The sequence below is a fragment of the Thamnophis elegans genome, chromosome 8, assembly GCF_009769535.1.
Source record: "Thamnophis elegans isolate rThaEle1 chromosome 8, rThaEle1.pri, whole genome shotgun sequence".
Lineage (NCBI taxonomy): Eukaryota > Metazoa > Chordata > Lepidosauria > Squamata > Colubridae > Thamnophis > Thamnophis elegans.
This window is the reverse complement of record NC_045548.1, coordinates 80422516-80483706: the sequence shown is the minus strand read 5'-3', so window position 1 is coordinate 80483706 and position 61191 is coordinate 80422516. Positions and strand designations below refer to the sequence as shown.

The following is a 61191-nucleotide window of genomic DNA, read 5'->3' as shown; positions in this document are numbered from 1 at the left end:
AGTTGTGGTCAATCCATTTCTTTAGCTTCTAAATTTTATTTGCACCTTTTAGAATTATTTATCATTTCAAATTTTGTATCACTTGGTAACCATTCCTTCTACATCATCATCTATATTATGAAGGGAAATATCAAAGAATTATAGAATCCAAGTGATTTTTGCAAAGCCTGAATTGAAGAAACATGTGTCCAGTTATTTGTGATGCCCTCCAAGCCATACCTAAAAGGATTAAGAATTAAAATATTTTTTAAAACATATTTTATTTGCAGTTTTCTTTTCACACCATACATGTTTTGTGAACAGTATATTGCCTGGGTCAAATCTTTTTTAAAGAACACTAATACAAATGTTTGTGTAATCCTAATCTTCCAACTTCAACAATATTATTTTCTCTTTATAATTCTTTATCATTTTCCCATTAATTCATTTAAACATAGATAACATTTCTTTACGCCATCCCTTACTAAACTACTAATATTTAATATTTTAAGAATTACTAATGAAAATCTTATGAATTACACTCCTTTGTCAAACATGGTACAAAACCTGAGATGTATATATTATCCAGTTGAAAGATAAGATCAATAAGACTTTTTATCTCGGCTGTTTTCAATCTGTTTAAAGATTCATTGCTTAAAAGATTTTTCAAACATTCATCTCGGGTTTATAGTTTAACAGATTAACAGAGTTGGAAGGGACCTCCTAGGTCTTCTAACCCAACCCCTGCTCGAGCAGGAAACCCTATGTAACATTTCAGACAGAGGGCAGTCTCTTTTTGAAAGCTTCCCGAAATGAAGCTCCCGCAACTTCAAAGGCAACTTCTGTTCCATTGGTTGATTGCTCTCACTGTCAAAAAGTTTCTCATTTCCAGGTTGAAACTTTCCTTGATCAGGTTCCATCCATTCTTCCTTGTTTTCCTTCAGGCACTTTGGAAAATAGCTTGATGAACCACGGGAACTTTACAGCTTGACTCCCTTCCTCTCTGTAGCAGCCCCTCAAATATTGGGAGACTGCTATCCCGTCTCCCCTGGTCCTTCTCTTCCCTAGACTGGCCAGGCCCAGTTCCTGCAACCGTTCTTCCTATGTTTCAGCCTCCAGTCCCCCCATTATCCTGCTTGCTCTTCTCTGCACTCTTTCCAGAGTCTCGACCTCTTTTATCTTGGACCTCGTCGTCTCCCATTCCTGAAGATCAGGATATTCCTGAGTCCCAGCTACTTCACTAAAGCTTCAGAATTTCTGAAAGAGAACCGACAAGATGTAGCCTGGACCCTTTAGCCTCCTGCAGCAAGCTGTTACTCATACAATCCTGGGGACTTAAACTAATCCACATTAAAGCGGAAGCTCTAACAAACTGAAGCTTCAATCCTGACCCTCCATCCTGCTTTTCAAATGGTCCTGGTGAAAAGCAGAGTCTTCGGATTTGCTTGAAATAATTAAACTAAAATAGAGGCTGAATGGCTCGACTTCCACCGCTGAGCAACTGCTGCACCGGGGCTCTGGCCTTCACTGGGACCCCCTGGCCTGTCTCCCTGGGCCCGGGACGGTCTCCCTCTGCACGTCCCCTTCCCTGGCCGGCCCTCCGGATTCAGGGGGGTGGCAGAGAAGGAAAGAGGCGAGGGGGGGGTCTGTCAGTGGGAGGACGCAACAGACCCTCCCCCCCCCGGCTTGGCAGAAGCCCGAAAAAGGGAGGCCGAGATTGGGGATGGGCCGGATGCAGCTGGGGGGGGGGGGGCGGAGAAGAATCCCCCCGTGGGAGGGGCAAGGCTCGGAGTGTTGCCGGACCCTCCTTCCCTCCTTGTCAAGGGACGCTGGGCATGCACGTGGCAGGAGGGAGCAGCGGCCTCGCCCAAGAGCTCCTGCCGACCGAAGGGCCGGGAAGCACCGCAGGAGCCACGTCCTCGGGGGGGGGGGGGGGGGGCTTCCAAGCCGCCTGCGCTGTCCGTTCACCCACCGCGCTCCCGCCCGGAGTGAGCTCTGCGCATGCTCTCTGTCTTTGAGCCAGGCGGAGGGGTGCACGTGCTGCTCCTGCCCCCTGCTGGCGGCTCGCCTTCCAGCAGAGGGAGGGCGCCGATGACTCCAAAGCCAGAGCGGGGCTGGCGACGCACAAACACACACACACACGCACGCACACACTCTTTCCAAGGAAAGCAGCCGCCGCAGCCCGGAGCCGCCCATGGGGGGCAGTGCCCCTTTGATCTGGCTCTTTGGACGGGGGGGGGCACATTACTCCCCCGCCTTTTGTAGGACATTTGGGGGGGGGCTTCCTTTCAGGTCGCTGTTGTGAGGGGGGGCTTTGAGCAGCACAGACACCCTGGCCAGAGTTTCTTCCCCAGCCCCATTTGGGAACGCCCTGGCATCAGTTTCGGGGAGGGCAAAAAGTACCTTGGCTGCTCTCCCTCCGCATCCCTCCACAAGGGAGCCAGCCTCAAAGGCCGGCCAGATGCCCGGACGGGGGGAAGGGAGGGGGGGGCTCTGCCCGGGCTCACAGCAGCGCCCCGCCCCGTTTCCCACAGTTGTTTTTCTGTTGCTTGGAATTCCTCCCCTCCCCCCCCCCCCACGGCCAAATGTTCCGCCAGCAATGAGCAATCCGGGAAGAATGGCCCCCGGGGAGTCGACCGGGCATTTCCTCGGCCGGCACACGAAGCGGCGGAGCTGCCAGCCTCGCCCCCGCCCAGCGCTTGGCTCTGTCCCAGGGAAAGAGCGGAGACGCTCCCGGAGCGCCCCCTCCTGGCCGAGGAGGAGGAGGAGAGCGGGCAGAGGTCGCCCAAGGCCCCGTTGCCTCCCTCTGTGGGTCGCCCAGGAGCAGCGGCGCTGGAGAGAGAGCGGGGAGAGCCGAATGTGGGCGGTTCCTGCCCTGAGCAAGGAGTGGGGCCTCAAGGCTATCCGTGCTGGGGTTTCCTCCTCCGCTCTGGGATCCTCCTTTTCGCTGCGCTGGGTTTGTTAAAACTCTGCTCTCCTGAACTCCAAGGCTGGGTCTCCTTACTCCGTTTCCATGGAAAGCCAGGAGCCCCTACGAGAGAGAGTCGCCTTTTCCTCCGATATCCCTGCTGCTTCCCTTTCGCTGGATCTAATTCGTCAGATTAAGCGATTCAACGTTAATGGATCCTTGGACTTTCTCCATAGAATCTTGGAAGTTGTGGAGTTTAAGTGGCCTGCGAGCTGCCCCCTCCTTCTCCCCTGCCATGAACTATGGGGACGGGGAAAGCGAAAGTGGACGGCCGCCTGGGAAAAACCAGAGCAGCTGTTAACACACGCAGGCGCGCGCCGGCACACACACACACACACACACACACACACACACACCCCAGCTGGGGCTTCAAGGGGGATGCCCCCCAGCTGGGAGAAGGCGGAAGCTGCCTACCAACCTAAGCTTGAAGCCACCATTCTCAACATCTTGCTCTCTGCTTCCAAATCAACATAGGAATCAATGGTCTCTGAGGGTGGAGCCAGTTGTGTTATTCTTGCAGCCTCCAAACATTATAACAGTCTCTCAATAAGAAAGTCTAGAACAGTGTTTCTCAACCTTGGCAACTTGAAGATGTCCGGACTTCAACTCCCAGAATTCCCCAGCCAGCGAATGCTGGCTGGGGAATTCTGGGAGTTGAAGTCCGGACATCTTCAAGTTGCCAAGGTTGAGAAACACTGGTCTAGAACCTGTGTTGAAATCAACGTAAATTATATCCAAGCAACTTCCTTTCATAATAGTTATCCTCTTAAAGCCTCTATTTTTTATAAAGCTGTACTTGGCAAACCCTGTTTGCATCCGAAGTGCTTGCAAATGGCCTCCTTTATTATCTGCTCCAAAATATTCTCAGGTTTTTGAGTAACTGCTCCACAATTGGAGGGTCCCCTTTCCTGTTGGAAGAGCGGAGTCCCACTTGCTGGTCTTAGGTCTTCTGGCATCTTCCTGGTTCTGCAGGATTCTCTAAAGACCCCAGACGAAGGCCCGAAGAGCTCTTTGCCCTTCCGCCTGCTAGGGCATAGCTCATCAGGGACTGGTGACATCTGGCTTAGCCAGAAGGTCCTTTCCGCATCCTTTCTGGCCTGCACCCTCCCCTGTTGAGTTCCTTCTTAGCCTGCGCTACACAAATTGGCTTCACAAAGAGCCGTGATGGTGCAGGGGCCAGAATGCAGCGTTGAAGGCTAATTCTGCCGACTGCCAGAATCTGAGGTTGACTCAGCCATCCATCCTTCAGGGGTTGTAAAACGAGGACCCAGATTGCTGGGAGTCCCATGCTGACTCTGTAAACATCTTAGAGGGGGCTGTAGAGCCCTGTGGCGCAAGTAAGTCTAAGCGCCTTTGCTGCCCCTCTGGGTGCAGAGTTCTGCTTTTCCTGGTGAGCTCAGCATCTCCTTTGGCCCCCCTCCCCTTGCGGCATCTCGGCTGGAGTTTCCCCCTCTTGCTGTTTAGTTCACCTCCATCTTTCCTGACCTCATTCTGACACTTCCCAGATATTCCTGAGCTCCTCCTTCAGTTTCGGCTCCTTCACCCTTATCGCCTCAAGAGGCTCCTGCTTGTCTGCTTCCTCTTGGGACTGAACATAGGGCAGGGTTGAAAGGGGCCTGGAAGGTCTTCTATTCCACCCCCACCCACCCCCGTCCATGACAGGAGATCCTATACCATTCCAGATTTCCTTGGTGCTTGATGGGAAGGATACACGTCATCGCAGAAAGAACAACAGAATAGAGAAAGAGAGCTGGAAGGGACCTCCATTCCAACCCTCCACCCAGTAGGAGATCCTACACCAGGGGGGGTCAAACGCAAGGCCCGGGGGCCGGATCCGGCCCGCAGGGTGATTACACTTGGCCCATGGGGCTGCCCTGAAAACAGCAAAGGGCCAGCCCATGGTGATGCTGCCAGTGAAGACAGAACTTGGGACGACCGCTGTTTTCACTGGCGGGAGGGTGCAGGAAGCCATCTGTCAAAAACAGAGCTCGAGGGGGCCACGTGGGCTCCCCTCAAGCTCCGTCTTTGCTGGCAGAGGGTGGCAGGAGGCCGTCACAGCTGGAGCTCGGGAGCCCATTTTCGCTGGCAGAGTGCTCGGGCCACCACAGGCGCATCCAACACAAGTGATGTTGAGCTGGCCACGGCTATCCCCCCCCCCAAGGTCAAACACAACCCTGATGCAGCCCTCAATGAAATTGAGTTTGACACCCCCTGCCCTGCACCACTCTGGACAAACGGCGTCTTCAAGACCTCCCGTGACGGAGCACGGAGAACTCCTGGAGACAAGCCCTTCCACTGGCAAATTGTTCTGTGTCGCAAGTTTCTCCTTAGTTCTAAGTCCCAGCCTGCCCTCTCCGGCCAATCCCTTGGTGGCACAACAGCCAGGGGGCTGCCAGCCTGCCCAGTTGCAGAGGGCCCGGCGGGCACCCTGGCAAGGACTGGCTCAGTTGCCAGAGGAATTCTGGGTCTTTCCAGCAGCTGAGGCAGACCCCTGCGGGCCCTATGGGGGTAGAAGGCACAGGGCTTCCCTGGGAAATAGGCCTTCTGTAAAGATGGAAGGGAAGAACCTGGAACAACATGGTTGGGAAACGGCAGAGGAGCAAACCATGTTTCTAAGGGTACAGAAGAGACATTATCGGCTATTAAGATTAATATTATGGCTAATAGACGAGGGCAGGATCTTTTCCACCCACTGGCTCCTTTTACCCATTTTAACATGAATGTTAATGTTTTCGCTTTGCCTGGAAGCTTTGGAATACATGGCAGGAAGCAAACCAACAGCTCAGTAATATTAATAACTTAAGAGTGCTAGAAAACAATTGAATAAGCCCATCTATCTAAGAGCCAGTTTGGTCCAGTAGTGAAGGCTAGAAACCAGGAGAGGTTTTGATTCTGGGCGGCCAAGGCTCAATTTCTTGTTTAAAAACCGAATAGAGTCATCGATTGTAAAATCTTTTTTCTCCTGCCCTTTTTGGGTTTAGTAGTTTAGAGCCAATCTTGTTTAATTGGATACACAAGTTCTTTATTTATTTTTATTCACATCTGTAGCTTTAAAGAAAAGGTTTTTTTTAAAAAAGGGGGGGGGGAGCACTTGAAGAGCAGGAGGCCCCGGTGCGTGTCTTGGGTGACACAATCACCCCTGGGGCTGCCTGGACCTCAGCAAGGGAGCCCCCCAGGTGCAGCCACAGGGCCTGAGGCCCACCTTCAAGGAAGAGGGGGGAGGCAGGTCTGTTGTGGGCACTGTCATGCTTTGCCCGCTGTGAACTGCTCCCACCGCACTGCCCCATTGCCCTCCCTAGCTCTGCCCCCGCCCGCCAAGCAGCCCTCCTGTGGGAAACCGGCTCTCCTTCACCAGGGCGGCAAGGGGGAGGCAGGCGGAGGCCTCGCCTTCTGCTCCACCCACCGGCAGGTGATGAGGTATTCGGGGTAGGCCTGGGTGTCGTTGAAGATGACGAAGATGGAGGGCTTCCTCGGGTCGTCCACCGTGCTGTCGTACCGCCGGAGGGCGGCATCTCCTTCCCGCAGGGGTGGCGCTCGCATGCTGGCATTGCCCGCTGTGTAGTCCCCGACCAGCGTCCGGGCCACAAAGATGTATTTGTTGCCATCGGGACTGCGAGGCGAGTACTGATCACGCGCCGAGAGACACGCCTTGACCGCAAAGTAGACGCCGTGGCCGTAGTGAGTGGCTGGAAGTGGGGGAGGGGAGAGGGGTTATTCAGTCACGCACAGAGCAAGGTCAGACGTGGGAAATAGGCAAAAGCATCCAGACAGACGAGAATATGGTGAATAATGCACAGCACATTTACGGACGTTTACAGACAGACAAATCGCTTAACGCCTATTAAGCCTGTGCCCGGCCAGCAGCCGATGTGGCCTCCAAGAGACACCCCCCCCCCCGGAAGCCAAATGTAAAAAAAGGGAGCCTGAGCGCCATCTTGCCCATCCTCTCCCCATCCCGATGATGGGCTGGATACTGACTGGTGTTGGGCACCTCAGTGAGCCTCCTGCCTTAGGCTGGCATTGGCACCCTCGGGTCACAAGGCTGGCAGAGCCACCTATAAGCCTCCTTCTGGCAGCACAGTGCCCGGCAGCCCCTCCCACCACCCACCAATTCAGCTTCTCCAGCTACTGCTAGTCCCCCTCCTGCCCCCCCCCCCAAGGGGACGAATGTGGCTGCTGAAGCCCCCCCCACATCTGGCATGGCTTCTCTGTGGAGGGTGTGTGTATGTGTGTGTGTGCTTCTTGGAAATGGGCACACATCCCCAGGACAGGCCAGACAGCCCGCCTGAGGGGGGGGGGGGGCTTGTTCCCATGGGAATGCCCCCTTAAGGATCACCAAGGAGGGTCCCTTCGCACCAGTCACTCACTGACCGTTCTTGCCACAAAAGCTGCGGTTGAAGCCGTGCTGGCAGATCTCGTGGCTGGACTCCTCCGTTGTGCCGTGGTACAGGATCCGCTCCACCGCCTGGTGCCCGCAGGCCTTCTCCATGGCAGCCTTCTTCAGCTGGTACTGCTGGTAGAGCAGCGGGTGCATCACCTTCTCCAGCTGCCAAGCAGGGAGGCAGACGAGTCAGTCCCACATCCAGCCCGATTCCCTCCCTGCCCCACTGGCCCCACTGGGCTCAGGGCACCAGGGCCGCTTGACCTCAAACCTGGGCTGCTTCCAAGCACCCCCCCCTCTTTCTGATTCAGCACCCCCACCCAGGGGACCCCAGGCACCAACTCTGCTCTGAGCCAGCCCCAAAGGGGGGGGGGAGAGGGCAGTGGAGGAAATCCCTCCCTCTTCCAATTTGGTCCTTGGAGCAAGTGGTGCCAGTGGCAGAACCAGGCTGGCCCAGCTTTTGGGGAGGACTGTCCCAGAGTCCTCTGGGCCAATCCCAGACCCCTGCCCATTGCAAAGGAAGGGGGAGAGCCCTTTGTGAGACCAGGTGGGGGCCTCTCCGCAAGGCCCAGGGGGCTCCAACAGATGAGGGCCGGGGGGGGGGGGGGGGACTGGCTCACATCCCTCCTGCCAGGGGAACCCAGCAGGGCCGACCGCCGGCAGAGAAAGAGGCATCTCCGAAAGGCCAGCGGTCTCGGCTTCTGCTCAGCAGCCCTTCTCAGCTCGGTTCTTCCAGAGAGGGTTTGTGGGGCAAAGCAGGGCACCCGCTGAACACCTGGCAGGGGCAGCTGCGGAGGAGGGATCCTTGGCTGCAGAACTGAGCCCCTCTCCAGGTTTGGCACACGGGAACAACCCAACAGGACAGCAAGGATCCCAACATAGCAGGTAGAGCTCCAATTGACCTCGTCAAGGGCCTTATGCTCCTCAGAGCCCCACAGGTCCCCCCCCCCATGGCACCTTACTGAGACCCCACCACCCAGCCTCTGCTCCACCTCCAAGGCTCCAGGATGGGCCCTGCTGCCTGCAAGGGCTGCCCCTCCGCTGAAGGGGGCGGAGACGACCAGCCACCTTGACAATCCACAGCTTGCCATGAAGCCCGGCCAGCGTGTCGTAGAAGCCCTGGACGATCCTCTGGAAGTCCTCCGAGTGCTCAGCCAGCGGAAGCAGCTTCACTTCGCCCTCAGCTGGGGGGTCTAGCAGGGCTGCAGGAAAGTACAGGCTGTGAAGAAACGGCTGCTGCCCTCCCCACCCCCAGGCCCGGTGGGGGCCCTCTGCATGGCCAGGGAGGCTGCCACAAGAGGAGCACCAGAAGCCCACTGGGCGGGTGGGGCATCTACCTGCAGAAGCCAGTGGCAGCTGGACCTGGGTGCGGCCAATGGGCAGCGTGCGGCCGTTGCCAACGTCGTACTCCTCCATCCGTTCAAAGTCCACGGCAAAAGGCCGCCCGTCGAAGAACACCTCCACGCGCTTGTGGCCGCGGGACCACGCTTGCTCCAGCAGGGCACTGGCCTGGGCCGAATAGGGGGTGGGTAAGCCCTGCTCAGAGGGCTCCCAGCGGACCCAGCAGGCATCCCCACAGCCCACGGCCACTTCCATGTGCAGCAGCCGGGCCAGCAGCAGGGCAAGGTCTCGGGTGGCGGCCACAGGGTAGTCCAAGAAGCCCGACACGGTGGCTACAGGGCCGGCGAGCGTGATGCTCACTGCGTGCTTCCTCTCCAGGTAGGTCAGGTAGTCAAGGCAGAGAGCGGGCAGAGACAAGAGGGCCTCGTTCTGCACCATTTCCTCCCGCATCTGCATGCCCAGGGCACGCTCCAGCTCCTGCACCACGGCCTCTGCATCCTCCTCCACGGAGGTGTAGACCTGAACACGAGTTGCAGCCGCTGCCTCCTGAGAGGCCCTCATGACAGACAGGATGTCGGCACCTGGACTGGACGGCTGCTCCTGCTCGAAGGAGCGCAGAGAGAGCTCAGTGGCACGCGCCAGCTCCTCCTCTTCCTGCCGAGCACTGTCCATGGACTGCTGGATGGCCAGGAGCAGCTGTGCCTCCTCCTCCTCCTCCTCTTCCAATGCCAGGCTTGGGATGGGGCCTGGGACGGGCAAGGGCCCTTCTTCTATTGTGTCGAGGTCAGCCAAGCTGGTCTGCTGCTCGAAGCTAGGGGGGACCTCTGGCAATGGCTCCGCGGCCGTGCCTGCCTCCTCCTCCTCCTCTGCTGCGGGAAGGGCCACCCTGGGAGGCTGGAGGGCAGCCAGCAGGCCCTTGATCTCTTCTGCAACGGGAGGGGGGCTCAGTGAGCAGGGAAGCAGCAACATAAGGTGGGCCTGCACAGAAAGGGGGAACCCTGAAGCTACCCCAAGCTCACCCTAAGCTCCAACCTCAGGCCAGAAGGGGATGGCAGGTGCCCCTTGCTGTCCTTCACCTCCAGGGACAGGCAGCTAGACAGACATTACCCAGCTTAGCTTCGCTTTGCCAGTCGGCCTCCCCGACTGGGCTCTGCAGATGCTCTTTGAGGCCACGCAGGGAATCCCGCCGGTCCACGAGGGCAATTGGCTCCTGTGAGGTCTCCAACTCGTGCTGGGGGAGGGGAGAAGAGGCCCTTCAGAGGCAGCCCCCCCTTTTCAAACTCTTCTCTCGCCTCCAGCTCAGCACTCCAGCCTCCAGCCCCACCGCACATCCCATGCCCCATCCCCTCCTCCAGGGTACTCACCTGGGTCTCTGGGGAGCGCCACTGGAGGTGCTCCAGCCCGAAGGCACAGCAGAAGCCCCTCTCCAGGCCCTGCAGGATGGCCTGGCCACGCTCCTCCAGCAAGAAACGGCTCACGCCAGGCTGATGTAGCACCACAGTTCGAACAGAGATGGCACAGAGCAGACTCTGGAGGAGCTCAGCCGCGGCTCGGCACGCCCAAGAATCACCGCTCAGCTGCACAAAAAGACACCGTGCCAGATTTCTCAGGCTTGACAAAAGGTTGGCAGAAGCAGGGTTTGACCCCCCACCCACCCTTTTGGCCACAGTGCCCAAGGACACGTGGCAGCTGGCACGAGAGGGGACACTAAAGCAGGGCAGAGCTGGCAAGTGCCTGGCACCCTGTGTGTCGAGGGCGGGACATGGAAGGACGCTGCAGCTGCACCCCTTTTACCCGCAAGCCGGTGACCTCGGCTCCCTCCAGGGGCAGCAGTGTGACGTCAGCCAAGCCAGCCAGCAGTTCCTGGCGATGGAGCCGAAGGTAGTGAAGACGTCCAGGCTCCGTGGTCACCAGCACCTCATCCGGCAGGCAGTCCTGCAGGCCACGCTTCAGCTCAGCCACATTCTCCTCCTCCAGGCCAGGCAAGGTGAGGCCCTCCAGGTGCTCCCCGTCATCAGCCAGGCGCACACAGCAGCAGCGCAGCCCCGCCTGCACCCGGGCCCAGTGTGGGGAGGCCAAGGCCAGCAACTGCCGCTCGGACAAGGGCAGGGAGATGGAGCTGAGAAAGGAGTCCAGGAGAGAGGCGGCCAGCTGAGCCACGGGGGGCTTCAGGGCCACCACTACCACCTCCCCTGCAGCGGGAAGGTAGCAGGCGCTCACTCTGCGCTCAGCAAGCCGTTCCGCCAGGTGCTCCTGCACATCTGCCCGTTGCAGGAACTCAAGCATCCAGGTTGAGGAGGGCAGTCGGTTCTGCGTCACCGCATGCAAGGCTGCCTGGATGCGCTCCCGCAGCTGCTGCCGAAGAGCCGGGTCCCCACCCGAGATGCACAGCCCAGCCTCTTCGCAGCGAAGCACGCATTCGGGAGCAAAAGCCCCCAGCTCCTGCAGGACGCCCTGGGACTGCAGCAGCCGCCTGGTAGCTGCCTCTGCCACCGGAAGGGTGGTGGATGGGGCCAGCTCTGCTGCGGCCTCTGGGGCTTCCAGGAAGTCATAGTGAGGGGAGACCTTCAGACGGCCGTCTGGGAGCTGGTGGGGCTGCTTCAGCACCCGATCCACCACTGCGGGAAACAAAGGCATCAGCATCAGAGGAGCCTTTTCAGCAGGAGCCAGGAGAGGCGTCTCGAACAGCCCTCACCTGTGCGGTCCTGAAAGGAGACCACGGCCAACGTGCCTCCCTGGAGAAGCCGCACTGCCTGCACGCGGCCCCCGCCACTCCGCCTGCTCTCAAAGTAGAGGGTCAGCACCTCTGGCTGCAGCTGGATGACTCCGTGGTGACTCCGAACCAGGATGCTGTCTGTCTGCTCCACCCAGTCCAGCACCAGGCTGGCCCCGTCCAGCACGCGGCTTTGCACCCGATCCGCCAGCGCCAAGAACTCTGCCAGGGAAGCCAAGGAACTCAGTCAAGGCAGCCAATGAAGACTTTGCCCCAAGAACTGCCTTCTGTTATGCCCCCCACCCCACCCCAGTCAGAAAAGCAGCCAGGGGGAAGCCAGCTAACCTCCCTCCCTCCTTTGAAAACGGATGACACAACTGGAGGCCAGAGACTGGTTTCCAGGCCCAGTGAAGCCAGGAATCCCTGGCAGACGACGGCTAACTCTGCCCATAGAGCAGGATCCTTCCGGGTGGGCACACGGTCCCAGCCAAAGTCAGCAGCCCTGGTGATGTTCCTCAATGCAGGACTGGCACATTGGGAAGGCGGTGCTTTCTCTGCCCTTTGGGTATCTGTCCCTCCTGGTGTTGGGAGAGGGCAGAATAAGGGGCAGGTGCCGAGAAGAGGTTCGAGGCCCCCCGGTGGCAACCAAGCTTGGAGGGCAGGAAGGCCCCTCAGGGGCCCCTCTGGGAGGGAGCCCAAGGAAGCTCAGCCGGCTGTGCTTGGAAGGGGAGACCTCCGGCAAGTACCTGGGTGGTTGAGCGCTGCCTGCAGCTGCACCAGCGCCTGGTCCCCGGCAGGGCTGCGGTGGAGGGAGTAAGCGTCCCTCTCGCAATCCAGCATGTGCTCCACGTACAGCTCCACCAGCTCCAGGCTGCTTTGGGGGTTCAGGCCCCGGAGGACCACCTTCCCATAATCCCGAGGAGCAGCGGGCTGGACCACCAGCTGCACCCCTTGCAGGGCGTGGTCAGTTCTGGAGAGGACCCTCTGGGCATCTGCGAGGGAGGAGATCGGCGGGTGACCTCCAGAAGGAAGGTCCTCACCCCAGACCCCCACCCTCCCCACCAGGGCTTCAAACTCCTCAGAAGCCAAGTCCCAGAAAGGCCCAGCCAGCCGTTTGGGGGGACCTGCCAGGGACAAAGCTGCAGCACTAAAGACCGCAGCCCCATAGCCACCCGAGTCCCCATGGACTATGCTTCCCATCATCCCAGCCCCCTCAGTCATGGAACCCATGGAATTTGTAGCCCAACCTACTTGCTGCTTTTGTAACTCCCGCTGAGCAAAACTGGCCTCAACGTCCAGCCTCTGTGCCTTAGTACGCAGCACAAGCCCACGTACTACCTGGCTCCAAAAACCTGGACGGCCCAGGAAGGGTGGCCGTGTGGTGGGAAGGCGGTTGCGTTTTGTGAAAGCCACGGTGGAACGGGGGCAAGCCTCGGGGCTGCCGGCCTCCGCCTCCGGCAGAGCCCCAGGGCCGGAAGGCCTTTCTCCCCGCCGGCCTGTCCCCAGCCTCCCTCCAGCCCTGGCCCTCACCTTCGGGGCGCTCAAAAGTTAGAGTGGCGCGGTCGCCCCTCCGCCGCCAGCTCCGCACCGGCCCCCCGCCCGAGCGCCGACGGTTCTCAAAGTAAAACACCAGCAGCTCATCGGCCACATCCGGGGGGACCCCGAGCACCGCCACCGCCGCCGCCGCCGCCATCGGAAAGCCCCGCAAGTCCGCCCAAGAGGAGGAAGGAAGCCCGGGAGGGCGGAGGTACCGAGGCCCGCAGCTGCAGCGCCGCGGGAAACGAAAGCGAAAGGGCCCGCCAGCAAGAAGGGGCGGCGCCGCAGCCGCCTCCCTCCCTCCCGCCCCGCCCCCTGCCCGTCTGCGCCCCTGCAGGCAGCCGTCGGTTCTCCCCCAGGTGTTTCGCTGGACTCCGACCCCGCCCGCCCCGGCCTTTGCGGCAAGCGAGCTTTCCCAAGGTGGGCTGGGTGGGCTGTCCACCAGGTTACGGAGCGAAGTACAAATCCCAGCACCGCTGCGGCTGGGAGTCCCAGAAGAGGCAGATACCCCCCCCCGCCCCTCGGCCACGAAACCCCGCCCCGATGTGGAGAAGCCGACTCGACTGTCGGGGCGCCGTTGTGCCCGTTGTCTGTAGGCGGAGGGGGTCCCTCAGGCGGAGGCTGGGCTGTGGGTCTGGGCTGGCGAGCGAGGCACCTGCGCCCCCAAATAGGACACGCGTGGCCTGGGTGGGCAGTGGAAGAGAAGGTGGCGCTGAGGGAGCGGCAGAAGGACGCCCGTTTCTCCCCGGGACATCTAGTCTTCCACGGGAGCCTCAGGGTGGGGTAGTGGGGAAGGGAGGGGGAGACACGGGGGCTTTAGGAGGACCCTGGAACGCCCGGCCCCCGGCCCTTCCTCAGGGAGCCGCTGCCGCTTTCCCAGCCCGTTCTTGGGCTCCGGGAAGTGGGGGGGGGGTAGAAGGCTGCAGGCGGAAGATCTGCTTCTGCTGCAGGCCGGGAGCTTCGGAATCGCCTGGCCTAGGGCGGGGTGGGAAATCTGCAGGCCCGCCTTAGCACATCTCCCCCTCGGCCCTTTCAGGTGGGGGCTCCACCTTCCTGTATTCCAGGTGTAGGTAAAGGCTCCTGGCAGGGCTGGAATCGTCCAGTTGGATTCCTCTCCTGCAATATTTATAAAGAGGTTTCGCACCCGAGTTCAGTAATTCCCAGGGAGAAGAGCTGGATTTTAGTATAAAAGTTCTTTTATCACATGCCGGTTGTAATAAGGAGTCCTCACTACACAACCGCAGTTACAAGGCAGTTGCGTTAAAATGACATTTGGCTTTGTGGATCTAATATCCTCACTTATTAGTAAGGAGAGAGAACAGCCCTCTTCAAGAGAGCCCTGCCTGGCAGGAAAGGAGGCGGGCTTCTCTCCCGGGGCTCAAAGGGCAGGAGAGAAGGGGGTCAGGGGATCTGAGCAAAGGCCGCCGTGCTCAGCAAGAGCCCTTCGCGCAGGGGGATGGGGCAGCGCAAGGGACCTGCTCCACGGGTGCGCAGTGCAAGCTCACTATTGGATTCCGCCTTATAACACGGGAACCTGTCCAGGGTGATCGCCTTCCAATGGGAACAGACAGACGGGGGGGGGGAGGAGGGGGCAGCCTGTTGCGGCTGCGCAAGGACTCCGCCGGGGGGGGGGGCGGGGGGAGGCGGGCTCAGCCAGGCCGGGAGTCGAACCGTCACTGGCGGCGTTGCTTCCCCGCCGGCTCAACGCTTCTCCCTGCCGACCATCCGGGGAGGCGCGCGCCCGCCCGCCCGCCCGCCCGCGCTCGTTCCAGCGCCGCGGCAGTTGGGGAGCCCGCCCACGTTCCCGGCGATCGGGCGAGAGGCGCGGCCGCTCCCGGTAGCCGCCCCGACGACGCGGAGCCCACCAGCGGCCAGGCAGGTGAGCTCAGCAGGGGAGGCGGCTGGCCTCGCTGCCTTTGCCGCAGAACAGAGCCGCCCTCCGTCGGGAGGCTTCGCGGGCGAGGCCGGTGGGCGCAGGAGGAGAGGCCGCCGCCCGCCTGGCCTCCGCGCTGCACCGCCAACCACGGCCTGGCCGCGGCGGAGCCCCGTGCCAGCAGCCCCGGCCGCCCGACTCCGGGGCCTGCGGCAGCGTCCAGGCCGAGGGCAGAGCTGGACTCCTTCGATGCAGCGCCCCGCTCGGCAAACGGCCCCTCCGCAGCCCCCGCCCGCTGGCTCTGGGCGCCGGCTGGGCAAAGCCCCGGGCAGCTGGCAGAGGGAGGGGGCGACTGCGCTTGCGCGGACCCAGCCAAGATTTCCTCGCCCTCTGGATTCCCTGTTGCGGGGAGGGCGCTTCTCATCCGCCCCCGCCGCCCTGGGACTCGGGGGTCCCGGGGAAACGCTTTGGGCAACAGGCCTGCAACCCGGCCCGTTTTGGATGGGACGGCATCAGGCGGAGGGGGGGGTGGGGGGGGGGTGGGGGGGAGGGGGGCTCCTGGAGGTTCCTTTATGGGGTCCAATGCGAGGCTCGCGCTCGGAGGGGGGAGAGGCGGATGGCTGGGAAGGGGAGCCCCTCCTTCGGCCTGGACCGCCGACTGTGACCCGTTCAGGCCTCTGAGGTTGTTATAATGGGTTAATGGTTGAATTGAGCTCTTCCACGTGGTGTATCTTGAGAGATGAATTTTGGGAACTTATCTGTCTGTTCCCAAGGGAAGGCCGTCACCCTGGCGAGGTTCCTGTATTATGGGCAGAACACAATGAAGTACTTCGCATGAGCTGTATACCTGTGGATGGGGTCGCTTGCGCCTGGCACATCTTCCTATGTGAAGACCTCTTGTTGAGGGTTCAGCCCACTCACCAGGGCAGGATGACTGCCCATGCTCTGATCCTCTGGCCCGGCCCTCTTCTCCCTCGCCCTCCCAGCCCAAGGAGAGGAGTCCGTCCCCATGGCTGCCAGCAGCTCCCTGGGTGCTAGGAGACAGGTGTTCCCTCTCCCGCCTCCCCCCCTTAATTGCTTTGTTTATAGACCAAATGTACCTGGGTATTTTCACCACTCCTCTAACAGGCTCCTGTCTCCATCCCCCCTTCCTCTGAACCTCTCCAGTCTAGCCTCTTTCAATGGGAGGGCCCCCACTGCACACAGGGCTCCAAAGGGCCATGGAAGAGAGAGATCTGAAGACTGGCCATTCCCAGTTCCTTCAACCATTTCTCCTCAAACCCTGGGCCTCCTTGCAACTCTCCTCTAAACAAGGGGCCCTTGGTGCTGTCCGAGCTCAGGTGCTTTCTTGCAGGTGTCTCATTACCCAGTGCAGGTAACATCATCGGTGCTAGCAGGAAGGGGGCTTGGAGGAGGAGGATGTGGGGGGCATTGAGGGGTCCTTGGTCTTCTCTGAGCTTGGTTGTTTTCTTGCTGACGTCTCATTACACAAACTAGGCAACATCATCAGTGCTGCTAAGGAGGGGGGTTTGCTCCCATTTTATATTCTGGGGACTTGCCTGGATGTCGGTGGGGGTGCTCTGGCAGGCTCTTTGGTTAGGCTGTTTACTGTGAGCTTCTTTGGGGTATCGTTTACTTCTCGATTCTTGGTCTGAGGTTAATCTTAGTGTCAATCTATGCTCATCTGGCTATTGATAGTGGTGGGGAGGCGTTTGGCCATTGTGTTCCCTTTCTGGTTTGTGGAGTGTCCCTTTTGCATACAGCAGGTGGATGTTGTTTATGTCTATATACCTATTGATGGCTACTTTGGCAGCCCCAGCCAGGAATTCTCTCTTTTTTCCCCCCAATATATTTTTATTATTTTTACATTTAAAACAATGCAGTGCCGCGAAGTCGAAGTGGCCATACCTTCACATTTGGTAATATGTTCATTTTTATGACTGTGATCCTACCCATCAGGAACAGTAGTAGGTTTTTCCACCTTTCTAAGTCTTTCTTAGTTTTATTGATCAAATTAGTATAGTTATCTTCTTTGACGGTCACACACCTCGCAGATAAACGTATATACCAAGATATTTGACTTTTTTGGATAATTTCTTCGTTAACTCCTCTTTCGCTTTTGATATCATATATTTAACCAGCATTTTAGTCTTAGTCATATTTATCTTTAAACCTGCTATTTTCCCATACTCTTGTCAGTTCCTCAATGAGTTTCATACCAGACTTTATAGGATCCTCTAACACAAACACTAGATCGTCCGCAAAGGCCTGTAACTTAAATTGTTCCTTTTCTATTTCTAGTCCCTTTATCTGTTCCTCTTTACGTAATTCCTGGCTAAAACTTCTAAGGTTAATATAAACAGCAGCGGGGATAAGGGACAACCTTGTCTTGTTCCTTTCTGGATTGCTATACTTTGCGTTAGGAATTCTCTTTTTGGACTTGGCCTGGTAAGGATGGTCTCACATGTTCCAGTTTCCAAGTTGAAATTGTGGCTACGTCTGTCCACATGTTGCCATGAAAGAGTTTTCTCCGTGTCTTCTGACTGCTACTTGATGTTCATGGATTCTGCTGGTCTTCTGCCTGCTTGTCCTATGTAGAGGCGGCTGCGGTCTTGACACCGTATGTTGTAGATGACTCCTGTTGTTGTTGTTGTTGTTGTTGTTTCCTTTTGGGGCTGCTGGGTCTTTTGGTTTACTCGGGATGTTTTGGAGGGCTTCTCGTTTCCCTCTCTAAACCTCTCGCGGTTTCCTCAAATGCCTCCCCACCAGGATGCCCAGGGCTCAACCCCATCCTCCACGGGGGGGGGGGGGAACCTACCAGTGCAGGAGACAAGGAACTGCCTAACACGGCACCTTCTGGCTCACTTGGGGGACTCTCAAAGGACGCCACGACCTTCTCCACAAATACTGTTGCTAACTCAGGGACCCCCTTCTATGCTCACCCTTTTCATCTTTGTCTCCTAAGTAAAGAATTTAAAATGCCATGTTCTTACTTTCTCCAGCCTATCTGGGCTGTTGTGCTTCTGCCTTCTAGGAAATTCCCTTGACTTTTTCCTCCTGTGGTGGTAAAAGATACCCCCCCCATGAGTTGCATTCATATTAAACCTGTGAGATCCCCCCCCCTTTTTAAATGCAAACGACGAAGTGCCCAAGTGAGGGAACATCCAGGGGGAGCTGAATTGGTCCTGAGGGGGGGCAGGAGGAGGAAGAGCCAGCCAGCCAGCCACCTTATCTCAGAGAGATAGCACAGGCTGCAGGCTGACCTCAGCGGAGAGGACCGAAGGTCACCAGGGGGGCCTATCAGAAACCCCCCAAGGCCACCTGGTGATGATCGCAGGCCTCTTTGTCTTGCCTGGCAACGTAGTCGGCCAAAGGTACATTTCGCTTTTGCTTTTGCTCAGGGCTGCCCAACAAAGAGCCTTGTTGGTATTTGGTTCACACCGTTTGTTGTTTGCATGCTTAACAACCGCAGGGGGGGCCCTTGGTGCTCTCTGGGGAGGGGAGTTTTCCAACAGACGTTTTCTGTTCCTGACTAGGCAGCATCTCAGTGCTCAGAGAGCACAAAGGCCGAATATTACAGCCTTTCAATTATGGTGCGTGTCAGATCCTCTCCATTAGATAATTAGGAAAGAAGACCACGAGACTCCATGAGTAGAAATCAAGTGTACTTTTACTAATTATAAATGATTAAAGGCATAGCGAAACGAAGTCTGATTATTTAGGCGCGAAAGCGAGTGATATATAGAATAGCCCATTCCCCACCCCTTGGCATCCCAGTCACAGTCCAATCATAATTCTCCCAAGCGTCAGGTGTGAGATAACTTCGAAAGGCATCACCCAGATGGAATGTCTGTGCCGTTGGCCTTGGCGGGAAACCTCCTCCGCATGCGCAGTAAGACAGGCAGCAGAAACTCCAGAATCTTCCTCCAGCACAAGTAGTAAACCCCTCCCAAATACCATGCCCCCCCCCTCTCCGTTTCATGGCAGCCGAAAGCAACAGCAAAGCAGAGGCTGACAGTGCGTCTTCAAAGCAATTTGGTTGCGTTGGGCCAGGGGTCTCCAAGCCTGGCAGCTTTAAGACTTCAGGACTTTACAAATGTTTGTTTCCCCCCCCTTTTCGAGTTGTAAGCCGCCCTGAGTCCCCCCAGGGAAAAGGGCGGCATATAAATAAACTTCTCAATCTCAATCTTTAACTCCTTCTGGGAATAAAGTCAACAAATCCTAAAAGTTGCCAGGTTTCGAGAGCTTTAGGCCAAGGTGGTTTTGGCTACAACAACCCAAATGAGGAATGGAAACGTTGGAGAGGGGAGGATATAGTAGTAATAGCAATAGCAGTAGACTTATATACCGCTTCATAGGGCTTTCAGCCCTCTCTAAGCGGTTTACAGAGAGTCAGCATATTGCCCCCAACAATCTGGGTCCTCATTTTACCCACCTCGGAAGGATGGAAGGCTGAGTCAACCCTGAGCCGGTGAGATTTGAACCGCTGAACTGCTGATCTAGCAGTAGCCTGCAGTGCTGCATTTAACCACTGCGCCACCTTGGCTCATAGGAGGCGGCACCAATCCTGTCGAGCCCCACCCAGTACATCTCCCCAGTTTGATGAAGAACCAGTGAAGATGAGGATGATGTGGGAGCCCTGGTGGCGCAGTGGTCAGAACGCAGGGTTGCAGGCTGACCCTGCCCACAACCAGGCCAGAGGTGGGTTCCTCTGGGTCCGGTCTGGCCCAATTGGTAGTAACTCCGGTGGACGCGTGACGGCGCCTCCATCTTTTATGCTTTTTAAATGGGGGGAAGGGGAACTGGCTTGATTTGTTCATCGGATGTTGGGGCGGTTTCAGTCCGGGGGTCCGTTGAATTGTGAGGAGGGGCTTCAAGTCAGCAAGGGAGCAAAGAAAGGAGGGCCCTGGCACTCGGTCTCCTCTGGGGCAGTTGGGAGAGTAACTCTGGTGCTCCAACGCTGGAGGTTCTTAAGAAGAGACTGGGCAGCCATTTATCTGAAATGCTATAGGATGTCCTGCCTGAGCAAGGGGTTGGACTAGAAGACCTCCAAGGTCCCTTCCAACTCTGTTATTCTGTTGTTCTACCCTTGACAATGCCGGCTGGCGACCACTCGGGGGAGAGCCTTTTCTGTAGCTGCTCCGGCTCTGTGGAACGAGCTACCAGCAGAGATCCGGACCCTCCCCACCCTCGTGGCCTTCCAAGAAGCCACCAAAACCTGGCTGTTCCGACAGGCCTGGGGTTTCTGATTTTCAAATCAGGTTCAACCCCCAGTTAAACCGAATGTATGTTGTGTTTTTTAAATTGTTTGTATTGTTTGTATTTTCCCCCTGTGTGTTTTTAATTTCATTTCGTATTTGTAAGCCGGCCGGAGTCCTCCGGGATTGGGCGGCATAGAAACTCATTGAATTGCGAATTGTTTAAATCTCAAAGTGTACTTTTTGGTTCTCCAGATAAGAAACGAGGTCTGCCTGTATGCAACAGGCTCGAACTGGTGACAGAATCCACCCGTTTTTGTTTGTTTGTTTATTTAATCAATTGGCCACCCAAATGGTCACAGTTGCAACTTTGGGCATTTTGAGTTGCATCCAAAAGACGTCGGAGCAAACAAGAGCCACAAATGGAAAACGGGATCCGGGTTTGCAGACGGAGGGAGCCCCAGGGAAGGAGGTGACGGGACTGGGGTCCCCGGTGGCATCAATGCCGCTTCCGGTCCAACTGATGTGATTAAGGTTGCCAGTCAGCACCCATGACAAGCGGAGGGGGGGCCTTTTAAACGGGGTGGGGGAAGAAGCTGTCAGTCTGAGATTGATGGGGCTCCAGCTGTTCCCTTTCCAGATCAGAAGATCTTTGGGAGTCAGCGGGGAGGGAAGGAGGGAGGGAGGGGGGCTGGTAAAGGCTTATGTCCCAGGAGAAGAGAATGCAGAAGAGATAAGGGCTACTTGGGTGTGGGGGGGGGGCGTTACCAAACAGGCCAGGCTTATCTCAGGAGGCCTGGAGGTTTATTTCAGAACCACTCTAAGCCGTGGAGGCTTCTAAGCTTTGCTGCGCTTGGCTCCCTCTCCCTTTAAGCCGCTTTGCTCTGGGCGGTCACTATAATGACCTACTTACAGGGGAGCGTTGGGCTGCAATAGCCGCTCCCTCCATCCCTCCTCGGTGGGTTGATCATCGGGGTCTGGAGAGAGAGAAGAGCAGTGGGAGAATCCGCTGTGGCACTCCTGGAATTGGGATCGCAGCTGCTGCCCTGGCAAGTTTGGCAAGGCTCCCCTGTGGCCGGTAACTGGGGGGAGGGGCGGCCAGGTGCTTTGTCCCTTGGTGGGATTTTGGCTCCGCTCACGTCTGGCCCAGAATCTGGGCCGAATCCGCCGTTCTCCTGCGCTCCGCTGAGCATCCGAGGGCTGCTGTAGGATAGCTTGCGTGCTCTGCCGGACTCCATCCCGAAATATGCCGGAGCATCTCTGCCATTTTGAGCTGGCATTGGCCGTGGCCGACCGCTTGCAGCTTTGCCGCTGGCTGGCTTCGTTCTCCCGGGATCTAGCGACGCGGTGCTGAGGATCCCGTGGGACTGCTCACTGGGATCTCTGCTGTCGCAGCGTCCGTGATTCAGCCCCTCGGCAGCTTCAGTGACGGGGATCTGTGCATTTGGGCCTGTGTGGGAATGTCCGGCTCTTCCCCAAAGGGCCAGAGGAGTGAACCAAGCACCAATTTGGACTTTCACTTTGGCTGTTGTGCCAGCTGCCCTTCCCTGTGCCAAGGAGCTGGGAGACTTGGTTTCTTCTCATGGACAAGAGCGTCCGGCCTAACGGGCTGTGATCTCATCAGCTGGCATCTTCCAAGGTGCAATGCTCTGCTTTTGCCTCATTCTTTATCGATTTTGTGCAGTTGCTCTCCATTTTGGCACATGGGAAACCCTGAACGTCAGTGGTCAGTATATCCAGTTCTCCCAACCAGACGACCAGTCCAGATGCCCTCTCTGCCCCCCCAATCGGCTTCATCACTGGCAAAATTGGTAGCGTCTTCTGCATAACAAGTGGCAATGAACTGACCCAGTATAAATTCAATGCCCCTTTATGGTGCCGTCTCAGGCTGAGCAGCGAGGGGGACAGGACAGACTCCTGGCCTGCCCAGGGCAAACTGGGAAGGCCATCATGGCCATCCTCACCGGGCCTGGACTGCTTGGAGCCCCCTTGATCTGGCCAGGCGCCTGGTGCTGCTTCCCCAGGAGAGCTGGGGGAGGGCAGGCAGCCTGGTGGCCCCTTGAAGGCCGCTCCCAGCCAGCCCTGCTGCTTAGCCAAGAGCAGCCATGGAAGCCCTGCAGCCACCCAGCTGGCCCTTGTGGGGGGGCAGTTGGGGTTGGGGGGGAGAAGGGTTGTGGGTTCTGCTGTCCTGAGCAGGGAACTGGAAGGGAGGTTAAGGAGGAATGTACTCCTGGTAGCAAGGAGCAGCAGATGATCCCGGGAGGGGGTGGAAACAAAGGGGGGCTCCCACGCAAGACTCTGCTGGGGTTGGGTTGCCTAAAGGCCAGGGAGGCTGGTTCGGGCCGTCTGTGGTGGTGGGGGGGGGGCACCGGGGTTCTTGGCTGGGGATCTAGTGGGCAGGGGATCCATTGTCTCTGGGCCCAGAGCCTTCAGGGCTGGAGTGTATAAAAGGTACCCCAAGTGCTGAGAATGTTTTTGGGGTGATAGCAGAGGGCCCTGTGCGGGCCTCTTCCTTTGGTTGGCATTCGGTGGACAGAATTGGGGGTGATTGAAAGGGATGGGGCAAAAGGAGGAGTGCAGCCCATGGATGGGGAGGCTGAGGGTCCCGATGCTGAAGAAGGTCCAGGCCCTGATGGGCTCTTTCTTCGGAGAATCACAAACGGCGCTCAGTGCCCCCTCCCCGTAATACACACGGCTAAAGGAGCCCCTGGACCGCGGGGGCTGTGGCCATGCGGCTGCGGGTCTCGGCCTGCGTCGTGTCCGAAGATTGGCCCCGGTTCAGCCACAGCCGGTAGCATCCCGTTCTCCCAGCCCGCAGTGCCCGGCCTGGGCGTCTCCGGCGGGGAAGAGGGCAGGGCGGGGGGTCCAAACGGGGCTTTTTGCGGGGAGGGGGGACCAGGCGAGCCGGCGATCTGCTCCGGGGAGGCCGGCGGGCGAAGGGAGCCCCCCCCTCGGCCACCCCGCAGCCCCCCCCCGGGCCCCCATCGGGAGGGGGCGGGGGAGCTGAGGCGCTGACGTCACCGTCACCGCCCCCTCCCTGCCCGGCCTGGGAGGGGGAGTCGCCGCCGCCGCCGCCGCCGTTCTTCATGCGCAACCTGAGCGCCGCGGACTCCGGGAGGGACGGTGAGTCCAGCAGCCCCGGGAAGGGCGAGGCGGGGGGGCGGCCTGGCGGGCGAGGGGCTTCGCGGGGGGGGGGGTCCTCTGCTCCTTCCCCAGGCAGCCCCGGCGCCGCCTCCCCCGCCAGGGTCCCGTGGGCGGCAGACTCCCCGGCCCAGCGGAGGCTCCGCTCCCGGGCTTCGGCGCCACCCCTGCCCGCAGAAGCCCCTCCCCTGCCGCAGTCGGCGGCTGGGCTGCCCGGCTCTGTCCGGGGTGCGGCTCCGGCCCCAGCCCGCTCCCCCTCGCCGGACCCGGGGGCTTGCAGGGCCGCGGCTGGGGCGAGGGCTCCGCAGCTCCAACGGCCGCGGCTGGAGGGCAGCCGGTGCTGGGTGCCCCTCGCGGAGCCGCCTCTTCTTCGGGCGAGCGGAGCGAAGGCGTCGACCCTCTCCCTGCTCCGAAGGGCGGCCGGGAGGCGGCTTCCCTTGCGGGGCCCCGGGGGACCTTCGCCTCCCTTCGCTGCTCTCGCTCGGGGGGGGGGGCTCGGAGATGGAGGAGCAGTTGCTGAACACCCCCCCCCCCGGACCCTGCTGAGCCTGGCTAGGGCCCCGCCGGAGCCCCCGAGCCAGGGAAGCTGAGTTGGGGGGGGGGGTCTCTTGGTTTGAAGCTTTTAGGCAGCCGCCGTTTGAACTGAGAGGCATCCAAAGTCATTTTGAAAACTATAAAAGGCAACCAGCTGAAGCATTAAAACAACAAAAACCGGCCTTGATCCGGGTGGAAGTGCTGTCCTCTGATCTGGCCAGGCTTGAGGGGAAAGCCAGCTCTGTGATCCCCACTGAAGGGGGCCTCAAAGGCTGGGGGGGGGGCTGCCAAACGTCGGGGGGGGGGCACAGAAAAGGCTCCTTTTCTGGCTTCCCTTAGAGGAAAGTTTGGGGGAAAAGGACCCTGGCAACTTTCTCTGAGGGAGGGGTGTGATCCTGTAGGCAAGCTGGCCCTGTGCCAAGTGCAGCACCTTGAATTGCACCTAGAGAGAAACTGGGAACCAGAGAAGCTGGCACAAGAGAGGGGCTAGTCCCTGTTGTCGTGTGGGTGCTGCCGCATTCTGGACTGACTGAAGTTTTTGGGTGGTCTTCAAGGGCAGCCTCATGTGGAGACCATCGCAGTAATCCAGATGGGAGGTGAGCAAGGTCTCCTGCTCCTGGAAGGGATTCAATTGGCCCACCAGACAGATCCATGCAGGGGCCTCCCCAGCCATGGCTGCTCCTTCAGCAGGAGCCCCCCTCCCCCAATTGCGCTTCAGCTCAGTCCAGGGAAATGCCACCCATCCAGAGCCAAAGGCGAAGCATCACCAGGGCCTGGGGGGGGGGGAGCCAAAATCCCACAGTCGGAGCCAGCCCCTCCCCAGCCAATCCCTTACAAGCTCCAGGCCCTCAGCCAGCACTGCCAGCGCCTCCCCTGTCCAGCTGGGGAGGAGATACCCAAGTAGGGTGCCTGGCACACGATGAATGCCAGGCCTCACCAGACAGTTCCCTCCCAGGGGCCTCTCCGTCTTGCATGGTCTCGGGGCCTGGGCCTGCCCTCCTACCAACGCTGGTCATGGAGGAAGGAGGAGAACCGTAGGGCTGGCCCAGAAGGACCCCCTGCTGGTTGGCAGCAAAAGCCCCTGAGAGGGCCACCATCCCAGACCCCCCAGACAGCCAGCGCCGCTTCAAGGCTGGGACTGGCCTAGAACCCAGGCCAGCTTCACCCGGGGTCCTCTGGAGCTGTGTGCCAGCCGCCCTCCCTTCCCTCAAAAGGGACCAAGGGCAGAGAGTGGGACAAACCTTCTCCAAGGACGGACTCTTGAAAAGGGGAGGCACTGTGGTTCCCCCCCCCCCCAAGAGGGGCATTAATCATTTTGGAGATAAGGCTGCAAAGCTCCCAGAACTGCAGAACTGGGCAACATAGGAATTTATTCAGATGAGGAAATAAAAGGGTCTCCTGAATGTGTAAAACGTTCAGCATTCCCATCCCCGTGACTTCAGAGGTGGGTTGCTCCTGCTTTGGCCCAGATTGGGCGAACCGGTGGGGGCAGAGGGAGGCACCCGCCCAGGTGCTCTCTGTGTGCCCAAACTGGTGGTAGAAAAATTGGCAAGCCCCCCATGGCCTGATTGCCTGCCACCTCAAAACATCCAGGCTCAAAGGCGGCCCAGATTTCCTAAAGGGAGGAGCCCGTTCCCTTGGCAGGCCTCCCCCCCCCCATGATTTAGCCTCCCTAAACAGAGAGCCTGGGGCCAGGGAGGCAGCATCTCTGGGCCTGGAGGGGCCCCCAGAGATGGAATCCCCAGGAGCCTGGCCTCTGCTGAAGCCCTGGTGGGGGCTGGCTCCTGATTGGGAGAAGGGGGGCAGGCAGGGCCCCCCTCTTGCTGTTCATGGCTGGGCTGTGGATGGACGGAGGGGGGGGGAGGCTGGGGACTCACAATGTTCCCTCTAAGGTGCGTGGATATGCGGCCGCGCACATGACAAGAAAACGCCGCGCGGAGAGGAGCCAATGTCGCAACGAGATGGTTGTGTGGTCTTAATGCTCTGAGACCATAGCCAATACTTTTGCCACTGGGTGGTCTCAACAGACCTAAACCGTCCCAAAGAGACGGTGAACAGGAAGATTACGTCTTGCTGATCTCGGGGATATCGCAAAATCCTCGAAAGAAGCAAGATAAGATCTTCAAGCCGTTGACAAAAATTCCAGCCACAAGGCTGACAAAGGTGCCCAGGCATGAAAATGTGCCGCTCAAACACTATACTTTTCCGCGCAGGCTGAAAAGAAATGAGAGGGAAGATTGCTGGGGAGCCTGGCCAAAGGCTGCCAAGGGAAGCCCGTGTTGAGTGGGGGTGGGGGGCAAGCTGACATCTGGGCCCAGGTTCAGGATTGCTACCAGGAGGACAGCCACCCTCGTGGGGGGGTGCATGGGCTGATTCTCTGAGCAGGTGGGGCCTCCAGCTTCTCCTGGGACTGGACCCCCTTCTCCCTTCTTTCCCAAGAGCCAGTCTGGCACCCCCAACACCACCCCCTGAAGCCTGTCCAAGGAGAATAGCGGTTCGCTGGGCACCATGGCAACAGAGCCCATAATAGAAGCCCACAGTGGTGGCAGCCAGGTGGGGCAGCTTCTGCCAGGCAGAGGGGCCCTGGAGGTGGGTTGTCTGGCCTTGACTGGCCAGGCTGTCTGAATGCGTCCTGGGGCCTGGAGCTGACCTCAGCTGGGGAAAGGAGGAGGGGCTGGCCAAGTGGGCCCTGGGGCTGCATGGGGCCTCTCTGCCTGCACAGTTGCAATGGGCCGGGAGTCTGGAATGGGCTGGGATTTGGGGGGGGGGGCAATCCGTGTAATGGGGGACAGCTGGGGACCTTCCAGGGATTCTCCTTTTGGCACTGAGCCCCTCCAGCCCTTGGCAGCCCCCAGGGAGAGTGCCGTGGCTTATGGGCCTAGGCCACCTCTGGGCCAGGTGCCCCCCTTCTAATGAAGAGGTGGGGGCTCAGCTCCGCCTCTCCCAGAGATGCCTGTTTTGTATGGCGGCTCCTTCCCTGTCAAGTGGGTCTTCAGGAGGGCCCCCCCCCCAGGCCCCCACTGAGCAGCCGTGATGGATGAGGAAGCTCCCTATAGCTACTTCTCAGCCGATCTCAAAGACAAGCAGGGCCAGAGACGGTTAGCGCTTGGATTGGGCTCCCCCAGCCAGGAAGTCCCCAAGGGGCCCATGCGCCCCCCAGCAAAGGAAGGAAGGCTTATCACTTTGGCCTCGTCGCCCTCAATACTGGGGTGTAACAGCCTGCAGGAGAAGAACTGGGCTCCAGGGGGCTCTGCCAGTAGCCCAGGCGGGTGCAGTGCCACGCAGGGAGCTCCACATGGTAGACCACAAAGGGGGGGGCACAGAATACCCGGCGGGGGGAGGAGGCCTTGCGACCTGACTTGGGAGCCCATGCCATGCGGGGGAATAACCTGCCAATCCAGGTGAAATCTAACTCTCGGAGACCCCCAAAGCTCTCAGGCTAGAAGGCGGATGACAGAGCCGAAGGGAGGCCCAGGGCCGCTTCCTGGGAAGAGCATGTGATTGGCTGCTGTTCTCTTGGAGAGGCAGGTGTTGATATTGCCCACCGGCTGCACTGGCACAGGATAGGAGGGGGAGTCCCGGGTGGGATTCCATGGGGGAGTTTATATAAAAATTAAATTGTTTTTTTAAAAGGGGAGGGAGGATCCCCCCCAAACTCCCCCCTCCCCCTTTACTCCCGGGAGGCTGCTGGGGCAACAGGTGAGAGGGCATCTGGATTGGTGCGATGTGGTGTATGAGGAGAGGAAATCTCCCCCCCCCAGCAGAGGGGGGCTGGGGAACACCGGGGGGGGTGTCTAAGGGTTCTCACCCGGTTTACTTAGGGCATCTCAGTTGCTTAGGAAGCATGTTGGGGGGGCTGTGATCCTCTCCCTGGGATTTTTGGGTGGAGGGATTGACGGGGCAAGGAAGGAGTGTGGAGATTCTGCCTGCTCACCTGCCTTCCTCTCCTCCTTGCAGCTCCCAGCATCACCGCCATGTCGCATGAGAAGAGCTTCCTGGTGTCGGGGGACACCTATCCAGGCCCGCAGCCTCCGGTGCCCCCTGCCTATGCCCAGACTCCGTATCCAGTGGCCCCCCACCCACAGGGTCAGTTCCAGCCTGCACCTTACGGCCAGACCGGCTATCCGCCAAACCCCTACCCGGTTGCTCCCTATCCCCAGGTCGCACCCTATGGACCTTACCCACAAGCCGCGTACCCTCAAGGGCCGTACCCTCAGGGCCCCTACGCGCAGCCTCATCCTGCAGCACCTATGAGCCCACCTGGTAAGTTGTGCTCTGGTGGCCAAAGGGAGCGGGTGAGTTTCCTGGGCATGGAGCCATCTGCAAACCCTTGGTGGCTCTGCCCCTTCCCCCCCCCCCCCATCCTGTGCCGTGAAGGGAGTCCTCCTAAGGCACCCACTGACTGTGAGCGGCCGCCTCTGGGGGTGTCCGTCTCCTGAATTCTGATCAGGCAGAAGAGGGCACCCTCCGTGCGACCTGGGGAGCAGGGACCCACCTGCACCAGCCCCGCTTTCTGAACGCCCGGGTGTCCAGGGGCCGTACGGAGAGTCGCTCAGTGTGCCTGCACTGCTGCTTCTGTGCAGGGCCAATACACAACAATTACCATGAGGACGGTCCACCTTCTTACTACGACAACGAGGGCTTCACCCCCAGCAACTGGGAGGACAAGAACATCCGGCAGGCTTTCATCCGCAAGGTCAGCAGGATGGTCACTGTAGGGCTTGGTGGGCAGCGTGGTCCTGGTTGGGTGAGAGGCTGTCCCTTTGGTTGCTGCCACCCTGCCCCGGGCCAGGCTGCAGGTGGGCCGAGGCTCCTGTGCCCCTTCCTTGGGAGGCCCCACTAGAGGCTCAGCTCAGGTGGCCCCCCTTGGACCCACTCCTTGTCCTCTCCTTGCAAGAGGAAGGGAATGGTTCTTGGGCCAGAGGAGGGGCGGGGGACCCTACCTGCGCATAGAAGGGGCTTCTTCCGTAGACCTCCTTGTGGGGAAAGGACGTGGTGTGGAGGAGAGGAGCTCCAGAACGTCCTTCGGACAGGCCGAAGCGGAGTCTCCTTGCTCTTTCTCCACTTTGGGGGGAGAGCTTTCCCTGGTGGGCTTCCCACACTGCCCAAGAAGGGGCTGGGCAGGCTCTTGAGTGAAGCTGAGCTACACGGGGTCCCCTTTTTCCCCCTGGGAGCAGTTGGGCTTAGGCGGAAGGGAGCTGGGTGCCTCTTGCAGGAAAGTCCTGGCAGGAGGCAGGAGGGGGCCACATGCTGTCCTTGTTCTCGCAGGTTTTCCTGGTGCTGACCATCCAGCTCTCCGTGACCTTCTCCTTTGTGGCCATCTTCACCTTTGTGAAGGAGGTGAAGGGCTTTGTGCGCAAGAACGTCTGGACGTACTACGTCTCCTACGCCGTTTTCTTCATCTCCCTCATCGTCTTGAGCTGCTGCGGGGAGTTCCGGCGGAAGCACCCCTGGAACCTGATAGCGCTGGTAGGGCAGGACCTTGGCAGGGGAGGTTGGGGCTGCACCCCACGAGAGCTTGGAGGGTCTGGATGGCTCTCGGGAGAAGCCCCCCAAGGCAGCGAGGAAGACCCCCTGCATATCCTGGTGGAGGCACTAACACCCTCTTTTCCCCGCACAGTCCATCCTGACGCTGAGTCTCTCATACATGGTGGGCATGATTGCCAGCTTCTACAACACGGATTCCGTCATCATGGCTGTGGGCATCACGACCGTCGTGTGCTTCACTGTCGTCATCTTCTCCTTGCAGGTGGGGACCCTTTGCTTCTACTGGGATGGGGGAATTGGGCCACCGCCTCAGACCGTAAATCGGGGTCACATTCCCATGTTTGCGGAGGGATTGAGGAGCACTTGCTCGCTTGCTTCGGACCCCAACATTTCCCCTGCCTGTTGGCAGTGCTGCTCTGGGGGAATCACTGGGAAGGAAGGGCCTGAGAGCCAGGTTCCCGGGAAAGCCGCTGTGCCTGTGCCAGATGGGTACAGCGTGCAGGATTCCCACATTCCTGGACTTCTCACTCTGCAACACACACGGTGGCCGTCCTCTGCAACCTGAGAGATAGGACCTTTCAGAAGCAAGAACATAATGTTTGTGTGTGTGTATGTGTGTGTGTGTGTGTGTGTGTGTGTGTGTGTGTTGCATGTGAGCGGGGGTCAGTCAGGGAAAGCAGCCTGGATGTCAAACCCCTTGAACCTGCCCTGTGGCCCCCTCCCCTCCTGCAGACCAAGTACGACTTCACCTCCTGCCGCGGAGTGCTGATCGTCTGCCTGATGGTCCTGTTCATCTTTGCCATCCTTTGCATCTTCATCCGGAACCGCATCCTGGAGATCGTCTATGCGTCTCTCGGGGCCCTGCTCTTCACCTGCGTGAGTCTCTGGGGGGGCCTGGGAAGGGGGGGTCTCCTCTCTCGAGCGGCTGCGGCTGCTGTGCAGGAGGTTTGGAGGAACACACACACACACAGAGTCTGCCGGCCTGCTGGAGCTGCTGAGAACTGACGCAGCTGCTTCTTCCTTGCAGTTCTTGGCGGTGGACACCCAGCTGATCCTGGGGAACAAGCAGCTGGCCATCAGCCAGGAGGAATACGTCTTTGCGGCCCTCAACCTCTACACGGACATTATCAACATCTTCCTGTACATCTTGGCCATTATTGGCCGTGCCAAGGATTAGGCCACCTCCAGCCCTCCCCTCCCTCATGACCCCCTCCCCTCCCCAGTTTTGTTCTCTTTCCCCTAGGGGCTCGGTTGGTGTGCTGAAGTTGGGGTCCTGATGCTCCCATGGAAGGCGACACCGCAAGGGGCCAGCGGTGGCCACTCCTCTTTGGTCTCTCTCTCTCTCCGGAGCGAGGAAGGGGAGGGATTGACCCCCTGCATCTCTTGGGTGACCCCGAGTTGAGGAAGGGGTGTAAATATTCTGCTGTTCCTGTCCACTGCGTTTTGCTCTAGAAATGTCTTGTTTCATTTTGGAAACTCATCCTCTTCCTGCCCCCCCCCCCCCGATGCCCACTATCTCCTTCCTTCCCTCCCCTTGCTTGCAGGGCCTGACCTCCCCCACTGGCTCCCCCGGCCGCCCTGGGCAGAGTGTTTCACCCTGGGGGGAGGCTGGGGGTGCCGGGCGGTAAAGGGGGGGGGGGTTCGCTCAGCCCTGAGGGTGTGCAGCTCAAGGTCTCTCTCGGCACCTCCATGTTGGGGTCTGCTGAGGCCTTTTGGCCAGGATCTGGATGCTACTGGAGGACACTTTCCTCTCTCTTCTCCCCCCCCCACGTGGCTGGTTTTGGGGGTCTTGAAATGCTGCATGCTGAGCCATTGCCCCTCTGCCCCCCCCCAAGGCCAGCCTCTGCACTAAGCTGTATAAATAGCAGTCTAATAAAAGTCAGACTATGCCCACCGCAGGGCCTCTGCTTGTCTTCATCCAACCAGGAAGGAGGGGAAGGGGCCTCTCTTCCGAGTGGGCTCCTTTCCATCAGCTGCCCAGGAGGCTCCCAGGAGGGATGGAGGGATCTGCTCTGCAGGAGCCTTCCAGAGCAATGGGACTCTTAACATTCCCAGCTTGCGGATCAGCAGTTGGGGGGAGGGGGAAGGGATGGTTCCAGGTGAGCGGTGGATGTGCATGCAACTCCATTCGTATGAGTGGCAGGCGTGTATGTCGCTCGCACAAATGGAGCTGTGTGCACACACCACTGCGCACTCCATTGGAGCTGTACAGCTGAAGAGGCCTGACGGGTGAGGGCTCCTGTTCCAGAGAGTTTGCAGCGATGTGCAAAGCACCTGAACCACATGGGGATTTGGGCAATTCAGTTCCAGCCCTTAAATATAATTCGGGGGGTGGGGGTGTAATATGTATTTTTTTAAATACATACTGCCAAGCCATGTTGCACAAATCCTCTGGGCGATTGCGAAAGGGAGAAAGGAGACGGAAGAGGGTAAGAATGTTCCTCTTGGCTGCTTTCATTTCCTATGGCAGAGTCTGAATAAACGTCTTTTCTCCGTGAAAGAGTCTGGGCAGCTCACGTCGGACGGGCACAGAAATTGGGGATGAAGCAGAAAACGCCATCCCGGACAGGAGGGGGTACCCGAGTGTCCGTGTCTCTCCAGAAGCACAGGAAGGGGTGGGGCTGTGTGGGGCGCCAGGGAACACATCATGTCCTTTCCCAGCAGTTCACCCACCTCTGGTCCCCACTTTGCGCTCTGCTCTCACCTGTGGCTCCCCGAAGCAGTTTGCATGTGGTGACAGCTGCAACCCTCTGGATCAGTGGTGGGTTCCCCATCCCGTTCCAACCGGTACGGTTGGAACGGGCCCGGCATTGCCCACATGGACGTGTGCAGCACCCATGTCGTACCTGCCAGTGACGCTTCCGCAAGCCTCTGTGACGCTCCAGCTGCTCGGCGGAGCGTCATGTAGGCTCTGTATGCACCATGCGCGTGTGCAGAAGCGCCGAAGGGTTTAAAGGACAAGTAAGGAACTTGGGCGGGTGGGTGGGCCCTCCGGGGCACCGTACCGGAACAGTACCTGGTGCTCCGGCAGGCTCCGGTACACCCATACCAGGGCGTACCACCTGCAACCCACCACTGCTCTGGATGAAACGGGGAAGGGCAGCTGATAGGTCTTAAACCCTCACTGAAGCAGGGAGCTGCCCATCCTGGCCTGTGAAGACGGACACTCGTGGGCTGAGTGTACGAGACCATCGGCTGGCCCAACAGTCTCGTCCACTCAGGGTTATGAAGGTGGCCTCTGCAAGTCCACGGACCGTGAAGAGCAGGACACGGCAGAGAAGACGTCCGTCCTTCCCCTGCGCTGAGTCCCATCTCTGCTGCTCCCGACTCTACTTTGCCACCCGGTCAGATGGGAGTTGGGAAGAGAGAGAGGCTGACACTGCAACTTCCACTTCAATCCAAATTACACGCTACTCCAGAATTTGTGAATGCCCCAACACTGGAAGTCTTTAAGAAGAGATTGAACCACTATTTGTCTGAAGTGGTAGAGGATTTTCTACTGAGCAGAGAGTTGGACTAGAAGACCTCCTTCCTTGTGCTGGCCTTCACACTCTTCAGCATGATGTTTAGTGCCATGCTGTATGGAGGGCAGCAGAGTTGGAATCCGCTTCAGGTAGAGAGTGGACAAAGAGGCTTCCTTTTCGTCCTGAATGCTGGCCCAGGACCAGAGGTGCAAGTCAGGGTGGGCAAATTCTCCATGGCTTGTGACAAATTTGGGCTCACCATCAGTATTCAAAAGTCCGTAGTCGTGCACCAGTCTGCTCTTCGTGCGTTGTACGCAAAACCCAAAATCACAATCCAAAGTCAGAAACGAGAAGCAGCGGACCAGTCCAATTCCTCTGGCAGCCTCTCTTCAGTGACCATAGAGGTCCACTGCAAAAGAGCGAAGAAGGCGAGTTCTGCTTTCAGTGTGGGAACGTGGGGAAATTAGACTAGCAACAAAACTGAAGGTCTACTCAGATCTTGATGCTCACTACTCCTCAGTGTGTTTGTGGAATGTGTGTATCAAAGGCATGCAGGGCAGCTCAAGTGTTTCCCTGGGGTCCGTCTTTGCAGAGTATTAGGCACCAGAAGGTGGGAGAACGTACCAGACATTGAAGTGCTACAGCAAATGTGCCCTCAGTCCACATAGATAGCTAGCAGAATATCAGTTGGAAGGGACCTTGGAGATCTTCTAGTCCAACCCTCTGCTCAAGTAGGAGTCCCTGTACTATACCAGGCAAATGACTAGCCAATCTCTTCATGAAGACCTTCAATGATGGAGCACCCATAACTTCTGGTGGCAGGCTGTTCCCCTGGTTAATTGTCCTCACTGTTAGGAAGTTCCTCCTTAATCCCAGGTTGGTTCTCTCCTTGGTCGGTTTCCATCCATTGCTTCTTGTCCTGCCTTCAGGTGCTCTGGAAACTGCATTGACTCCCTCTTTTGTGGCTGCCCCTCAAATATGGGAATAACGCTATCGTATCCCCCCTAATCCATTTCTTTAGACTGCGCATCCCCAATTCCTGCCACTGTTTTCCATACCTTTAAGCCTCCTTTAACCTCCTTTAAACTGGAGGGCAGATCATGCCAAACACAGATACCTCACGCACCTTCTTTTCAGGGGCCTCGGTTGAAAAACGGCCCCATGGAGGGAGGGCAGAGGAAACACTGCCAAGGTACATTAAAGGCCGCCTTGAACTTCCTTGACGTGGACACGGTCACTGGAGAAACACTGACACAAAATCGCCTTGCTGGGGTGGCTGCCAAGCAGAGGGAGGGAGGCCCAGGGCGGAAGGACAGCACAAGCACCAGCTGCGCAAGCCCGAAGCCATCAATGCAACAATTGCAGGGTCTGCATATTTGCCCAACATGTGCCAGGATGTTCCCTGCCTGGCTAGGCTTCACCAGTCACCTTCCAACACCCCACGCGGAGCTTTAACACGGCTAATGGGATGGATGCACGAGCAGCATGAGGATCAGCTGCTGCAAAGGGGGTGGGGTTGTCTTCACAAGTGAGAGCCCCCAGAGACTTAATGTGGGAAGTCCACCTGTGGGGGAAGTGCTGCTTGTGGAGCTATGAAGTGGGCCCCCTCTGTGGCACTCGCCTGATCTGAGCCCAACCGCAGTGGCAGCCCTTGGCAGGGAAAAAGCTGAGGGGGCAAAGTTCCTGACGGGCAACCCCTCCCCTCCCAAATATTCTCCCACTTCACCCTTCCACAGCCAAATGATGGGACTCGGCTGCACCCGTTGGGGTCTCCGTGGCTGTAGAGAGGTGGCCGTGTGTGTGTGGCGCACATACTTCCCTGCCCTCCCTCTGGCTGTGTCCCTCCATCCCTGCCTAGCGGTGGAGCCTCCAGCGTGAGCAGATGCCACTTTTTGCACCACAGGCGCCTCCTGTCTTCTTTGAGCCAGGAAAGGGGGCACCGTTTTCCGGCCAAAGCCCCGTGAAACCTCCTGTGAGCCCCCTCAGGTGGACCTCCACTGGCGCCGCTTCCCTGAGACTCCAGGCAACAGGACACAGCTCTCCAACCCCACGGCCACAGGACCATCTGGGGACTCTTCTCCACCCCACGGCTGTGGGTCAGCAAGGCTGAGCCTGCTTAGTTTCCAGAGTGCCAACGGTTGGCCAAATGCTGACCACACAACTGGACCTTCTTTCTCCACTTCTGAAAGAGGAGGAGGAGGAGGAGGAGGAGGAGGAAGGGAAAGATGACTTCTCCTCCAGGGGAAGCATAAATGTTATAATAGGCAAGTGACGGTTGGCCCAAAAGCTTTGACTGCTTGCTGAAGGCTCCCAGGAGAGCCCATCTCATCTGTGGACCAGTCCTGGTGGGACCCAATGGACACGAAGCGACAGGGCAACAAGCCTCTTGCGTCCAACCAGCCTTTCTGTGTTTTAATAAAGCTTTGAAGTGCAATCTGGAGGGCTGCGGCTGCACCAGCACTGGGCAACCGTCCAGGCTTTGGGCTTTGCCCCGGGCAGTTTGGCCATGGGCTGAAGGGGGCCGGTCAGGAGAGCTGCTCTGGAGGCTGGGCCAGAACCCGCCCGCCTCTTGCCAGGGCACCAAACTTCCCCTCGTGCCAGAAGGGGCAGGGACCCTCGCCAGAAGGCTGGCAGAGGAAGAGGTCAATGGTCCATCTGCAATCAGTCTCCCCAGCCCCAGTGGCCGCTCCCCAAAGCAGCAAATTAGTTTAGTTTATTGGGTTTGTACGCCGCCCACTCCGGGAGGACTCCGGGCGGCTCACAATAAAAAGGGGAGGGGGATAAATAAGACAAAACAACCAATCCCCCCGGGACGCACACTTCTTTATTGTGGGAGCAGCCGGCTACAACCAGCCCCCCCCCCCCTTTGGGCTGGTGAGGGTCCCTGCCGGCTGGGCCAGGGCACCCCGGGCCCTCCCAAGGGCTCCTTTCTGCTCTGGGGCAGAGGCCAGTGGCCTCCCACCCGCCCACCAGTTCCTTCCCCCTCCCACCTGGCCGCATCACAAAGGCTGATTGTCTCCCACTGCCTACTGTCCAAGCTGCCACCCACCAGCCCAGCAGTGGACAGGAGAGGAGCAGCCTTGGCAGTGGGGCTCCCACCCGGCTCTCTGAATGTCATTCTTTTGGGGCACCCTGAGGCAGTAAGTCTCCCCAATTCGGATCAGCTTTTAGGGGATGGCTATTTTTGCACGTTATGAGGCATTAAGAAAAGAAATCAAGGCCCTTGTGGCTGAAAACGAGGAACTCAAACAGCTTGTGTTGCTCCTTCGTGAGAACCAGGAGCTGAAGTCTGTCCTTCACAACCAATTCAACGAGAGAAATCTGCTGCCCGACTTTGAATCCAGCCGGATTGACCAACAAGGTGGCCTGGGGGGGGGGGTTATTATTGGGGAGTAAAATGTTAGAGAGGAGATTATTTTTATGTACATCTAAAATTGGGATGGCTCAAATGCCACCCTGAGAATCCATCAGAGGCAGGAAATAAGCACGGGCAACAACAGAAAGGAGGGAGGAGGAGGAGGGAAAGGTAGAAAGGGCAAAGCAGAGGAAGTAAGGGAGGGGAAGCAAGAGTAAGAGAAGAGGGTAAGGAGGAGGAGAAAAGAGGAGGAGGAGAAAGGAGGGAGGAGGAGGAGGGAAAGGTAGAAAGAGCAAAGCAGAGGAAGTAAGGGAGGGGAATTAAGAGTAGGAGAAGAGGGTAAGGAGGAGGAGAAGAGAGGAGGAGTGGGGGGAAAGTGGGGAAGAAGAAAGGAGTGGAGGAAAGGCAGAGAAGGGAGAAGACGAAAGGAGCAGGGTTGTTGCAAAATAAGATGGAGACACGGGGTGGCAAGAAAGGGACCCCAAATGAATGTTGATAACGATCAACATTAATGGTTAACAGATAAACGTTGAGAGCACCTATAAGAATGTATATTTGTGAATGGACTTGAAAGGAAAACATAAAAACACTTTCAAAGGGGGGGCCATGCGCCCTTGGCTCCAACCAAAGAAGACTCCTGCCCAGGCTATCCTTGGGCCCCAATGCGGCCCTCCCCCTGGGTCCCCTGGGCTGAGCTGCAGCAGTGGCCCCAGAGGTCAGGGCAGCTGGGCAGACCTTGGGACCGCTTGAGTGGAAGGCGGTGACAGACCAGCTCCACAATCAAGCGCCATTCAGACCCGACTCTCTGCGGGTGCCATTCCTGGCTCTCCAGCCAGCGGGGGGAAAGTTCCTTGAGGGGGGCCCACGAAGGGCTGCTCCCCAGAGATGAGCTGGGAGGGAGACCTTGTGAAGCCACGGGGGACACAGAGGCTCCTCCGCCAGAGATGGCAGGAGGACGTCCAGGAGAGCCTGACCAGCAATGCTGGCTTCCATCGCCATCTGCCTCCGCCCAACGTGATCCCCACTCACCCGGGGGGGACCCTCCATGGATTGCCACGATGACCTCCGTATCTCTAAGCCCTCCCCAGCCCTGGTGGACGGAGACGGGGCAGAGGTCCCCCACCCGCCCTCTGCGTGCCCTCAAAGAAGAAGGGGTGGAAATCTGCAACGTCTGATAGGCGGTTGTAGGCGGGGCCCCAGGTGTTGGGGAGGCTCCGTGGGGCTCTTTCCCCACGGCAGCAGAAGGCTGACCCCGGCTTCCCCATCTGTCCTCCTCACAGAACCTTTAGCCAACCAGGCCTTCCTTGACGCTTCCGACGACTTGGATCAATCCCAAAATTCCCAGAACGCCAGCTTGCGGCTGGGCATTCGACAGCGACTTCCAACCGGCCTCAGCACATCGTACCCTCTGTCCTCTCCTCCACCAGGAGCCATGGCTGCCAGTTTCCGGGGTTCCCCTCCACGCTTCCAGTTCTGCCCTCCCACCCCCACAGGTTCCATTTCAGGTGAGTTACAGGTGCTGAGAGGGGCCGCAGGATAAAAACGGAATTGTTCAGATCCCACGCAAGGTGCCTCCCGTCCGGGCATCTCACAGGAGACATCCCTCCTGTTCTATGTCAGGCAGAGTCTAGAGGTCCTCCGGGCAAGTGTCCCGGCTCAACAGGGCCCAGCCATATTTTTCGCTCTGATGGGGGACTCTGAGCTGCCGAAAGGGAGTCACAATGGGCTGTGATAGGACAGAAGCCGACAGGGCTGCAAAGGCTTCAGGGATTCAATCTGTTCCTCCGGGTGTAGCCCTCTGCTGAATGGGACATTGGCCTGGGGTGCAGACATGGGCCTGTGCTGGCGCTCGTCCACCAGCGATCCTCACACTGGCCAGAGGAGAGCTCCGGAGGTCTTGTCAAGGTCTGGCTCCAATCTTGCCTGCAAGAGATTTGGTTGTGCAATGTGGAGCCAAGCAGGAGAAGATGGTGTAACCCATGGCCTGGAGAGGATGCAAGGCCGGTCCAATACTCAAGAGACACAAAGGACAGTTGTGGGTGTGGGTGTGTAATTGTGTGTGTGTGTGAAAGAGAGAGATGAATGCTGGATTTGAATGTAGAAGATCTGTGAACTCAACTTTCCTTATCGGGGAGAGAATATTTCTCTTGGCGTGAGGGACCAATAATTCTATAATAATTGACAGCCGTAGATGCAGCCCTCACCCAAACAAGGAGCGCAATCACTCCATCGGCAAACCATGTTTCCCCTGCTACAATGGCAGCCCCCCTGTTTTTCAAAATCCTCACAGCAATTAGACCTTCTGGAGAGCAGCCTTTTCTTGGGGGCCAACATGAACAGTGTTCATCTTCAATTCTAGTTGTATCTCTACATACAAATCTCGGAAATATTCCTTCTGCCATCCCTTCACTTCTCTCAAACTATTTTACCATTTTTATTTTTTAATCCTATCTATGCTTGCGGAGGCTCCTTGTTTAGCCTCTTCGCCTACTTCTGAAGCAATTTGTTTTCCTATTAAAACTGCATTGTATTTTCTTCTTTTTATAATCTTAACAATTTACTGATCTTTTTTTTTGCTACATTTTGCACTTTTGTTTATTGTTTATAAAGAGTCACCTGAGTGATGCAAATGAGTGTGGAGCCTCCTTGGAACTGCTGAAAGGACCATGTTGTAGGCTGGAGATAGATGATGTTGTATCCCCCCCACCCACTCTGTTGAGATAGGGCTGTTCAATTTGAAAATAGACGGCCTCTTTGACCCCCCTTTCAAGATAGCAATCCTCTCTTTCCAAAATGTGGGCTTTGCTGTCTTCAAGAATGGCCTTTGTCTTTTAAATACTGGTGGGCTGCTGAATCTAGATAGGATGACAGCCACTAAACCAAGAGATGCTCTCTGTGCTGTGACTGGATTGCCCCCCCCCCCAATTTGGTTAAATATTTAAACAGGGCATACATAACATGATCATAATTTTGTAGATGTCAGCCCTGCTCCACCTGGAGTGGAGACCTGGAAGATGCTGTCTTTTATCACTTCAGCCACGAGAATGCTTGGGGAAGGGGAGAATAGGGAGGCCTGACAATCCTCATTTTGATGACGATGGTGGTGATATCATTGATTCAGTCATGTCCGACTCTTGGCGGTTCTCAGGGCCAGGTGGCCTCTCCACGTCTTCCGATCTTGCACAGCTTCTTGGAGTTGTTGTGTCAAGCTTTGAGGGTGTCTGGTCACCGTCTCCTTTGACGGTTGCCTTTTACCCCAAACTCTTCCCAACGGAATCATTTCCTCCCATGAATTACCCCGCATGACACGGCCAAAATAAGTGAGACGCAGTTTCGCAATTTTGCCTTCAAGCGACATTATGCACTCTAGTATTTGCTGGTAGGTCACCTTTGCTGTCCAAGGAATAAGCATTTGTCCCCTATTGATATCAATTCCAGGGTTACCTACAGTATAAAGCATTGCTTGCAAATCAGGGGGATTTTGTTTTATACCAAAGAGCATCTGAGTGGGCTGAAATAAGCCCAAAAGGGGTGGGGGGTGGGGGGTGGGGTGGGGAGACTGAACTTTGCAGGTGTTTTACAAAAGAGAAACGTGCAGGAAACCTGAATGGGGAGAAGTTGCTGGAGATACACACTAGCTTGGACTTTGCCTGCTTGGATGTCTAGGCTGGCATTTCTCAACCTGAAAGTTGCTGAAGTTGAGAAATGCTTCCCTGGACAGAGGGCAGCAACCTCTGGTGCAGGAGCATCATCTTCTTGTGGTTTGAAGCAGGTCCTTGAAGACGTCTCTGCACGACGATTCTGACGGATGCTGCTTCCCAGCAGGTGGTCATTCACACCCACCCTGCACACCACCTAACGATGGTGGTACGGAATAACCAAAGGGCTCTGCCTTTGCCATCCACGGGGTCAGAGCGTGAGAAAGCTGCCAGCTGGTTAAAGAGGCCAGAGGTGCACATTTGACTCTCAGCAGCTGCCAAATCTGTATAGGGATCTGTGTGAGGAGCTTAGGACCGAATCTCCCCAAAACAAGGCAGTTGGAGGAGAGGCATTCAAAGGAGGCGGCAGGAAGGACCCGTCTCTCTCTTCATTAAATCACAGAGAAACTGTACAGCGGATACTTACTTATCAAATAAGCGGAAGGAAAATTAAATTCTTGCTGAAGAATCCAGGAAAGGATATTTAACAACAAAGAATGGCTTGGTTCTACAGCGGGAATCTCCAAATTTGGCAACTTTAGGACTTCATCATCACGGGGTTTGGGGGGGGGGTTTCAGGACTGGAGGTTTTCAAAAAGAGACTGGACAGCCACCTGCCTGAAGTGGTACAGGGTCTCCTGCTGCAGCCCCAGGGGGTTGAAGACCTCCAAGGCCCCTTCCAGGTCTATTTGATTGGACTTCAACATGGCTGGCTGAGAAATCCTTGGAATTGAAATCGTAAAGTTGCCAAGTTTGGAGAGCCCCACACCAGAGCACTGAATATGCGAATAGGATCAGGGTAGGGGAATTCTTCTCCCTGTTGGTAGACCTGAAAACCACCATTGATCTCATAAATGGAAAACTGAAAGGTTCGGGTTGGTGGAAAATGTTTAAACTGCTCCTTCAATTCCACTATTTATACAACTGGAGCTCGGCATGAAACCAGGTCTCTAATTTATTCATTTTAATGTTTTTGAATTAGGAAAGGTTCCCCCCTCACACACACACAAAATATTAGCGATAGGAACACACACACACACACACACACACACCATTGCCGTAGTGGGTGACCTGCATTTCAGGAGGCCTGAGCAGATGGAGCCTCCTGGATGACCCCGGGCAGCAAAATAAGGGCGCTTTCCTTTGGGGATGGAAAGTTAAGCAGTTTTCTTACCTTGGGGTTTGTTTTACCAGCAGATGGTCTTGTTTATTGTAGATTAATGTTGTTCAAAAGGGTTGATTTAAGCCTCAGTCCACAGGAAAGAGGACAGGGGAAAGAATGAACTCTGGGCTTCTTCGGGGCATCATTTGAGATCATGCCCTTTATATGCTGATTTATAAAGTTTACTAACCTGAATTCTGAGGAACGCTTGGCAATAGACAAATAGCAAAGATTAGAAACGGGATCTCTGCTATGGATTTATGGCATTTTGCACATGGAGATTGTATCATGGGTGGCAGCTTAGACCTATGCCAGCCAGGAAGCTCCAGAGCAAGCTGCTCTGGGCAACTCACAATAACAGTGAAACCAATAAACAAACAAAAAATGCAACAATAAGAACTCTGAAACAAAAAGACAAAAATCCAGTGGATCGGCTCCCTGCAGACGTCGCAAGCACTCCACCCCTGCAGGTTTTCAAGATGAGTTCGGATGGCCATTTCTTCCCAATGGGGAAAGGCATGGGTATCAAACTCGCGGTGTCACATTGCCGTCACATGATGCATCGTGACGTCTCCCCCCTTCACGGAGCTGGGGTGGGTGTGGCCCGCCTGTGAGGCATCCAGCCCGTGGGCCACCAGTTTGACACCCCTGGTAGAAGGTCTCCCACTTGGGCTAGAAGACCTCCAAGGTCCCTCCCAATTCTGTTATTCTGTTGGTGTCTGTTAAGTCCTGGAACTCTTGGACAGAGAAGCAGAAGACCTGCAGAATGAACTCAGAAGAAATGGTGAAGAAGGAATGTGAAGAAAGCAAAGTGGATGTCAGAAGAAACCATGGGAATTGCCAAGAAGGGAAAAGAACAGAAGCCAAAGCGAGGAAACTCTGGCAAAAACTCTCCAGAAGGAGCTTCAGAGACTTTCAGAGAGCTAGGAGAAGAGACAAGGAAAACCAGGGTTACGACTCCCAGGACAGCAACAGGCACGGAAAAAGGGGGAGAGTCTTTCAAAAGATCCACTGAACTCAGAAGGGGTTTCCGACTTCAAACTGGCAGCTAAAGCAGACCGAGGGATCTTGCGTGGCTGTGAGGAGATCCAGGGAAGGTGGAAGGCGTGCACGGAAGCCCTCAGCACCCAAGAGAGGCCTCGGAAGAGCAGACCGTCGCATTGTTCTCAGGAAAGATTGCCTACAGGTCCACAACCCATAGTCCGCACAGAAGATGAAACCGGACTGGATCCGGGTTGGCAAAAGAGTGTAACAAGGCTGGACATGCTGCCCTTATTTTTTTCAGCCTATATACTATTAAAGGAAGCTGGGTTGGAAGAAGATACTTGCAGTTTTAAAACTGGAGGAAAGAAGACCAATATGCTGTGCTGCTGATGACAGCGCCTAGACAGTGAAAAATGCAAAAGATTGGCAATCTCTAACCAAGTCAAGGAGCAAAGGAAAAAAGGAGGTTAAAATTAAATGTGAAGGAGGCCAGATTAAGGACAACAGGCGCAGTTAGCCTTAGAAGTGGCAATGAAGCTGCCAGGGAGGCCAACAGCTTCTGCATTTTAGTCTCAACCATGAACAGTAAAGGCCGAAGCCTTTGAGAAGCACCCTGCAGAGGAGCCCCCCCCTGGCGGGTCCAGGCGGGCCTTGGAAGGCTCTGCGCCTCCAAAGATCAGGCTCACGGGAGCTCCGGAGTTCCTGGGATGCTCCATGGAAGCCAGAATATCCTCCGGAGGGAAAAGGATCCAGAAAATCTCCCCCCACTGAGACCCTTCCCTAAACAGGAGAGGTTTCCCTTCCCTGAAGGAGTGGGGTCCAAGGGTGATTTCCGGTGGAGGGGGGCAACCCCCCAGTCCTTTCAAGGCAGGCAAGATCCCCCCACACACACCCAAAGAGGCCCTTGCCAGTCCTCTGCTCCCACCACACGCCCCCTCCCGGCCCTTGAACATTTTCCCATCCGTTTTCATTTATCAGAATTTGGACAAGGGCCGCGTTTGAAGGGAGAGAGTTTCAGTGCCTGGGGTTTTAAACTGCAAGGGGAATGGAGGGGAGGGGGAATCAGAGACCGGAGGGGAATCCAGTGGTCATCTACAGACGGAGTTGTCAGTCGGACCAAGACTTTGGCTGCCAACGGTGGTGCCTCTGCGCACCCAGGCCAAGGAAGGGCAAGAAGGAGCATTTCCAAAATGGGTAGCACACCCTGTAGGTGTGCACATTGTGCCACTGAGACCCGCTCTCCTTGGGCCTCATTCCCACAGCCACAGCTGGCTTTCTGCCCAAAGAGAAGGACTCTCAGCGTCACCGGCTGCTGCCTCCTGCTTGACCGGCCTCTTGTGGGCACTCGCACCCTGCCCTCCAGGCTGTGGGCGTGAGGGGGACTCACTGTGCCCTCTTTGGAAGGATGCTGTGCCCAGGAGGGCTCCAGCCATTGCTACTGTGCCCTGCTCTAGAGCCAGTTTAGGGGCCGGTTGCCCGGGGATGGAGGGAGCAGGAAAAGGGGTGGTGGTGTCCCAACACCCACCTACCCCCTCTGCATAGAGCTCCTTGGGGAGGGCGCATGGCGGGGTACATCCCTCCGTTTAATGAAGTAAATCATGTTCTGACCGAGGGCAACTGAGGAAGCGCCACCCGGGCATGCTGTGAGCGGAAAGTGGGCGGGCGGCTCTGCAGAAGGGCGGCAGGCGGGCGCCCAGCCGAACAAGCGGGGGGAGGGAAGGGGCGCAAGGCGGCAGGGGCTGGATTGGGACATGATCAGGAGGCCGCCGCCCCTTCCCCGAAAGCAAAAGACCCCGAGGCTTCCGGGGAGCCAGCGGGAGCCCCCTCCCCGCCCGGCGCTCGCTCAGCAGACGCTCTCTCTGTTCTTTGCAGCCAGCGGCGCTTCCAGCCCGAAGTTCGCCGCTCCTGCCGTCTCCCTCCGGTCCGCCAGCTCCCCGGGCTATTGTCACGAGTGCGCCTTCCCGTGGCATCCGCACCGGCCGCCTTCGGCCCCGGCCTTCTCCTGCGGCGCCCGCCCGCCTTTCCTGCCCTGCTGGCCCCAGCCCGGTCCCCAGCGTTTCCCGGCAGCGCCGGATCCTTGCGCCCGCGGCAGCCCCGCCGACTACCAGGCTTTCGGCTTCGGCCCCGCGCCCGCCCAGCCACCGCCGCTCGCCTTTTGGATGGGGGCGGCCGGCGCGGAGGCGGCGGCCGGCGGCGGCCTCTTCTTCGCCTCCCCGGTCCAGAACGCCTTTCCGGCCCCTCCGCAGGGCAGCCAGCGCCCCGCCGCTCCGCCGCAGCCCCCCGAGCCCTCTCCCGGCCCGGCCCCGCCGCCTGAGGTCGGGAAAAGCGAGTCCCCGGCTCCAGAGGAAGCCCCGCAGCCCCCGCGGGCGGAGGAGAGCAACGGCTCCGTCCAGCGCCAGGGCGCCGCCGACAGCAGCAGCAGCACCACCGGCACCACAGGGGAAGGTGAGCAAGGCGGCGGGGGGAGGTTTCCGAGCGCGGGATCCTTTGCCCAGAGACCCTGCCCGGCCCGTGGGAGAGGGGCGCCCAAGACCCCCGCGATGCGCGCAGTCCCGCCGCTCCGTCCAGCCTAAGCACTTCGGGCCAGCCAACGAACCGAGAGCCGGCGCCACCTGCTTCCCGCTTCCTCCCTGAAATTTCAGGTGGAGTTAAAAAGCGGCAAGGCGAAGAGGGGCGCCCGAGCTCCATTGCCCGCCCCGCTCTGCCCTATTGGCTCGGCCGTCTCGTGCTCGGACCCCGGCCAGGGCGAGCGACCCCGCCAAGTCATCCCGGGCCCGCCTCCCGCCCGGCTGCATCGGGGACCCCCGCCCTGCTTTGGAGCGTCGTAAGGGACCGAGCAGGAGGGGCCCTGCGCCCCCTCTGGCGTTGCTGGCCGCTGGGTCTCCGCCTCTCCCCCCTCCGACCTAGCTTTAGCCACCTGCTGGGGCGGGGCTGCCGGGGACGTGGCCGCAAGTGCCGCTGCTGATTGGCGGTCTCTTGCAGAAGCCAATAAGCAGGAGCGCCTTGTGGGCGAGGTCGCCTTTCAGCTGGACCGCCGCATCCTCGCCAGCATCTTCCCCGACCGAGTCGGCCTCTACGGCTTCACCGTTAGCAACATCCCTGAGAAAATCTCACAGGTGAAGTGATCCCCCCTTGCCTGTCCCGGGGAGGGAGGGGGGGTTACCTTTGTGGCAGGAGGAGATGCTCTTTGTCCTGCCGGGTGTGACAGGGTCTGCTGGCTTCCGGCTGAGGCCCCTCAGTTTGGGCAGCTGCAAGACAAACCCGCTCCCCACGACCTAGAGTGACCTTTGGGGCTTTACATAGCAAAAGCATCCGCCTCCAGCTTCTCCTGTAGTCAGGAGGGGGCACGGTAGGTCAGGTAGTTTCCCCCAACTACCCTTGTTTCCCCCCCCCCCCCCCACGCCCTTGTTCGGCCCACAGAGGCTGCTTTGCTGGACTCCCTCTGAAGGGGGGCAGCCGTGGCTCTCACCCATCCTGGTTACCGGGCTCTTCTTCCCTCGGAGGCCCCAAGTGAAGCTCAGGCACCCCAGATGGGCATCTTGCCCCCCCCCCAGCCGCCCTTCTCACGTTCCCCTTCTCTTCCCAGAGAGAAAAGGACCCCTTCCTGCAGCTAAGTCTGGAGCAGTCTGAGGCCGCCATGGAGCGCTACAACAGCGTCATGGACACCCTGAAGCCCCTGGGCTACAACCCCCAGCTCCACCCTAGCCTGACGGAGCGCATAGTGAACACCTTTGGCATCCTTCGCGGGCGGCCAAAAGCCTCCAGTCCCGAGGCAGCTGCCTACAGCGACGTCCAGCACTTGGAGGAGGTGGTGAAGAGCATGGCCCCTGCCGAAATGCGGGAGGATTGCCTGCTGCTGCTGAGCTGCCTCCACAAGCTCTCGCAGGAGGACGGGAAGCCCCTCTTCATCTGGTGACCCCCCTTCCCCCCCATTGTGCACCCCCATTAAAGGCAATAAAGGTCTAGAAAGGACTGGCTGCCGTGTCTCCCTCTCCATCCGGAGCCCAGGCGTCTCTGCCCCTGCCAAGACCTGTACGGCACCTGGGGGAAAAGCGGGTCCTTTCTGGGGGGAGGGCTCTGGAGGATGCAGGGAGTCCCTGAAGCGAAGTGTGGGGGGGCCAGAAAAAATCCCCCCCCCCTTTAAGGCAGGGCTTGTATTAAAAATTAACAAATCCCAGGCCAGGAAGATTGGGGTGACATAGATGTGATGTAAAACAGACCAAGGAACGTTTCCTAAGAATTGGGACACCTGCATCCGGTGTTATACGCAGATACCCAATTTATAGAAGACAATGGAATTAAGCATAATTAATGGGCTTGGAGGATTTGCATAATTTTACCTTCCTAAAAGAAAACAGATTAATTTTGTGCCCCCAAGTCATAGTTGGCTCTTCCTGAACACCGAGAGTTTCTCCCTGACCTTCAATCTGGTCTTTAGAGCTGGTCAGCAGTGCAAGTGATCCCAGGGGGCCTTGTTTCCTCTGGCCTTTCCTGGCCCTAGAGACGCACCTGAGCGAGAGGCCTTCAGCTCCTGTGCTTGAGGGAGGAGAGTTCTGGACTGGTCAGTTTTGTTTCTGGGACAATCCTGGGCTGGTCCGTCTGACGTCTTGGCCGTCCCCTGCCCTTCCGAGCCCTGAGTTCAGATGGGTCAGTGCTCTTCATGTTCTGCTTGGACCTTTGCTGACGGCTAGGAGGCTCTTCCAACGGGGCATTCTCCACATTTGCTATGAGACCCTTGGCTGCTGCTGCTTCGTCTGTCGCTTGCCGTCTCTCGGGAGTCAGTCCTTGTATTGGAGATGGCCAGAGGGATGGTCTCCCTTGGTCTTCTGGGACTTAGAGGTTCTTGGGAATAGGCAGCACCTCCTAAGGCATCTCGGATGCTGACCTCTCTGCTGCTCCGTCTTTTAGTACAGATAGTCCTTGACTTACAAGCACATTGGAGCCTTCCCTGCACTCTGCCGGCTGCGCCTTGCCCTCTTCTTCCCCTGGCTGCTGGCCCAGGCACTGGCTGAGGGGGCAGACTTGGCTCTGCCCCCTCATCCCTTGAGCTGCTGCTGGCTCTCCAGCCTCACCCGGCGATGGAGGGAGCTTCGCCTCACCCTCCCACTGTCTCCTCCCTGGCAGGGCCTGGCAACCTTCCTTTGGCAGACGAGGCTCTGCACTGACCACAGGGATGATGAGGCCGCAGGCTCAGCCTAGCAAGGTGTCATGCCCCTGTCGGAGCCGGACTCTGTGGAGGAAGACAAGCCAGAACTGGAGCCGATGGAGACTGAGGAGGCGGCTTTGTTGGCTTCGGAGGGACGTGGGGAGGAGCAGGCCGAGTCAGGCTAAGCCCTTCCGTTATTGGGACAGCTTGTAGGCAGGGGGGAACGGGGGCAGGAGGACCAAGAGAGGGCAAGCAGTGAACATGAGGAGCGGCGGAGCTCGGGCAATGAGCAAGGACCACCCCCTCCTGATCCCCGAGCACGGAGAGTGGAGGGAAGGCGGGAACAGCACAGGCTGACCCGACGACTCAGGAGGAGAGCGCCCTGCCCCTCTTCGCAAGGCACATCTGGGGATGAGACTTAAGGAGACGCTGTGGGTAAACAAATATTTTGCCCCATACTATCATTGTGTCCTTGTTCTCCTTCCATTTTAATACACAATGGATAACTATATTTTTTTAAATTATTTTTTCATCCATTCCTGTTAATATCTGATCTAGTTCTGTTAGTTCTTTATAAAAACCATACATTTTGGCATCTTTCTCATATTAAGATTGAATCTGCACTTGTGACACAAGGACACCCCAGTTGGAGATCATCTCCCTCCAAAGTTGCCATTCTTTTTCTTCTCCCTCCCCCCCTTCCTCCCTCCCTCCCTCCCTCCCTCCCTCCCCCCTCTCAAACAGACACAAAATTCTTTAAAATACTTTTTCTTTTCCTCACGACTGGCCAGGCCTCCCTTGCCTCTAGTGAGTGCACGTCCCTCTACCAATATTCCATTGCATCCTTATTTGTGTATTTAATAATATGTCTTTATAGAATCACCTATCTCATTCTATTATTTTTGCAATATGAAAGAATTCTCCAACATTTTATATTTATGCATCACTACTTTCAGCTGTATATAGAATCACAGTTTGTCCATCGAGTATACATAGGTACATTGTTATCATTGTACATCATATGTTCAACTATAATTGTTATTCCTTCATTTTAAACAAAATGTTCTAGGTATTCGATTCATGTATATACCAATATTCCATTACATCATTATTAGTCTATTTAATAATAATAATACATCTTTATAGTATCACCTATCTTATTCTATTCTTACAATATGAAAAGCTTCTCCAACATTTTTCATTTCCATGTTTTTTATCTAGCCACTGATAAAACAAGTCTCTTACATTATAAAATTGTATATCTTCTTGTTCTCTGATTTCAAATGTCAATTTACTCATTTCAGCACATTCCATTATTTTTCGAATAACTTCCTCCTGTGTTGTATTTTCTCATTTTTCCAATTTTTTGCAAATACAATTCTAGCTGCTGTTAAAACATTTACAATGAAATATTTCAAATCTTTATTTTATGTTTCTGGTATAATTCCCAATTTAAAAAAATTTGGTTTAAGGTCTATGTGTTTTTGTATCATTTTCTCCAACACGTGTGGATTTTAGTCCAGTATCTTTTAGCTTCTACGCAAGTCCACCACATGTGGTAATATGAGCTCGGTGTCTGATGACATTTCCAACACTTTTCTGACTTGTTCTTGAACATTCTTGCTATTCATTCTCGTTGGGGGTAGATGCCACCTATAAAACATCTTATACAAATTTTCCTTATATGCTGTTGACATAATTTTATAATTTTGAGACCACAATTTCTGCCATTTCTCTAATTCAATCCCATGTCCAAAATCCCCCCCCCCAAGATATCATAGTTTCTTCGACTTGTTCTTCCTTCAGCTTAATCTCTAGTAGGTGTCCATATAATTTTTAAATTACTTTTTCATCAGTACCTATCAAAATTTTATCTAATTCAGTCATTTTATCATAGAAACCTTCCGTTTTAAGATCTTTATCATATCTAGACTGTATTTGCACATGTGAAAACCAATTCATTCCTATTCCTTCCTCTTTCAACTCTTGCATAGATTTAAGTTCACCCTCTGCATTCAATGTTTCACCATATCTGTTTCCTTTTTATATATTATTGGATATGAAAAAGCTTCGATAGTTGATAGCCAGACTGGAATTTTTAAATTGTATTGCCTTTTGATCTTCTCCCAATTTAGTAACAAAGCCTCACATATATTAGTGTCTTCTAAAATAACCCTGTGTTTTAGTTCCCTTATACCATAAAAAAGCATGCCATCTCCCATCCCAATATTCTGCTGTTATCTTTTTCCACGATACTCAATCTACTATTAATGTCCTCAACTTTCTTTTCTCTTTGTTCATCTCTTTCTTCAATTTTTTTGCAGTCTATCCTCATATTTCATCATCCATTGTTGAATGTTTCCAATTTTTTCCTCTGTTTTACCTGTCTTTTGTTCTATGGTTTCTGTTCGTTGTTCTATCGTCTCAATTCTCTTTTCAATGGTTTCTGATCTCTTTTCAATGCTCTCTGGTCTTACTTATAGTTTTTGTATTCCTTGCATAATCGCCTCTAATGTTACTCCCTTATCTTTTTCCTGTTGAAGCACCGTCTGCATTGATCTTTGTCCTCCTGCGGGTGAAGAGGAAGGAGTTGTTGTTGCGGAGCTAATGATGGTTGTTTTTTTTATTCATTTTCCAGATTTTTCCTTTGTGTGTTTTAATCCACCTAATGTAAGGTGAAATTGTGGTCCCAGGTGACCATGGGGAGGTCAAAAAATAAGAAATAAAACAATAAACTGGTTAGGTGGCAACAGAAGAGTCAAAAAGAGAAAAACATACAATAACATAAAAAACCAAAAGGGTAAAAATCTTGGTCTCTTGTATGCCCTTATACAATTGGTTCCAATTAGAAGGGTTAAAAAAGAAAAAAGTAAGAAAATAAAAAGGGGAATAAAAGAAGAGAACAATTCCCAAATAAGAATATGAAAATATGAAAATGCAAAAGTTGTAAATAGAAAAAGGGGAAAAGGGGAAAAAAAGGATATTTAAGTGTTCCTTTGGCCCAGGCCACTTAAAACAAGCTCACAAACTGCCTCAAAAGGGAAAAAAAAATTCAAAAGGGAAAAAGGAGAGAGAAAGGAGGCAGAGTTGCTTCCATAACAGAGTAAGGTAAACACTGCCACCGGGGAAAAAAAGGAGTTCAAAGCTTTTGTAGGGTGAAAGCCTTTCCAAGGCCACTCTGGGCTTTCCCTTAAAATTTTTATTTATTCTTTCAAGGTAGATTTCCAGACATTGAAAGTTTCACAAGAGACACCTGTATAAACAACCGTGTTCCTCTCACTATCAAGCCTTAACTAGACAACCTTGGGGAAAAAACCAGCTTCTCTCAAAACATTCATGCAAAAATAAAAACATTGTTTCAAATCCACTAGGTGGCAGTAATACTTGTTTCCCACTCTCAGTCTTTGTCTCTTACACTCCGCCTTTTACTTTTAAAAAAAATGGAAAAAGGAAAGCCAAGAAAAGAAAAATACAATAATTCATTAAGCAAAGGTAAAAAGAGGTAAATTTTTAGACAATTCAAACTTAATTGTATCAATGTTTCCAAAGAAGGTAGGGGAAAAAGTGGAAAGAACCAGTCCACTTTAAAAAGTAAATTACAATGAAAGTCCAATCAGGCTTCTGGCAGTACAAAGGGAAAAAAAGGAAACCTTCAATTGACCATGCCTTAAATCCACTGCTTGCTCTCTCATTAGTCTTTATTTTAAATAAAATCTCCAAATTTCTCTCCAACAGAAAAAAAGTTTAAAACTCTCACCAAAATGACATGCTTCTCTCCTGTCCTTGCATTACGGAGCTGTCAACTGTTTCAGCAGCCTAATGGCTGACTCATAGTCCCCGGCAAAAGGGCTTTTTTCCTGGATCACCAGAGACTTTGCGGGTGTCTCTGGGATCAGCAGGATATACCCCTACCTATCACCATCTCTATGGGACAGTTTAGGTCCAATTGGACTGTCCAGGCGACCTGAACTTGGTGGTGATCCCGGAGCTCCAGAAAAGTCCGGGTTTCACAGTGATGTCAAAATCCTCCTCAATAATTTTACTTCTTATTCCATCACTTCACTTGTAGATAAGTCTTCTTGTTCTAATTGTTCTTATTTCTCTCTGTTCTTTTATCCTTGCTCTCTCTCATTCTGTTCTTTCCTTTTGCTCCATTTCACTTTCTTATTGTATATTTCCCCCTCCTGTTGGTTCCTCTTATCTTTTATCTTCTACTTTCTCTCTTCTCTCTTTTTCTTCATACAAACCAAAATGATGATCATAAAATTCTGCTGCTATAGCTATTGAATCCAATCTGTATCTTTTTTCATTCCAGGTCACTAATATTCCCTCAGGTATCATGTTTAATCAGTTGCCTTGTCAAGAATTGATATTGTTTCCTTATATCTCTGGGTATCTGTTTCAAAACAATTATTTCTCTCTCTTTTTATTTCAATGGGTCTTCTCTTGCTCTTTGGAGTATTTCCGCTCTTATCTCCTTCTTAAGAAATCTCTCATATACTTCTCTGGGAAGTTTATTCTTTCTTGCAAAACTTGTATGTATTCTGAATATTTCATCCATCCCAGCTTGCAAAATTGCTGCTTACCCATCTCCAAGGCATCCACCAACAACTCTGCCATTATATTAGCAAGATCTTCCCCCTTTCTTCCTCAATATTTTAAAATCTCAGGAAATATTCAGCTTTCTCCATCTCCAGAGTAATTACTGTCCCCTCTAGATTCTTATCAGCCTGTGTCAGGAACAAATACGGAATTCATGGAGTGTTGTGTGCTGTTGCCTACATTTGGAGTTTCCTGGACTTCTTTGCTTTATTTCTTGCTTCCTGGATTAATTGCTTCATTCCTTTGCTTCCTGAAACCATTGCCTTGTTCCTTTGCTTCCTGGACTGATTGACTTATTCCCTTATAGTCCTGTGACAGATTATACTTCCAGCCAGAGGCTGTGGAGGGGTCTGTGTATGTGTTGATCGTTTTGCTCTGGATTTGCCATAAATGTGGGAGCATTTGCGGGAAGGTTGGAGCAATAAAGGAAAGGTTTGAACTATCAGCTGACTATGTCCCCTCTTGCCTTGCCCCAGGTCATCACATGGGGTCTGTGACAATTTGTATGGCCAACTTGCCCCATCCAGCTCATAACAACCAAGCTACTTCATTCCATGCCCAGGCAACAAACATAAACTCCCCCCCCAAAAAAAACCAACCCTGTGAAGTTGGACTGTTCTGCAAGAGAGCGAGTGGGCCAAAGACACCCAGTCAGTTTTCATGTCAAAGGCGGCACTAGAACTCACTGTCTCTTGGGTTTTGGTACAGTGCCTTAACCACTCTCACACACTTGCAGTTGTAAGTGCGAGGGGGGGGGTGAATCTCAATTTTAATCATGTGACCATGGGGCATTAAAGTAGCTGTAACTTCAAGGACCATTCATAACTTCTTTTTTTCAGCACTGCAGTAACTTCAAACAGTTGCTGAATGAATAATCTAAAGGAAAAATTGTGTTCCCACTGAGAAGATAACTTGGCTGCCCCAGATTAAATGAGGGGGAGGATAATGGCCGTTTCCTGCCCCCTATTACATACTACCACCTCCTCTCTCTCTCTCTCTCTCTCCCCATCTTGCAGGTGTTGGCGGTCAAAATGTTTCTCAGCGGAGCAGTGGCAGCTCAATCGTCCCACGGGGCTACTGCTTTGAGTGCCCCATCCCATGGCACCCCCACCTTCCATCTACTCCATCTACTCCTGGAGGAGGGTCTCCCCTCTTCTCACCAGCTAGCCTGCCCAACCTGCCTACCACCATCCAGCCAGGCGGGCCCTGCATTCCCAGTGACCTCCCCATCTTCCCTGGCAGCAGCCTGCCCAACCTTCCTGCTGCCCGGCAGCGAAGGGCGACATTCTCCATCTCCAGCCCTACAGGGACATACTCCATCCCCAGCTCTGGAGGAACATACTCCATCTCCAGCCCCTGCTCTACACCGCGGTCATGCACCAGTTCTGGTCAGCCGAAATTGTATCCCCATGAATACCCCAGTTTCCAGGATCTCTCCCAGGCGACCTCTGTCTTCTACAGCCCCAGCCCCACCAGCTCCCCCAGGAACGTTTGTGGAAGGGAGACATACTCCATCCCCTGGTCTGGTTGTCCCAAATTCTTCTATGATACCTCTGACCTCCCCAGCATCATAGATCTCTCCCAGGCGACCTCTGTCTTCTACAGCCCCACCAGGAGCACTTGTGAGCCAGGAAGGGGAACATACACCATTTCTGGCTCCTCATCCAGTCCTGACGCGCCCAGCACACAAAACCTGTCACAGCTCACCTCCGTCTTTGGCAGCAGCTTCCCCTCCACCCAGCTGATCTCCCAGCTGCCCTCGGTCTTCTCTAGCCCTGGTACTGCTGGGCAGGGAGGGGGTCCTTTCTCCTACTCTTTCATTCCAGATGCACCCAGCACACAAAACCTGTCACAGCTCACCTCTGTCTTTGGCAGCGACCTGGCCTCCACCCAGAATCTCTCCCAGCTGTCCTCGGCCTTCGGTAGCCCTGCTTTTGCTGCCCCTGCTTATGTTAGCCCAGAAGGGGGTTATTTCTCCTACTTTTCAGACACACCCAGCACACAAAGCCTGTCGCATTTCGCAGTCTTTGGCAGCAGCCCGGGCGCCTCCCAGCTGTCCTCGTTCTTCGGTGGCCCTGCTGCTGCTGCTGGGTCGGATGTGGGTTATTTCTCCTTCACTGAGCCAGGAAGGGGAATATTCCCCAGTTCTGATACGTCCAGTCCCGGCCCGCTCACCCCACAAAACCTGTCGCAGCTCACCTCTGTCTTTGGCAGCACCCAGCCTTCCTCGGCCTTCTCTAGCCCCAGGTCCCTGTCCATGTCAATGCCCCTCCCCAGCCCGCAGCAGCCCTTCCTCCCCATCGGGGCTTCAAGCCCCATCCAGCAGGGGCCCGCTTCCCCCTGCGCTCCATGCGTTTCCGATCCGTCCAGTATGCAGAGCCCGTCCCCGCTGCCCTCCATGTACATAAGGCCAACTGCCAGGCAGGGAGGCAGGATATTCACCTTCCCCAGCGTTTCAGGCAGCCCTGATCTCTCTGGCATGCAGAGCCTCTCCCCGCTGCCCTCCGCCTACATGAGGCCCTTTGTTAAGCCAAGACAGAGGATATTCACCTTCCCCACTATTATAGGCAGCCCTGAGCTACAGAACACCACCCCGCTGCCCTCCATGTACATGAGGCCCACTTCTGGCCTGGAAGGGGGGACAATGCCCTGCTCTCAAGGGACTCCCGAGGCACCCAGTACGCAGAACCTGTCCCATCTGACCTCCGTCTTCGGCAGCAATCTGCCCTCCACCCAGCTGATCTCCCAGCTGCCCTCGGTCTTCAGCCCTAGCTCCATCCTTGGCAGGACCCCTACCCCGGGGAACGTGTCAATGCCCCTCCCCACCCAGCAGCAGCCCTTCTTACCCATTGAGGCTTCAAGCCCCATCAGCCCCTGCGCATCCACTCCTTCTGGCCCTTACCCCCCCTCCAACATGGTCCCCTCCTGGGATTCCTACGGTGGCTTGCAGCTTCCACCTCCTGTCAGTGACCCCTTTTCCCAGTTCTCCACTAGCCTCTTCTCAGGATCTGACTCTGGGAGGTCTCCCCTGCCCGCCATGCCCAGCATGTCCCCCATGAACCTCTCCCGCCATGTATGCTTCCCTGGGGATGTCTATGGTCTCGGGGGGGACTCTTACCAGGCCCCCTACAGTCCTGGCCAATTTTCTCCCTACTCCCCATCTGGCACTTTCTCCCAGCTAGACCCCTGCAGTCCACTCACCCCCGCCAGCTCTCCCGGTGGCAGCCCTTTCTTCCAGCTGGCTCCAGACTCTTTTCCCAGCACGGCCTCCAGTCCCTACAGCTCCCTGGGGGCCTGCAGCCCTTTTAGAGTCGTGCCCCCAGCCAGTTCCCCTGACACGTCCAGCCTCTATGGGCCCATGTTCCCGGCCAGCTACGTCTCCAGCATCTATGGCCCAATGGTCTCGGCCAGCCCCACTTATGGAGGCAGCCCACTATTCTCCAGTGGTCCCTCCAGCCTCTTCAGCCCAGTAGGTGTAGCTAGCTCTCCTGGCACCATTTGTGTCCCGTCACCCATCCAATTCTCCCCACTGATCGCTTCATCCCCAAGACCCATCACACCACCCATGGGCCAGCCTGCCAGCCCGGAGTCTGCTGAAAAGAGTGATCGCCGCGCCCAAGCCACTGCCATGGGCAGAGGTAAGGCTCTGTGGAGGGAGAGGGAAATGGGCTTCCCCAGCCCCACTGTACCCAGTGTGCCTCTGCCGAGTTCAGCCTAACTACCCAAAGGCTGTTGGGGGGGGGGATGGCCCGGCCCCTGAGCTGGAGGAAAGAAGGCCAGCGGAGAAGGATGTGGGGCTCCTTCGGGACTCTCCCCCTAAGCAAAGAAAACCCATTCCCTGCCCCATTGGGCAGGTGAAGCTCAGTTCACCTACAGATCCCTCGCCCTCTCTGCCCAGCCATGCCAGCCCACTGGGGCTGCCCCCTGGAGGCTTCAAGGCTTCCTCCCCAATCAGGCTGCCTGTGGGCCTCCGAGAGTGACCGAGAGGCCCCTGGACATCTGCCCATCCTCATCCTGGAGCAGCACAGATCCCAGCCTTGGACTATCCTGCCAGTCCTGGGCCAGGCTGTCCTTCCTTTCCTGTCTTTGGACCCTTCACCTCTGGCAAAAGGGCCATCCTTCCTCTCCCCTGGCTGCCAGGGACCCTGTGAATCAGGCTTTCTGATACGCAAGCCTGCCCATCAGGTGGGCCAGCTTTCCAAAGGCTGCCCGGGGCAATCCCGAGGGCCAGAGGGGCTCTCCCCATGGTTGGTTGTAAGTTATAATATGTGGCACCCTTTTCAGCCTGGCCAGGTAAGATTTCCCCATGAGAACATGGCAGGGACCCCGTGTGTAGTGACAGCCACCTTTGCTTTCGGGTGGGCTTCCCCTGTGCCTGAAGCCCTCCGTTGGTTTTAAGGGGATAAAGCTATGGGTCCACACCAGATCTCTAGCGAGACCTCCTCTGGGGTAGAGGTTCAAGGCGCCAGGCTAAAACTTGGGGGATGGAATGCTCTTCTCCTGCCTTAGACACACAGGCCGGTGGTGACCTTGGGCCAGTCCCTCGCTCTGAGCCTAGGAAGAAGGCAGTCAGGGAGGAAGGGGGGTGGCCTGCCATCAGTCAGGGAGCTCCCACAGGAGGAGCTAAGCTCTTCCACAGACAGGTGAGCCGAAGGAGGAGGCCAGGAGAACGGGGGGCTGAGGCTGAGGAAGATGGGCTGGAGAACCCCTGGGGGGGGTGGGGGTGGCAGTGCCCCTTGGACCCACCAAAAGCACCTTCTAGCATGCAAGGAACGCAGCCAGCATCTCTGAGAAAACCTGAAACAGGTGATGGGGAAAGGCGGCCCAGAAACCAGAGCTGGCAACCCTTTCCCCCTTCTTGTGTCCCCCACACAACTGGAGGCGCCCCACTCCCCAAAAGAAAAGAGACCCCCAGGACCAAATCACCAAATTCTTTTCAGCCAAAACTTCCCAGAGGCCCCTCCTCTTTTCCTCCCCCCACCCTTTTAAAAAAGGGGGTCTTTTAAATTATGGCTTCCGTTTTGGCAAAGAAATCTATGGCACCCGAGGAGAAAGAGAGCAAGGGGTTTGCTTAGTTTTGTCCCCGCCAGAGGATTCCCCCGGGGCCCTTGGCCACGCTCGGAGCCCCGTCCACTGATTGATTCTCAAGGGGGCTCCCGCAGAAGGCAGCGGGCCTCCCTTCAGGGCCCACCACCTTTAGGAACCGTTCGGAGTTGCAACTTTTGTGATCGATCCTCGCATTTACTTCACAGGTCTGTGAAGCAAACGAAAGCTGAAGTAAGTTCACCAGCACAATTGTGGTTTCCATTAGCGACCGGTCACGTGATCAAAATTTGGGTACTTGGCAGCCCACCCCCACCACAGGATCGCTTCAACTTCCCTCCGTCTCTCCTCCCCCCCAAATCTACACCCTTTTGGCCCTTGCCCCCATGGCTGCCCTTCCTGAGCCGCCCTGCGTGGGGTTCTTGCTCGGTGGCTGACCACGCACAGCCAGCCGGGCCCTTGGCGGGCTTTCCTCCCAGGCCCTCTTCAGTGGCTTCCTGGGAGGTCCAGACCAGGGGCTGCCTGGGAAAGGGCCGGGCGGGCACCCCTCATCAGCCGCTGGAGGAAGAAGAGGGCAACGTGCAGCTGGGGGGGCAGAGCAAGGGGCCAGGGCCTCGGGGTGCAAGGGGGCAGGGGGGCAGGGGGTGACTAGCACATGGGCCCTCTCCCCAGCAGCAGACAGGCCCCTGCCCCCCCCCCCCGTAAACAGAAAGGTTGGAGGAACAGCTGAGTTCCCCCAACCACCTGATGAAGTGCCTGGGGGAGCCTCGTCTTCTGAAAGCCCCCTCCAGGTCTCCATGAGGCGGGTGCTGCCCCTGAGAAGGCCTGACTCCCAGACCCAGCAAGAGGGCATCACTTGATAGAAAGGACCTGAAACAGACCCCATCTGTTAAGACTGGTGGGGCAGGCAGAAACGGGTGGGTGGCTGGGTGGCTGGGTGGCTGGGTGGGTGGAGAGAGGCGGTCCCAGAAGAAATCTGACCATATTCTGGACAGCTTGATAGTTGATATCCAGCACACTGCTGGGAGCCAGGGCAGATAATGGGGCAGTGGGGTTATATGGGTGCAATGAGAAAGACCCCAAACTGCTGAGACCGCTGCCTTTTGCCGCTTCTGCACGTGCTCCTGTGGACTCTGCCACAGAGGTCTAGGCAGGAGGTGGCTGAGACAGGAGGCACCACCAGCGATGCCACCCATTCAAGGAATATGCCCAAAGCCCCCTTGGCTCTCACTGCCACCTGCTCTTCCAGCAGGAGGCACAAGAGGTCCACCAAACCGCACACGGCCTCCAGGAGGATCCCCACACAGGTCTCAAGATGGGCGACCCACAGGACCCCAGAAGAGGAGCCTCTCCCCGCCTCCAGGCGCTGGGAAAGGAGCCCAATCACTTTGGTCGGTTGGTCAACCGATCTCCCAGCCCAGGCTGACCAGCCGCCTCCCCAACCAGCCGCCTTGGGAGACGTTAAAAGAGCCCAGGGAGAGTTCTGGCCTTGGCTGGAATTGGCCCGGGCAAAAGGAGCTGCAACTTGATGCCCCTCTCGCCAACTCCCAGTGGCCCAGAAGGGCCACGAGTGACCCAGGTGTGAAAGGCTGCGGAGGGATCCCCAACCCCTGTCCGAGGTCTGCAGAGGAGCCTGGCAACCACCGTTAATGCTGTTGCTTTGGTGCTGCAACCAGGCCTGGAGGGGGTGCGGTGAGGGTCTCTTAAAGAAGGGCAGAAGGAAGCCCCCCTCCGGCAGGGACGGAGTTTTACCCCATTTATTGTTCCATTTATTTGCCACCCATCTCGCTATGAAGCGACTCTGCTCCTCTTATAGCATCAGCATCATGAACAATAAATATTCCTAACCCAATAGGATGCCCCCCCACCCCCCCACCCCAGCTCTTGCGAGAGCTTTCTTCCACCTGGAGGGACAGAGATGGCTGAGCTGATAGTTCTGAGGACCCTACATGCTTCCTCCTCCTCCTCCTCCTCCTCTTCCTCCTGCTGCTCTTTTTCTCCCCAGCAGGCCCCACTTTGGGGGATGGGTTGATCCATTGGTAGCAATAGCAGTTGACCAATCAGTTTGTCACCTGATCTGGACCTGGTGAACTAAGGCAGAGTGACTGGCCCAAAGTCACCCAGCTGGATTTTATAGCTAAGACGAGACTAGAACTCCTTGTCCCCGTTTCTAGCCTGGTGCCTTAACCACTAGCCCAGACTGCTCCCATGGGGGCTTGTACGCATCTTCAGAGCCAAAAGGGTCCTCAGGTCCCCCGCCAAACCATCCTTGGGCAGCTGAATTGCAACTCTGAGTGACCCCAACTGGCTCGGATCGGAGGATCTGATGGGTCCTTATATAATCTTCACCCCAGCCCTGCAAGGCTTCCCTTTGGCCCCTCCCTGCCCAGGAAGGATCCAGTCCCCCTAAACCAGTGGTTCCCAAACCTGGCAACTTTAAGACTTGTGGACTTCAACTCCAGCTGGCTGGAGAATTCTGGGAGTTGAAGTCCACAAGTCTTAAAGTTGCCAGGTTTGGGAACCACTGCCCTAAACAGATCCACCGGCTGGATCCCCCTGGAGGCAGAAGGACTCTGCTTCACGGTAGCCTTTAAAGGAGGCTCAGGCCTGAGCTGGGCCAGGTCCACGCTTGGCTTCCTTCCAGCAGCCTGCCAGGTGCCCCTGAGACTTTTCTGTCCCCTGCAGCTCCTGAGAAAACCAGGAGAGGCTCTGAGATCCCTGGGCATCAAGAGAGGAGGCCCCCTGGATGCAAGCCCAGATCCCCATCTGCCCCCAGGCAGAGCCCTCAGGTCGTCAGTCGCGAGGACTACGTGAGGGCTAGGCAGGATGGACTTTGTAATACTTTGTAATATGGGTTCTATAGGACTATTGCACTAGAATAACTAACATTAGTTTTCTTGTATTTTAAGTTTGCTTTTTGCAAATGTCTTGCTGATAACTTGCCATGAGCCTTAATCTTCAAGGAGAAGTAAGGCCAAGTGACTTTGGGAAACCAGGACTGGCAGAGGGATTTGATACGTTTGGAAAAGGCAAATGTAAAACACAAGAAAACCCACGTTAGTTAGCCTTGCAACTACTACAAAACCCATATTACAAAGCCCATTCTACCTGGCCCTCAAGGGCACCATGCGGGGGAAGGCTGACCCCAGAGAACTCCAGAGCCAGCAGGAAACCATCTGTCTGTGGCAAGGGAGCCCGGCCGGCTCCAGATCATGCTGCCAGCACCCTGATGCCTGACGCGTGGCCTCTGTGGTGAATGGAGCAGCCACGGCTGCGTTGGTGGCCACAAACTCCCACGCTGCCCCTTGAGTCCATCCCCAGGGGCGGTAGGAGGATACGCAGAGAGCAAGCACAGGGAGTCCTGACTTAACAACTGGTTGCTTAGCGACAACTCAGTTACAATGGACCCCCCCCCCCCAAAGTTACTTCCACCGGGTTCTAGAGCTCTGCTAGCAGCAACTCCCCCATTACATTTTGTGTGCAGGCAACGGACTCACTGCAGTGTTCCGTGCTCATGTGACCGTGATTTATGATGGTTTCTAGCAAAAAGCTCATAGGAATGAATGGACTCTACGATTTCTGTGTTCGCTTTATGTCTGCCCCCCAAAAGGTCATAAAGTTGGATCAGTTATGTGGGTGTCTCGGCTTATGGCCGTCAAGGTTTACCACAGAAGTTCCAAGCTCCTTTACGGTCATAAGTGGAGACTACTCTTTGGTCGTTAGAGTCCAACTTGACCCCTCTGTGAAGGACCCTCTGGAAGGGTTTCCTGGATGATGTGGGGTACGCCCCCCCAATTTGCCCACTGATTCCTGCATGGGGCATTTTAAATCTGACGTATTGTGAACCACCCAAGGTCAATCTGGACTCAGCTGGCCCTAAACTCAGGTCAAGAAATCCAACCCATCCCCAGTGGGCCCTTTGGCCAGGCCAGGAAGAAGGCGAGGAGGGCAGCTGGAGGCCTCTCAGGCTGACCAGGGATTCTGGTCTCCTCAGATTCCAAGACTGCGACCTTTGAACGTATTGTGGGGGAGATCGCCTTCCAGCTTGACCGACGGATCCTCTCCAGCATCTTCCCCGACCGGGTCCGCCTCTACGGCTTCACCGTTGGCAACATCCCTGAGAAAATAATGCAGGTGAGTCATCCTTCCACCTTCCGTGGGGCCACAGCAGATGTCAGCATCAAACTCACACCACTCCAAGGCCTACATGGGCTTTACAGGATTATCGGGAGGACAAAGGTTTGGGCTGTTAACATGTCATCCAAATCAGCCAGGGGTCAGTTGGGGTGAGGGACAGAAACAGGAAACTGGCAAGGAGCATCAAAAACTGGCAGTAGAGCTGACGCCCCTCCTGGAGATCCCATTGTAAGAATGCGGGACTGCCAGGACATCTGGCCCTGCAGGGAAGCTTGGGATCTCCTTCAATCAGCAGCATCTTAGTGCCAGACAATTTCAGGATTTCCGTGGCTGTGAGGTTACTGCCACCAGCACGAGTGCCGGTTCCCCCTGCCTGCTCCCAAGGAGCAGAGTGGGCTCTGTCGATCTTGAGCACCCCAAAGATGGGGAAGAGGAGAAGAAAGAGACTG

At 56.1% G+C, this 61191-nt stretch overlaps 4 protein-coding genes across 9 annotated transcripts in view; 3 read left to right on the top strand and 1 right to left on the bottom strand.

Moving 5' to 3' along the window:
• Window positions 1-6019: 6019 nt before the first annotated feature.
• Window positions 6020-13177, bottom strand: PARP10 (poly(ADP-ribose) polymerase family member 10). 2 transcript variants are annotated; one of them, XM_032223416.1, is made up of 10 exons: window positions 12913-13177; window positions 12129-12374; window positions 11365-11604; window positions 10464-11287; window positions 10034-10246; window positions 9777-9900; window positions 8666-9595; window positions 8397-8530; window positions 7319-7493; window positions 6020-6633 (listed from the first exon to the last, which is right to left on the bottom strand). In XM_032223416.1, the coding sequence occupies exons 1-10, from the start codon at window positions 13073-13075 to the stop codon at window positions 6296-6298; spliced, it is 3387 nt and encodes a 1128-aa protein (XP_032079307.1). In that variant the 5' UTR covers window positions 13076-13177; the 3' UTR covers window positions 6020-6295. The 2 variants fall into 2 exon arrangements, with proteins under 2 accessions (XP_032079307.1, XP_032079308.1); XM_032223417.1 differs by having other exon boundaries at window positions 6484-6633; window positions 8321-8530.
• Window positions 13178-13242: 65 nt separating this feature from the next.
• GRINA (glutamate ionotropic receptor NMDA type subunit associated protein 1) lies at window positions 13243-31045 on the top strand. Of its 5 annotated transcripts, none has more exons than XM_032223447.1 (7): window positions 13243-13319; window positions 27622-27927; window positions 28248-28360; window positions 28933-29133; window positions 29285-29413; window positions 29884-30027; window positions 30179-31045. In XM_032223447.1, the coding sequence occupies exons 2-7, from the start codon at window positions 27639-27641 to the stop codon at window positions 30326-30328; spliced, it is 1026 nt and encodes a 341-aa protein (XP_032079338.1). In that variant the 5' UTR covers window positions 13243-13319; window positions 27622-27638; the 3' UTR covers window positions 30329-31045. The 5 variants fall into 5 exon arrangements, with proteins under 5 accessions (XP_032079338.1, XP_032079337.1, XP_032079336.1 ...); XM_032223446.1 differs by having other exon boundaries at window positions 13248-13323; XM_032223445.1 differs by having other exon boundaries at window positions 13255-13338.
• A 4744-nt stretch (window positions 31046-35789) lies between these two features.
• On the top strand, window positions 35790-45730 carry SPATC1 (spermatogenesis and centriole associated 1). The gene is made up of 5 exons (XM_032222363.1): window positions 35790-35976; window positions 37251-37475; window positions 43687-44259; window positions 44797-44930; window positions 45401-45730. Exons 1-5 carry the CDS (start codon window positions 35790-35792, stop codon window positions 45728-45730), a joined length of 1449 nt encoding a protein of 482 aa, XP_032078254.1.
• Window positions 45731-54074: 8344 nt separating this feature from the next.
• The window catches only part of LOC116512087 (speriolin-like), a 7541-nt gene continuing 424 nt past the window's right edge, over window positions 54075-61191 (top strand). The window contains exons 1-2 of the mRNA XM_032222362.1: window positions 54075-55200; window positions 60600-60739. Coding sequence (XP_032078253.1) covers window positions 54075-55200; window positions 60600-60739 — 1266 coding nt within the window. The remainder of the gene's footprint in view (window positions 55201-60599; window positions 60740-61191) is intronic.

What these genes read in the sequence shown, in the direction of transcription:
- PARP10 (XM_032223416.1), bottom strand. Translation starts at nt 13,075, where the DNA reads ATGGCGGCGGCGGCGGCGGTGGCGGTGCTCGGGGTCCCCCCGGATGTG. An exon ending in AACTTTTGAGCGCCCCGAAG is followed by an intron (nt 12,375 to 12,912) that starts GTGAGGGCCAGG and finishes CCTCCCTCGCAG; the next exon opens with ATGCCCAGAGGGTCCTCTCC. An exon ending in CAGCTTTTGTGGCAAGAACG is followed by an intron (nt 6,634 to 7,318) that starts GTCAGTGAGTGA and finishes CCCCACTTCCAG; the next exon opens with CCACTCACTACGGCCACGGC.
- GRINA (XM_032223443.1), top strand. Translation starts at nt 23,076, where the DNA reads ATGCGCAACCTGAGCGCCGCGGACTCCGGGAGGGACG. An exon ending in GGCAGGCTTTCATCCGCAAG is followed by an intron (nt 28,361 to 28,932) that starts GTCAGCAGGATG and finishes TTGTTCTCGCAG; the next exon opens with GTTTTCCTGGTGCTGACCAT. An exon ending in CCTGGAACCTGATAGCGCTG is followed by an intron (nt 29,134 to 29,284) that starts GTAGGGCAGGAC and finishes TTCCCCGCACAG; the next exon opens with TCCATCCTGACGCTGAGTCT.
- SPATC1 (XM_032222363.1), top strand. Translation starts at nt 35,790, where the DNA reads ATGGCTATTTTTGCACGTTATGAGGCATTAAGAAAAGAAATCAAGGCC. An exon ending in CACCGGCACCACAGGGGAAG is followed by an intron (nt 44,260 to 44,796) that starts GTGAGCAAGGCG and finishes GGTCTCTTGCAG; the next exon opens with AAGCCAATAAGCAGGAGCGC. An exon ending in TCCCTGAGAAAATCTCACAG is followed by an intron (nt 44,931 to 45,400) that starts GTGAAGTGATCC and finishes TTCTCTTCCCAG; the next exon opens with AGAGAAAAGGACCCCTTCCT.